Source organism: Poromitra crassiceps (assembly GCF_964638095.1).
Source record: "Poromitra crassiceps genome assembly, chromosome: 21".
Classification (NCBI taxonomy): domain Eukaryota; kingdom Metazoa; phylum Chordata; class Actinopteri; order Beryciformes; family Melamphaidae; genus Poromitra; species Poromitra crassiceps.
In genome coordinates this window covers 28,338,186-28,410,274 of record NC_139638.1, presented here as the reverse complement: position 1 = coordinate 28,410,274, position 72,089 = coordinate 28,338,186, and the positions used below count along the sequence as shown (strand labels likewise).

Below are 72,089 nucleotides of genomic sequence, written 5' to 3'. Positions count from 1 at the left end.
TAACCTTAAACAAAACTTTCAGTTACCTAAACTTAGCCCTATAAAATTAAACTGAATTGTTTTTCGTGCAGGCTAGTGTGTGGCTGGCCATGCATTAGGTATAGTACGAATCAATGTGTAGGTACTGTATGGGTGCATAACAATTTCATAATCATACAAACCATTTCAATATCATACAATCGACAACACGCGTGACTAGTCGGAGTGAGAAGAATCAAAATCTTAAGGTGCAAGTTCGTTATACAGTATGCCTTCATTTGGGAGCCTCTGTTTACAATGCATGTTTTTGTTTTAGGTCATATTTCAGATAATCTAACAGGAATTGTGGCTGGCTCAGTCATCGGAGGTTTGGCATTGATCACAATTATAGCAGCCATACTCCACTGCAGAAAACAGAGGTATGTGATGCCGTTACCATCCTCAATGCACAATTATTCTGTGCGCTAAAGATTAAAAAAATTCTTAATAGCTTTCTAGCTTAGTAGCTTTCTAGCTTTAAAAGACATAATATGCTGTTGTTTCTTGCTGCTGAATCACAGTTTTCTCTCTTGTTTTTTTATCAGTCTCAGAAAAGCTGCACAGCATGATGATGGAACAGTGGAAAGCCAGGCCTTCTAAGCAGAATTGTAACACTTGTTCATGTAAGACATATCTCCAGCTAACATTGAATGCTCGACTTGTCCAGTAAGGAGAAGCAAACTCAATTCAAGGATCAAAGGACCAAGCACCCTTTGGTTTTAACCAGGAGATCTGAAATAAAAAGCTGTTTTGAAAGGCCTGACACAGAATAATGTTGCAACGCAGACAGGTTAGGTAGTCAGTCCCTCCAGGAATTTGTGATTTTGCTATTGCAATAATTAATACTAATTCAACCAATCTCCGCAATATTTGCGTGGGCTTGCAAATTTTCAATATAAAAAACAACGACAAAACAGGTTCTTCAACTTGCAATTTTTGCCAGTTCCCACAATTTTACAGCAAAATACTCACATTAAATCTCCTCAAATTGCATGACAAATGTTTCCACAAACGTAAAAAGCAGACATTTTATCAGGCGATTGAGTTACAGCCTCCATGGTGTGTTTTTTTAATTATGTTCAATGTGAGACAAAATAAAACTCTCCGAATTGGTTGGACAATAAAGCTATTCTATTCTATTCTATTCTATTCTATTCTATTCTATTCTATTCTATTCTACATGTATTCTATTGTGATATAGTTAGCTTTCTTTCAGGGTGAATCTCTCTTGTGAGTCGTGGGCCCTGTTATCACTATAAGTGGGTGTGCAGTGTAGTGTGTAGTGTAGTGTAATGTATGTTGTCAGCTATTTTTTTTATTTCGTTTTAGTCCTGTATCAAATGTCCTTGATCGTTTTGATCATATTTAGTCAACCACAGCCCTTTTTTTTTTTTTTACTTAGCCAAGTTTTAGTTGACCACAAGTAGCCTACCTTAGTTTCATCTTAGTCAAAGAAAATCATAACTATTGTTTCTTTAGAATTTCCACAATCATTAAAGATATATTAATAATTTATTATGGAATGGTATTAAGGTTTGAATGTGCAATTCAGACACAGATTTACTTCTTTAACTTCTTCTTGTCTTCTGATTGGATCCCTTCCCAATTCGTCCCTCCCTACAAATTTTAGTCTAGTTTTTATTTGTTTACGAAAATGTAAACAAAAATTTATTTCCTCATAGTTTTTGTCATCACAGCGTTGTTTTTATTTAGGTAACGTGTAGTTTTCTCCAGTGAAAATAGGTTGTTGACAAAAAAAAGTGTTGATGAAATTAACACTGGTGCAGTGTGAGCAAAATAGTTATCATCACACAAGCCTACAGAAGGGAAGTAAATCAAGCAGGTAGCTTACAATATTTAACACGCAAGTCCCACACTTGCATGCATGCTAGACAATTTAAAAGAATGTTCTTAAATGAGATTAGAAATAATAATAATAATATCAACAACAACAACAACAACAACAATAACAATAATAATAATTATTATTATTATTCTCTTGGGTTTTCCTTTTCAGCTCTGTCATACTGAATTTACTTGGGAACATTTATATGTGACAATGATGTGATTTTTCTTTTGAGCAAAAGTTGAAAAAAAATTGCTTTCTTATTGCACAAGTATGTGTGTCTGGCATGCAGTGATTTTATTGCTTTTACTGTGTTAAGAAGTTACAAAAACTGTTGGCATGACGTCCGACACATTTACGCTCTCAGTAAAAAAATATGACTCCCAAGATATTTTTAAGATGGGCCACCCTGAGGTGAAAGCCACTAATAGAAATGAAAAGTTCATGGCTTTGACGATGTACCCGTTGAGTTATGTCAGCTGTCAGAAAGAAACTCATCACTCTATCCCCCCTCCTGCAGAGTGCAGAGAGAAGACATAAGAGGTGATGTGATTGTGAAATTATCATGATGTAAAATGCAGGGATCAGCCGAGCAGCATTTTGGTAAACAAACCAGCGTCACTGGGTGGCAACGGCAGTGGAACCCTATGGAGCGTGTGCTTTGGGAGGCTTGAGTGTCTGACTATAGCCGGCTGACTGTTTACATTTAAAGAAATGTGACTTTAACACGACATGCATATATTACACATCAAACTCTTGAGCTACTTCTGCCCTAATTCAGAATGTCAAAATATAAGCGATGTGATGTATAGTTTTTGAGATATTAACATTTGTTTGGCACAACTCATACTGTACTAATAACTGCCGCGGGGGTTCCGCATTTCTGGGTGGCAAGTGACGTCACACTGATTCCTCCTATAGACTGTATAAAATATGGACGTAGCCACTGTGACGTCACTCATTGGTTTGTGGACTCCCACAAGCATTTTGGCAGCTGCCATCTTGGGTGTTGCACGGCTTGTGTGAGAACAGGGGTTTCCCGCCGGGTGGGAATTTAGTCATTTTAGGGGCGTGGCCATCTGGCCTTCGACGTCGCAATATCTTTTAGGGCACAAGGCCACATGCCAGGGCACAAAGGCAATTGCTCTATTGACATCGTGAATTCGAGTGATTTTTCTGAAATGTGTTATAATGTAGTAGCAGCAGGCTGGTAGCAGGGCACTGCCAAGGTGGCCTTAGGGATCTCAGGGCATCACGCGGTCAGAGGGAGGGGCAACGGAGGCCACCATGGCCTCCTGGCCTCCATGTCCCACCCTGGTTTCCGGCAGAGCTGCAACGCCACCAGCTATTGGTCCGTGATCGGATCGACGCTGCAAATATTGGCTTGTTTAGATACCACCCTGTTTCGTGGTGAATGACTCATTGATTTATTCTTTGACTGAGGCTGGGTCCATTTGTGGAAAGGGCACAATGACGACGATGCAAAATTCCACATCACGGTGTCCACTGCGTCAGTGTGCGTCCGCGTCAGGCCTTCTGTGTCAGCTCACCACTTGGCTAACGCCAAGACGCCAACAGGGCTGTCACATGGTAGACTTATTTGCCCTCCGATTATGCACAGGTCATTGTTTTGGTGCTCGGGTCGTAGCCCGGCGGTTTGTTTACTCCCCCTGTGAGACTCTGAATGCACACGCTGTTCCCTCACACAACAACACAAGGCTGTGAGTCCAGGGACAACAGACAAAGAGCACCAGTATGTGACCAGACTGCAGAGAGGCCGTCGCTGAATAAAGTGGTTGCTGTTGCCGGAGTCATTCTCCAACAACTTGCCATATACTCTCCAAGAAGATAAATCCAGATGATTAGCACGCATCCTTCTCCAGGGTCCTCCCAGGGCAACGGAGGACACGTCAAATCATTCCCATCCCATTTCGTAACGCTTACCGCTGGACAAGTGTTCAAATGAATCAGCTGGGTATATAAAGCCTTTGAGTGAATCATTACCGCTGCCTTTTCCATGGGAACTCTATAGCCACTGTGTGGTCGCTTTTGAGAGGAACAGTAGGAGCTTCATTGTGTCTTGGTCCTTACTCTAAGCAAAGGTTTGTCAGGGTGGAGCTACAGGCTTTGCGGATTCAACATCGCTTTACTTCACTCTTGAGGTCATTTCGAGGATATGGGCGAACAAAATAAAGTATCATCCCGACCCATTTTCCACCGAGATGCGGGCTGGGATCCGTTCCCTAACTGGACACAGTCGAACCGCGTGTTCGAGCAGGATCTCGGCCTCCCTCCTTTCCTGGAGCCCAGTGATCGCAGTTGGATAGACTGGGCTAAGAGGAGGCTGGCGTCGTTCTCCTGGCCAGGTTATACACGTTCTCCTCTTCTCGCTCCATTCAACGCTCACCGCCCTGCAGCATCGAGCCAGCCGTCTGCTGGAGTATCAGAGATCAGAACTGGGCAGGACAGCTGGAAGATTAACTTGGATGTCAATCACTTCTCTCCGGAGGAGATCACGATTACAACCAAGGAGGGCTACTTGCAAATATCAGGTACTGTACATGTTTTTCTTACCTTCGGACAGAAGGTAGATATACTATGTGATCAATGTTATGACGAAAAAGTGAGATTCACTGATTTTTTTTATTATATTTTTTTTTACTAAAATGATTTAAATTAAGCAAAACAAACACTGCACTTCGACATATCATGATATATTACATGAGCCTGCCTCAAGTTCATGAATTTGTCTCATTTACTTTACATACTTTACTGTGATTGTCCCTGCTTCTCATTTAAAGGAAATCATGAAGAAAGGCAGGATGAGCATGGATCGGTTTCCAGGTGCTTCACACGGAAATACAAGTAAGTTATCGGAGTACAGTTGAGGTATTTTGAAAAATTAGATTCGTATAATTTTAGAACTCTATGGGATTTAACATCATCATGGCTGTATATTTCACTTCAAAGGACATTTTTGAGTGCAGGAAACAGACATGAGTGTGTTTAGTTGTATACGATGAATGGGAGTTGATTTGGCTGTTACTGACACCCTTTCACGTTTGTTTATTTCAGGTTGCCACAAGGAGCGGATTTGCAACATATCAGTTCTTCACTGTCTGACAATGGACTTCTGTCCGTAGAGGCCCTCGTCCCTGGGACCGTCACCAGTGACTCCGCCAATGAGATCGTCATCCCCATTCAGATCAGGCAAAAGCAGGACGGTGAAAAGTTGTGACCAGAACTTGCGATCCATCACAGACCACAATCAGATGCAGTTGTGGTCCAAGTTGTGTGCAACACAGCACTTGTCGTATTTGCATGAACAAAGCTATAGTTCACTACAGCTTACTAAGTGTCATCTGCTGTAACAACAAGCTTGTCTCCCTATCATGTGATTGACTGTTTGATGGTGCAATGCACCATCATCACATCGCCATTTCACTCAGAGAACTGATCGTGAGAATGTTTGTAACATCACCATTAGCTTGTCACGAAATAACTCTTTGTTTTAATCTTCTACAGTATAGTGATGCCAGCAGTGTCTATCTCTCTGTCCTTCACTATCGACTTCAAACTTGAGGAGTGCGCTTAGGGGGACCTGACCGAGTCCAGTGTGAGAATTTCTTTTTAAGAAATGCGCCCACAGGGGGCGCTACAGCCACATTTAACATTTTCATTGTGACATCATCAGTGATGTCAAGGGGGATGGGAACAGGCACTGCACTACAGGTACTACACCAATTTAAATGTTAATTATGCCGAATCTTAGTTAAAATTGACCAAATTGGTGGGTGGGCGGTGTCTGTCTATCAGTAGTCCCGCTGGCCAGCCTCCCCTCCCTACCATGAGAGGAGTCTGGCGCCGCAGGTCTCCATAACTGGGATAAACCCTCCCCTGGCTCTACTCTGCTCTCCCATTGGAGCGACTGTTTCAGTCGCTGCCGGATGTCCGCTCCCGGCTTATTACAAGCTCTGTCACCATGTCAATCATCCCTATGTGTCGCTGTAAATAGTGCCCTGCCGCCTCAGTGAAAACAACAACGCTAACTAGCTAGCAAGCTAACCTACATGCTAGCTTCGTTGCTACACGCTGAAAACGGCAAGTTGGATTGTTGGAAACTATTGTCCAAGGGCACTGCCGCTAAGCGCCGCCCATCGCAATCCCACTATGGAGACCTGCGGCGCCAGACTCCTCTCACAGGGAGGGGGAGGCTGGCCAGCGAGACTAGTCTATCAGTCACAGATGTGTCACAAAAGTGACGGAGGCAATGTCACTCGTCTCGAGCAGTTATGATCAGTGAGTAATCAATCATTATGTAATCAGTGAGGTCACTCGAGCAATTGCGATGTCATTAGCAATGTCAGGCGAGCATAGAAAATTTAAATAGTATTAAACATATTTTCATTATGAAATGATAATCACAGTCATAAGCAGTGTTGGGGGTAACTCATTACTAAAGTAACATTACATGTAATATATTACTTTTAGCAGTAACTCAGTAATATAACTTATTGCTTATAGGATTTCAGTAATATTATACCTTTACTTTGTCAAGTAAATCAAGTTACAAATTGAGTTACACTTTATTAAATCAAAGCACATATTAAAACAGATACAATCATTTCCTAATCAAACTGTGTTTTTATGCAACCACAAATAATAATGCAATAACAAAGGAAAATAATACAATTTCGAATTTTGGATTGTTTACACGGACTTCAAGGCGGTTGAAATTATGTTTCAGGATGGTTTCGGGGCGGCAATGTCATTCTGCTGCTGCTGTTGTTTTGGTCAAAAGTAATTCAAAAGTAGTGTAATAAGTAACGAGTTACTCTACTCACAGAAAGTAATATTGTAAAGTAACGTATTACTTTCCAATGAAAGTAACTAGTCACATGTAGTATATTACATTTTGAAAGTAACTTGCCCAACACTGGTCATAAGTCAATGAGCACATCTTGTGGTCAGCCATACACAGTGTGATGCAAAAATAACTTGTATCCAGTCATCATAGCTGTGTAATGTAAACTAGTGGCATGAGAAGTGTTCCTGTTGGCATGGAGCACGGAGCACTGGAATCTGCCAAGTATAATGTGTGATTAGCATCAGGGCCTCACACTCCCTGCTGGAAACTCTCCAGAGCATTTCTAAACAGCTATTAAAACTGTTCCAATTACTTATCCCTAGTGGGAACGAGCATGTTAAGTGCAATATGCCTCGATGTTACTTGTCATGCAGTTGTTATCACTATCCTATTGGCTCATTCCTGATCCGACAAAATGTCTTGACATGAATTTGAAATGTAAATAGGGCGTTAATTGCATAATTAATTATAACAGGAAATGCTTAACTGGCAGTAGATTCCCTGCCTACCAACAGCAGCAAAAAGCAGTTTATCTCGGGAAGCGTTCATCCAATCGACTTCAAACTTAGGGAGTGTGCTGTTGGGAACTCGATGCATTGCAGTGCCGAATTTCATGCAATTTGGACACGCGCATAGTCATAGCACCACCTACTGGCAACACAAAAAGCAGTTTATCTCGAGAACCGTCCGTCCGATTGACTTGGGGAGTGAGCTGCTCGGACCCCGATGGCGTGAAATGCCGCATTTCATGCAATTTGGACACACGCATAGTCATAGTGCCACCTACTGGCAACACAAAAAAAAAAAAGTATCTCGAGAACGGTTAGTCCGATCGACTTCAAACTTGGCGGGTGGGAACCCGAGAAATTGCAGTGTTGAATTTCGTGTAATTCGACCAATAAGATCACGGGTTCACATATCTCCTGGATTGTCCATCCAATCAACTTCGAACTGGGGAGCGGGCTGAAATTCTCATTAGGGAGCACCTATAAACATCCTTCCACTGACGTGCTGTGTGTGTTTTTCCCAACTTCAACCCACAATCCTCAACCTCAGCATAAAATATAAGATAAAAGAGGAAAATGTGTGTATTTAATATTCTGATGTTTGTTCTAAATTATATCATTCTGTTCTATGGTTGATTGTTGATCAGTTAGATGCAATTAGTCTCATTCTCTGTCCTTTGAGATATGCATGTAATAAAGGGCTATATATACATCAAGAAAATTGAACTCGATTATCATTATTTTAATTTATTATTATTTATTTTAGTGTCAGCTTATTTGTGCATGACACATTGGTTAGTTTGGCACATTTGCTACACCCTTTTAGCACTCTGTTCTTTTTAATCCAAACTATTTCAGATCCCCCCTTTTCTCTCATTTACGTCATATAATTTACAAAATGCAGTAGTAAAAAAAACTATAGGGCTTGCTCAGTCTGGTAGGACAGTGTGCCCTCCCACTACGCACACGCACGCACGCACACACACACACACACACACACACACACACACACACAGTTGGAGGGCATTACTGAAAACCTGCTGAGTGGATGGAGAGTATTGGGTTACAGTGCTTACTCACTCCACCTTCACCAGAAATCCTCCTCTGCTGTGACAGCATGGGGTGCTTGTCAGCACTTTGTACTTGCTCGGCCTGAACACCGATAAAAGTGTAACTTAAAATTATACAGTATGCTTCAAACTACTCACGAGGCTACTCACAATTTTGGTCATCAGAAATGCGCAACCTTTTATGTAGCCTACATAAGGTGAACACAATTCCCTCCATCCATGTATGCCTCTACTAAGAGGTTTGATTATTGGACTGATTAATTCATAGATAGCCCAAGACAAGCCATGGTGTAGGCCTACTGGAATTAAATTGCGGGCAACATGTCTGCCTGACAGATTGCTTAACCTTTTGTTCCAGTTCAGGTGCAATTAGCAATTAGCTTAGAGCAGAGGTTCTCAAATGTTTTTCAGCCGAGGACCCCTTACTTACAAGATAGAAAATATGCCAGGGGACCCCCTCATTCTGATTTGTGATTTTCGGCTAAGCTTAATTGTTTCTACGGTAACGTGCTTGACTTTTAAATTGATAGGTTTGTTAGATTAGAATGTAATCCATGAACCATTTTAGATTTAAAGCATACAATATTTTTGTTGAACTATAAAGAAAAAAAAAAGTTTTTATTTTTTTTCCTGAAAACTTTCCGCGGACCCCCTGGCAAAGTGCCACGGACCCCTGGGGGTCCCCGGACCCCCATTTGAGAACCACTGGCTTAGAGGGTTTGTCTGGCTATTATGGTTTAACTGCCTATACTACTGTGTGCATGTACTGTATTGTTTGCAGTCACTTATATACAGTACTGTAGTGTAGGCTATAAGGTGAGTGCCTCACTTTTTGAACCACATACCTTATTTCATGCATTAAACCGAAATCCCCATATTAAAATCCCATTCACTTTTCCTCCTACCAACCGGAAGTGCTACTTCTGGACTCATTCCTGCGGTAATCTATATCGATCGTCTGTCCCAGAGTCATATTAGTCGTCTCGTCAGACTGATAAGACTCTGGGTTCCCAGATTGGTCAGCAAACAATCCAACAAAAATAATTGATTGAGGTAAGCCAACCTACAGTATCAGCATATAGTTCCTGTTGGTGATGAAATGTAATTCTGCCTTCAGAGAATTCATGGAGGTTTAGGTCGGTAGACCACCAAACAAACACACCTTGAAATTAAAGCAGGAAAATGGCTTAACAGCAAGGACATTCAATTGTAAAAGGAGATACTGTTTCTCTCTTTTCACATAGAATTTACTTTTGATTAAAAAAAAACATTAACATAATTTTGTTAAAATAAGTGGAAGTTTTTCAGGAATTGGTAGTAGATATACGGCAACAGATTGTGATTTGACTGCGACGCAAGTGTTTTACGACCAACAGTATATGAAAGCACAAATTCACCAGCATGTCCCCAGTACATGTCAAACTTTCATTCATAAATAGTGCAGGCCAGGCAAAGTGGTATTCTAGCGCCCTGCCGTTTGAAACCGCAGAAATATGAGCTAATAACACCATTAGAATAAGAATATACACTTGCATCATCTTATCTTGGCAAGAAGATAAATTCAAGTGCCAAAATAGGGTAATAAAGTAGCCGTGATTATGGGCCATTGCTGAGATGCTGAGAGACATTTAAAACCTGTGACGGTGCCAATCTCCCCCCTAGATAGCTTGATATAAATTACAGTGTTAATGAAGATCACTGGCCGTGTTAAAGCATTCCGGACATGAGGGTTATTCAAAACAAATTGTAAATGTGTTACACGCGCACAGCTTGTAAAGGCTTCCTTTGGTATACAGCCAAAGCAGGCAACTAAAAATAGAGTCTCGCCTGCTGGCTCTATGTCAAGTCTCACTTTCACATGGTGGTAGCTTTTTACAGGACACGTGTTGACACATCATGATATCTGTTACACTTTAGTTTCCAGTGTTGACTTACTGTAATACACACACACACAAACTAACGAATCACGGATTAATTTATTATAAATAAATATGCCATAGGATATTATTATGTGGTATTCAGTTGGGTAATGTTGTATATCATTCTGTCATAGCTTCATCTATTGTTATGAATTTGCAACTGAAAGGCTTTTAATTTATTGACAGAGCGCACCTGTCCGCTGGTGATTGATGGTTCAATCGCATGATTCAATTCAAAATTCACACGATTCAATCACGCTGATCTGGATCTGAATGGAACAAGAACATGCATGTTGTCAGCCAATCGGTCTGCAGAGTATTTTTCCGATAGAAATATAACCACTAAGATTGATTGTGATGATATCTGAAGTATTGTCACCAATGCACTGATGATGAAGTCTGATTATGGAGTAAATGCACTTCTTGTTTGTCACATTCTGGATGTAATGTGTTGCAGAAAGACAGCACTGGACAGTTTTATTTATTTATTTATTGTATATTTGCTTTTAATATTTGTTTTTAAGAACATCTAGGCACAAACATTGCAAATTAGCTTAGGCTATAAATGTTATGATACATGACATCAAACCACTTCTTGTTTAAATGTTCTATAGTGTATACTGTATGTATCTGTCCCTATTCAAATAAACATTAAATTAAATTAATGCTGAAGTATTTCGCCTTTGCTCATGAAAGGCTTTTCTGTCATTGCCTTGTGGTTACTTGTAATAGGCTTATAAGCTATTTAGTTGAATATTCTTAATATAAAAGAAAATATAAATATATATATATCGGATGTGCTGTGTACGATATACTTTACGATATAAAGTAACTCTGAAGGGATGAAAAACAACTATTTTCTTAGCACCCCACATAAAAATAATGGGGTCAAGCTCCCCAAAAGCACCGGGAGAGAAAAACTCACACCGTGCCTGCACGTACAGTATATTATATATTATATACTCTACATGCACAGTGTTTACTGATCTCCAAGTGCAATGCTTTATGTAGAAGGAGAAAGCATACTGTAGGCTACATGAGCAACGGCATGGAAGAAATATATACCATCTGTGTGTAAACACACACCTCAGAGTCATCTTTGCTGAAAATGCAACAGTAGTTTTGCTTTCATCAGATCTACAGAACTGAATGGACAGAATGATCCAAAGGCCAGGAAATATGTCCTTCACTCATACACTCATACTCGTATGAGAATTTAAAATAAAGTTACTTCCAAACAGATTCACGTAACGCCACAAAACCTTGCGGAAAGGTTGGCGGAGGTATATGCACTACACTGAGTGCCCTCTAGTATTCAATATGAAATCTTCATCATGTATATATGTTATTGCGACCGATCTTTTAAAGTTACAGTCGATAGTTAAAGTTGATACAGTGGGCACCATTCTGTCTGAACAGCTCCCTATCTAGTTTCAGTCACCACCTACACTACTCCAATCAATCACTTTTGACTTTCTCTCAACTTAGGAAAAAAGGCAGAATTCCCATCTTTCATTCTTAAAAAGAAATATCCTGCTAAGCATTTTGAGAAATATGCTACATTGCATCATAGGAACAAAGTTGACATTCAAAGTGTATAGATAGCACTCTCAAGCAAAAAAGAAATTAATTTGAGGCTTTGTCTGTATATTAAAGTTAATTCTTACCGAGTATAATCAGTAATGTTAAATTATGTTATCCTTTATCCTAATCCTAATTATTGAAGAGTATCACTATGCAAATTCTTTGTGAAATTCAATTCATATTTGTCCCTTACTAACAATTTCAATTAGCATAAATGCCTAATTATGATCATTTGTGTTAGTGTGGTTTCAATAAAACTTCTTATTCACTGAAGGGCCTAAAATAATATTATTCTTTTGCAAAGTTATCCCAAATTCTGCAGATGGCAGTATTCAGTATTTGACAGCGGAAACATGAGAAGATGGATGGGTTTCTGCGACATGCCTTGGATGCCTCGTGTCTTCGCCACATTTGGTGTGTTACCCATTTAAGTTCTGCATTGCTGGCAAAACAAATCGGATAAAAGCAGTCCCACAGCGGCCTGTGTGTGTGTGTGGTAGCAGACCTGTGACCAGCCTGTGGTGAGAGTCTCTAACTATGCTTTATACAATCATGTGATGTACAGTATGGCACTTTTGTGAAATGAGCTTACAGTATAACATGTAGGAATAGAAAATGATTATTAAACAATGAATCAATGCATTTTTTTAAATATAAATATGACATGTTTTCAACAGGATTGTGGAATATACTTCATTTTTGACTGGGAGAAAGGGTCAGGTGAGAACAAATATTATTATTATAATTATTCATATAATAATTATTATTATTATCGTCATCATCATCATCATCATTATTGTTGTAAATATATACTGTGTACAATATTGTTATTGTAATGCTGTTTCATCCATTTTGGACAAAATTCAGTGATAGGATACTTTTTAAAGTCACTTACCAGCCCAGCCTAAAAGGGACTACAATTGAGCTAATCTACTATGTTGAATACCAACTGGGATGATGCATGAACATGATATATAGTGGTGGATATATTCACTTGTTTAGATTAACTCTATTAGGTGATGAGGTGATGGTCGACCACATGAACTTGGCACATGGGTCTGATTATACTTTATTTGGAATTACCACACAGAAGTAAGCCGTCACCATGAGTACGGACGCGGAGATGGCGGTTTATGGCAAGGCCGCCATTTACCTCCGTAAGCCAGAGAGGGAGAGGATTGAGGCTCAAAGCGCACCTTTTGATGCCAAAACTGCTGCCTATGTGGCTGATAAGGTGGAGCTGTACCTTAAATGTACAATCCTGTCGAAAGAGGGTGGCAAAGCCACCGTCAAAGTCCATGACACCCAAGAGGTAGGCTAAAGTTTCATGAAACTCACAGCAATGTACCTTACTGTTGGAATTTAACCACAAACTGAAAGTGTGTTTCAATATTTCAGGAGATCACAGTTAAGGAGGAGGATGTCCACCCTATGAACCCTCCCAAGTATGACAAAATTGAGGACATGGCCATGATGACCCATCTCAATGAAGCCTCTGTGCTGTATAACCTCAAAGAGCGTTATGCAGCATGGATGATCTACGTAAGATACTGTGCCTATGGAGTAAATATTGTATATGGAATGAAAACATACTGTACTGTAAGTAACCACATCTCTCTCCTCCCCTTCAGACCTACTCTGGGCTGTTCTGTGCCACTGTGAACCCCTACAAGTGGCTCCCAGTGTACGATTCTGAGGTTGTAAGTGCTTACAGAGGCAAAAAGCGTATGGAGGCTCCACCCCACATCTTCTCTGTCTCTGACAATGCCTTCCAATTCATGCTGATCGGTATGTCTTTTGAGATATAAATTGTCAATACACAGGGTTCATGTTACATAGATGATAAATAATGAAATAATAAAATAAACACTGTAATCTTTTTTTCCTTATACAGATAGGGAGAACCAGTCTGTCTTGATCACGTAAGTTTTCCATGTGATAATCTTTTTTCTTTTTTTAACCATCAATAAAATACCATTATTTGACTGAATTTCTTCAAATCTATCTATACCCAGTGGAGAATCTGGTGCTGGAAAGACTGTGAACACAAAGCGTGTCATCCAGTACTTTGCAACAATCTCAGTGGGGGGGGGAGAAAAGGCCTCCCAAGGATCAGGAAAGATACAGGTATACTATTAAGATAGATTTCTCAGAACATGGAAAGTATTTGTGCGAAAAAATTGATAAAATTGCAGATATCAATGTTAAAATCTAAAACCTGAACTATAGGGCTCACTGGAGGATCAGATTATTGCAGCCAATCCCTTGCTGGAATCCTATGGTAATGCCAAGACTGTGAGGAACGACAACTCCTCTCGCTTTGTAAGTATGGAAGCAGTTCTGTCTGCAACCTCTGTCTGTGTGTGTTGGGGGGGGGGGGGGAGTATGATTATATATTGCCAGGGTAGAGCTACATTAAATACTATGCTCCTTCAAACAGGGTAAATTCATCAGAATCCATTTCGGCACAACTGGTAAACTGTCTAGTGCTGATATTGAGACATGTAAGTAAAACGTTTCTATGGTGACTGGAAATGGCTGCCACAGTCAGTGGACCAGATTTTGACTTATGAACAACCCTTACAGATCTGCTGGAGAAGTCCAGAGTGACATTCCAGCTTCCTGATGAGAGAGGCTACCACATCTTCTTCCAGATGATGACCAACCACAAGCCTGATGTTCTTGGTAAGATGAGTAACTGATCGTGCTAACCCTAACGCAAACTGTTTACATAATCCATAATCACTCATTCCTTTCTACCTTTGTAAATCTCCAGAAATGTCGCTCCTCACCAACAACCCCTATGACTTCCCCATGTGCAGTCAGGGTCACATCACTGTGGCCAGCATCGATGACAATGTAGAGTTGGATGCCACTGATGTGAGTGATGTTCAGTTCCGACACATTTTCTCATGCTTTGTGCATTAAATCATCATCACCATCACGGTTTCTTATTAATTTTCTGAAGTGATTTTGACTCACCATTGACACATCATTTGAATACAGGAGGCTATTGAGATTCTGGGCTTCAATGGTGAGGAGAGGGTGGCCATCTACAAGTTTACTGGTGCTGTGCTCCACCATGGTAACATGAAGTTCAAGCAGAAGCAGCGTGAAGAGCAGGCTGAGCCAGACGGCACAGATGGTGAGTTTAAACTTCACCCCAAAGTGGATAAGTCTGAACAGCTTTGAAATTAAATTTTCATTACAGCAGTTAAGTTTGTATTTTCTGTTATATTGGCTTTGACAGTCATTGTCACATATCTATAATGTATTTCATGTGGATCTTTCAGAGGCTGACAAGGTTGGCTACCTGCTGGGTCTGAACTCAGCTGAGATGCTGAAGGGTCTGTGCTACCCCAGAGTGAAGGTCGGAAATGAGTTTGTCACCAAGGGACAGACTGTACCTCAGGTGAGCAAGATGCATCATTGTCTTGTTTCTTTAGTTTACACAGCTTCTTTAAACAGAGAAGTTTAAGAGCCTTACAGCTTGAATAATTTAGGAGATAAATTGTGGGGGGGGGGGATCACATTGACAATTTAGGATTCCTCATTTGGCAGGTCATTAATACAAAGAAATTCAATTAAGTGGAAGCATTCTTATTTTTTACTGATTGCTTGTGAAGACATTATAGTTAGCTGTAAAACGCTGTCTACAATTAGAAAAAACCTAACTTTGGGTTACACTGCTAAATTATGTAATGTATCTACCCTTTTAGCAGTGGAAACTCAAACATAAATGTGTATATTCTGCCATACATTGTCACATGAGGAGGCTTGAAAATAATTCTTAAATGTTCTCAGGTTGGACTAAAATTGATTCATGCTAATGTCTACTTTCTTCAGGTCAATAACTCAGTGAGCGCTCTGGCTAAGTCCATCTATGAGAGGATGTTCTTGTGGATGGTCATCCGCATCAACCAGCAGCTGGACACCAAGCAAGCAAGGCAGTTCTACATTGGTGTGCTGGACATTGCTGGTTTTGAAATCTTTGATGTAAGTATCCATTCATGGTAATGGATAGACTGTTTAATTTAATAATCTTTCATAGTTTTATCATGTATTGCTGCGAGAGGTTAAGATAATCCTTTGTCCACTAACAGTACAACAGCATGGAGCAGCTGTGCATCAACTTCACCAATGAGAAACTGCAACAGTTCTTCAACCACACCATGTTTGTCCTGGAGCAAGAGGAGTACAAGAAGGAGGGCATCGTCTGGGCGTTCATTGACTTCGGCATGGACTTGGCTGCCTGCATTGAGCTTATTGAAAAGGTACACAATAATGTTGTGACTATGTAATTATTGTTTGAATGCTTCATTGCAACAATGGCTCTTCATGATGTATCTCTTTGCACCTTTCATACAGCCGTTGGGCATCTTCGCCATCCTTGAAGAGGAGTGCATGTTCCCCAAGGCTTCAGATACGACCTTCAAGAACAAATTGTATGACCAGCATCTTGGCAAAAACAAAGCATTTGAGAAACCAAAGCCCGCCAAAAACAAGGCTGAGGCCCACTTCTCCCTGGTGCACTACGCTGGAACTGTGGACTACAATGTTACTGGCTGGCTGGACAAGAACAAGGATCCCCTGAACGAGTCTGTTATGGGGCTTTACCAGAAGTCATCAGTTAAACTGCTGCCTGTCCTGTATCCACCTGTTGTTGAAGGTACAATATTACTTTATAACTGTTTATGATTATGGAAATCTTCAATTTGTAACTATGGGCTCATTCATAAAACGTACAGTACGAGCAGCTTTAATGTGACATTGGTGGCAGATACTGTCACGGTAGGGTGTTTTCATACTGTGAAATACCGTTTTCCCCATACCTCCACCACTTTTGATCATTTACATATCATGATTGATAAAAGCACTGTCCCACAAAAAAATACCACCTGATAGTCAGACAGTATATTCTAATATGCTGTATATATATATACAATATAATATATTGTAATTGTTATTCATTAAAAAAGTCATTATCATTTGAAACAAGGAAATGTTTAGCTTATATTTCAGTTGATCATCAGAATTTGAATCAGCTTTATTGGCCAAGTATGTACACATACAAGGAAATTGGCTCCGGTTCGCTTAACTCTCAATGTACTCTCACACAAAAGAAAAGAAAAAAACAAGAATCACAAAGGATAATCAAAGATTAGCATTAACTACTATATACATGTACAATGCAATAATAATAATAATAATAATAAGTGTATGAAAGAGCATCTATGTTGAAAGTGTGTGTATGAAGGGGATTATGTACAGTACATAAGGATATATATAGTTATAGGCAGTTATTGATATAGGCAGCATTAATACAGTTATTTACACGTATAAATAAGCTACATGTATAAACAATCAGGTCAGGTCAGGTCTTCCTCACAAAAGAGAAGACGACCATACACACATCCAACACTGCTGTCACTTCTGCACACCCTGTTGTTGGTGTCACTGTACCTTAAAAATATTTTCTTCCCTGCAATATAGATTTTTTTCACCATGAGTTGATCTAAAGTTTAAATTTCCTCTCTGCCTTAAAATGATCAATTGAAAAACAGAGGCTGGTGGCGCCAAGAAGGGAGGCAAGAAGAAGGGTGGTTCCATGCAGACTGTGTCTTCAGCGTTCAGGGTAAGAAGGTTTAAGAACATCATCAAGTTTCAGTTTGGAGTTATACTCAAATGTATTGAACTTCACAAAGAACATTTGGTTTCATCTTGTATCCATAGGAGAACTTGGGCAAGCTGATGACAAACTTGCACCGCACCCATCCCCACTTTGTGCGTTGTCTCATTCCCAATGAGCATAAGACTCCAGGTACACTGTCAGCTGACATGATCTTTCTAGTGTCTGATCTTAATAGTCATTTAGTGAATCATTCTGATTGGGATTAAGTACTTTCTCAAAATTAACAGAACTTTTCTTTCATTTTCGTTTTTACAGGTATGATGGAGAATTTCCTGGTCATCCACCAGCTGAGGTGTAATGGTGTACTGGAGGGTATCAGAATCTGCAGAAAGGGCTTCCCCAGCAGAATCCCCTATGCTGATTTCAAGCAGAGGTATTGTTGAATGTTTGATAAGGGATTTCTGATGCAAGATAAGAGGAGAAAGTGCTCACTATGAACACATTGTCTCTTTCAAAAAGGTACAAAGTACTGAATGCCAGTGCGTGCCCTGAAGGAACATTCGTTGACAACAAGAAAGCCTCAGAGAAGCTGCTTGGATCAATTGATGTGCCTCATGACGAGTATAAATTTGGACACACCAAGGTGAGTATTCAGGAAGACAAAATAAAAAAGTAGTGTAGTGACCTTTATAATTTAGTTCCAAATCAATCAACGATAATGGCATGTTTTTTTTTTATTGTATTCAGGTCTTCTTCAAAGCTGGTCTGCTGGGTGTCCTTGAGGAGATGAGAGATGAGAAGCTTGCTTCTCTGGTCACCATGACTCAGGCTCTCTGCCGTGCTTACCTCATGAGGGCGGAGTTTGTGAAGATGACGGCAACCAGGCATGTTGAAAACAGCGATTCCAAATAAGTATTTCTGTCATATACTATCCACTCCAAAAGTGAAGTTATCCATGACAGCAACTTTTTTCCCCTCATAGGGATGCCGTTTACACCATCCAGTACAATGTCCGCTCATTCATGAATGTCAAACACTGGCCATGGATGAAGGTCTACTACAAGATCAAACCTCTTCTGCAGAGTGCTGAAACTGAGAAGGAGCTGGCCGCGATGAAGGAGAACTATGAGAAGATGAAAACAGACCTGGCTGCGGCCCTGTCTAAGAAGAAGGAACTAGAGGAGAAGATGGTGTCTCTTCTGCAGGAGAGGAATGATCTGCAGAATGCGATGGCATCTGTGAGTAGACTTCACTAGCCAGCCGTCTTTTTGTTGTCTTTTCTGATTTCCCCCCCATGTTCTACCCAATTGTACTTCGCTAATTTCCCCCCTGCTTTCCCGGTCGCTGCTCCACCACCTCTGCCGATCTGGGGAGAGCCGTAGACTAGCACCATGCTTCCTCCGATACATGTGCAGTTGCCAGCTGCTTCTTTTCACCTGACAGTTAGTATGGAGGCATCTCCACCGCTTCTGGACCTGGGGGTGTAAACCAAGGAGACGGAAACAGTTTACCGGAAACATGTGCGCCAAAAACATCATAATCCTCGATTAATTTTCGGATGCAAAGTTTCTGTATTGGCTTAAAAGATGTGATATTGTAAATCAGCTAAGTTTCTACAAGAAATTCTTCGTAAACTTTGTTTGGTACTGTACGTCCATCTTTTGTTTTGTTGTTTTTTATCCTGTTTCCGATGCCGAGAGGTGTAATTCAAGGATAATGGAAACCAGGCTTTTCTCCTCGGGAAGAGCCAGGTGACATGAGGTTACCTGACAGTGGGGAGCTTCACTGGCTGGACGTAGCACGTGGGAGGATCACGCTATTCCCACCAGTTCCTTTCCGCATGGAACAGGTGCCCGACCGACCAGAGGAGGCGCTAGTGCAGTGACCAGGGCACATACCCTCAATCCAGTTTCCCACTCACAGACACAGCCAATCATGCATTTATGGAGGCCCGAGCAAGCCGGAGGTAACACCGGGGCGCGAACCTGCGACCCTCATGTTGGTAGGCAGGGAATCTACCACTGCTCAGAAGAGCCCTAATTTTATTTTAAGAATTACTAATATAAAGAGGGTAGGATTAATCTTATATTTTACATTTTGTCCAGAATATGTTAACATGTTACTTCCTTTTTGTTTCATTATGAACTAGGAAGGAGAGAATCTGAATGATGCTGAGGAGAGATGTGAGGGACTTATCAAGAGTAAGATCCAGCTGGAAGCCAAACTCAAAGAGACAACTGAGAGACTGGAGGATGAGGAGGAAATGAATGCTGAGCTGACTGCCAAAAAGAGGAAACTCGAGGATGAATGCTCTGAGCTCAAGAAGGACATTGATGACCTGGAGCTTACCTTGGCCAAAGTGGAGAAGGAGAAACATGCCACTGAGAACAAGGTTCATGAGTCTCCATGCCAGCTAATAAAACAAATAATGTCAGAAGAATCACCCATTTTAAACTAAATATTTCTTACAAATTTAGGTGAAGAACCTGACAGAGGAGATGGCCTCTCAGGATGAGAGCCTTGCTAAGCTGACCAAGGAGAAGAAAGCCCTCCAAGAGGCACATCAGCAGACTCTTGATGACCTGCAGGCAGAGGAAGACAAAGTCAACACTCTGACCAAGGCCAAGACCAAGCTTGAGCAGCAAGTGGACGATGTGAGTTTATGAAGTCACTATGGCAAATAAGATAGGTTAGCTCTTGAACTTGATAATTACAAACCTGTCTTAATGTGCAGCTTGAAGGTTCCCTGGAGCAAGAGAAGAAGCTCCGCATGGACCTTGAGAGAACCAAGAGGAAGCTTGAGGGGGATCTGAAACTGGCCCAGGAAAGCATCATGGACCTTGAGAATGATAAGCAGCAATCTGATGAGAAACTTAAGAAGTAAAATTGATTTTACTTTTCATTTCATTTATTCATGACAGACCCAATCACATGTGTTTGATGATCTGATAGTTTGGATGGATGGAATGTTTGTAACTATTCTCTATATCTACAATGCTCACAGGAAAGACTTTGAAACCAGCCAGCTCCTCAGTAAGATTGAGGATGAACAGTCCATGGGTGCTCAGCTTCAGAAGAAAATCAAGGAGCTTCAGGTGACACATTTACTATGTAATCTTTTTGTATTTTTTATTTTCTTTTGTGGCTTTTAATTAAAGTGCAAATTCTCATGTTTACATTCAATAGGCCCGAATTGAGGAACTGGAGGAAGAAATTGAAGCTGAGCGTGCTGCTCGTGCCAAGGTTGAGAAGCAGAGAGCTGACCTCTCCAGAGAACTTGAAGAGATCAGTGAGAGACTTGAGGAGGCTGGTGGAGCCACTGCTGCTCAGATTGAGATGAACAAGAAGCGCGAGGCAGAGTTCCAGAAGCTGCGTCGTGACCTTGAGGAGTCCACCCTACAGCATGAAGCCACCGCTGCTGCTCTCCGCAAGAAGCAGGCTGACAGTGTTGCTGAGCTGGGAGAACAGATCGACAACCTCCAGCGTGTCAAGCAGAAGCTTGAGAAGGAGAAGAGTGAATACAAGATGGAGATCGATGACCTTTCCAGCAACATGGAAGCTGTTGCTAAAGCAAAGGTACATCATATCATATAATTAATAGCAACAGCTTCATTGATATATTTTTATTATAATATTTTTTAACATAAAAATTCCAAACTCATATCCAGAAAATAATGTAATGCTGAATACATTAAACAATATTTTTTTGTAATTGTTTTTAGGGAAACCTGGAGAAGATGTGCCGAACTCTTGAGGATCAACTCAGTGAAATCAAGACCAAGAGTGATGAAAATCTTCGTCAGAATAATGACTTAAGTGCACAGAAAGCACGTCTCCTGACAGAAAATGGTATGTATACTGTAGTTCACCATTCAAACAGGGTATTCTGCTGTGTGAATTTTTAGAGAAACGGAATATACTGTACAAAACTGATCAATCCAATATTCACACAAGGCGAGTTCGGACGTCAGATTGAAGAGAAAGAAGCTCTTGTATCCCAACTGACCCGAGGCAAGCAGGCCTTCACACAGCAGATTGAGGAGCTGAAGAGACAGATTGAGGAGGAGGTTAAGGTAAGAAACAATTGAGTGTCCATTGATAAACTCTTGTTTGGAATTTGGACATTTTTCACACTTGATCATCTTTAATTTAACAGGCCAAGAATGCCCTTGCCCATGGTGTGCAATCAGCCCGCCATGACTGTGATCTTCTGAGGGAGCAGTTTGAGGAAGAGCAGGAGGCGAAGGCTGAGCTGCAACGTGGAATGTCCAAGGCCAACAGTGAAGTGGCTCAGTGGAGGAGCAAGTATGAGACTGATGCCATCCAGCGCACTGAGGAGCTTGAGGAGGCCAAGTGAGTAAAATCCAAAACCACACGTCAATGCTTAGTTAACTCATTGAGTGCCAATGACGACTAAAGTCGTCAATTCAAATAGTAACGTAGAGTGCCAATGACGACTAAAGTCGTCAATTGCGTTTTTTGACGGTGGGACGTGGATCAAAGCCTAATGCATCTCCTGTAAAAGTATGGGGGATGTTGAAGGTGTATAAGCTATTTTACGGACCCATTAGGTGGCGACAGTGCTCTCCGGATTAGAGAAAGATGAGAAAAAAGAGTAGAAGAAGCCGTGTGGGGAAACGGAAATGCTGTAACGTTAGCTGTGAACAGCAGCCAATCTGCTCCCACAATTGAGCACCTCCGTCTCCGCTGCGATAGCCCCTCCACATGATTAGTTGCCAGAAAAGGACCACCCGACACCAGCGTCTTTCTGAAAAGCCAAATCATTCTCAGCTGGAAGCGCTGGGAGCCGGCGACAAAAACGGCGGAACGCTGTGAAAATAGAGCTGGGTGTAGCGCACTTTGAAACGTGCAGAGCAAACGTGCAGCAGAGAGCCACCAGAGACACTCCCATGGAGGAGTTTGCAGTTGAGGGGGGTGGGGCACGCAGGGCACCATACAACACCGACCCAGACAGCAGGCTCGATGGACAGATTGGCAAACAAGCTAGAATACCTGATGCCCACCAACTGTAAATCAAGACCAGCAAGTAGGTGTAGGGTCTGCGCACGCAGGGGCCAGCGCTGCTGGTTGCAGCTAAAAAATATTATTTTGCCATCAAAATTCATTTGTTTTCACTGTTTTATTGAAGGAAATTATTTTTGAGGTGTCACTACATCCGAAAATATTAGCTTCAGAGTCAGTGATGTGCTTGAAATGCTTCATTTCACAAAAGGCTCATTATCTTAGCTTCTAGTTTGAAACGTCTCTTTTTAGTGAAACCAACCTATCTTCTACTGCTGATAACTAAAGAACGGAAAATGATATCATAAACTTTTTTTTGCTGATGATACAAGAGAGTCTCATCGTTCTTTGGGCGTGTTCGGTGTTTACATAGTAATATCACACAATATTCTGTGGGTCTTGAGAAATCACTGAAAACGCTCTGAAAGGGCTGGCACTGGGAGCATCCGTTTTCCAAAAGTGGCTGGCACTCAATGAGTTAAGAATTGGGGCATAGTGCCATTGGTGGCCATGCTCGTAATATTATGATGTGTCGAAATATTTTGATGTTTTTGTTTTTGTTTTCGTTCTGAAATATTGGGGCAATGTTTTTATTTGGAATGGAATTCAACTACATCCATGAATCCCACTCCTCCAACATTTATCAACCTGAAACATCTAGGCTTCAATTACTTATTTTCATTGAGAGACACATTACAAATATTCAACAGGAAAAAGCTTGCCCAGCGTCTTCAGGAGGCTGAGGAGCAGATTGAGGCTGTGAATTCCAAGTGTGCCTCTCTGGAGAAGACCAAACAGAGGCTCCAGGGTGAGGTGGAGGACCTCATGATTGATGTGGAGAGGGCCAATGGGCTGGCTGCCAACCTTGACAAGAAGCAGAGGAACTTTGACAAGGTAGGATTGTTATTTATTCTTGAAGTATAATCAGCTGTTTTTGTATTGATGAATATGAAACTAAGTCAACTGTATGGGTTGCATCTTATTCAGGTCTTGGCAGAGTGGAAACAAAAGTTTGAGGAGGGTCAGGCAGAGCTTGAAGGAGCTCAGAAAGAGGCTCGTTCTCTCAGCACTGAGCTGTTCAAGATGAAGAACTCCTATGAGGAAGCTCTGGATCAGCTGGAGACCCTGAAGCGCGAGAACAAGAACCTGCAACGTGAGTTCTCCCAGATAATGTTTGAATTTCCTGTTAGGTTGGCTTGAAATTAAAACAGGCTGGATCAATATCTATCTATTCTGATTTAACAATATAATCTGTGAAGACTTAACAATAATAACACACACATACATCTTTCTGCAGAGGAGATCTCAGACCTGACTGAACAGATTGGAGAGACTGGAAAGAACATCCATGAGCTGGAGAAATCCAAGAAGCAGGTGGAGACAGAGAAGTCTGAAATCCAGACAGCACTTGAGGAAGCTGAGGTAACAGTTCATTTAATTTTCATTCAGTTTTAATTGCTAATTTGAGTACATGTATTCCTTTTCTACAAGAAATGTGAACAGCTTATCAAACAGGAGATTGTCCACTTTAACATTCAAAAGGGAGGAAGGGCTCTGCTTTGTTTTGTTGTTGTTATTATTATTATTGTTGTTGTTATTATATCATTAGGGAACTCTGGAACATGAAGAATCCAAGATTCTGCGTGTCCAGCTGGAGCTCAACCAGATTAAGGGTGAGGTTGACAGAAAGCTGGCAGAGAAAGATGAGGAGATGGAGCAGATCAAGAGGAACAGCCAGAGGGTGACTGACTCCATGCAGAGCACTCTTGACTCTGAGGTCAGGAGCAGGAATGATGCCTTGAGAATCAAGAAGAAGATGGAGGGAGACCTGAATGAGATGGAGATTCAGCTGAGTCATGCTAACCGCCAGGCTGCTGAGGCCCAGAAGCAGCTGAGGACTGTCCAGGGACAACTGAAGGTAGGACACACAGCAGTTGTGCAGACATAAGTAGACGTTGTTAGTGGAGCCACATTCTGATATTTCTGTAAACATTTTTGTGACATTGTCTGCATTAGGATGCCCAGTTGCACCTTGATGATGCTGTCAGAGCACAGGAAGACTTCAAGGAGCAGGCTGCCATGGTAGATCGTAGGAACGGTCTGATGGTGGCTGAAATTGAGGAGCTCAGAGCTGGTCTAGAACAGACAGAGAGAGGCCGCAAAGTGGCTGAGCAAGAGCTGGTGGATGCTAGTGAGCGTGTTGGACTTCTGCACGCTCAGGTAAACAAACAAAATTGTTTCTTCATGAATTCACAAATCTATACATTTTGAAAACAATGTGTTTACATCATTATAGTCATGACTAAACTGTTTTCCTTTTCTCCTTTAGAATACAAGCCTTCTGAACACAAAGAAGAAGCTGGAGACTGACCTGATCCAGGTCCAGGGTGAAGTAGATGACACTGTTCAGGAAGCAAGGAATGCAGAGGAGAAGGCCAAGAAGGCCATCACTGATGTATGTTTAAATTGCAGTTGTTACTTTATTTGTATTACTCTTTTTTCTTTTTATACTCCTAATACACATTCTCTTTTCTAGGCTGCTATGATGGCTGAGGAGCTGAAGAAAGAGCAGGACACTAGCTCTCACCTGGAGAGGATGAAGAAGAACCTGGAGGTTACTGTCAAGGACCTGCAGCACCGCCTGGATGAGGCTGAGAACTTGGCAATGAAGGGTGGCAAGAAGCAGCTCCAGAAACTGGAGTCTAGAGTAAGAGAAATATGTTTTGCATAGGAAATGTACGACTGTTTCAGTAAAAAAATGGATTATTAATGTCTGATTCATTTCTGAAGGTGCATGAGCTGGAGGCAGAGGTTGAGGGAGAGCAGAGACGAGGAGCAGATGCTGTGAAGGGTGTCCGCAAATATGAGAGGAGAGTGAAGGAACTCACCTACCAGGTATAATCTCACTTAATGCTGATGCATCCATATCAGTCAAATATACATAGTTATTACTAGACATTTACATGTGCATATTTACTTTGTCATAGACTGAAGAGGACAAGAAAAATGGTGCCAGGCTGCAGGATCTGGTAGATAAGCTGCAGCTCAAGGTGAAGGCCTACAAGAGGCAGGCTGAGGAAGCGGTAAGGGCAAAATATTGTTTTTTGCATGGGTGTACAACTAGATGTTGAACTCTCATCATACATCTAAAAGAAACAAAACTATTTGATTTCAGAGTTTCAAACACCTAACTATCTCTATTACCTTCCAGGAGGAGCAAGCCAACGTTCATCTGTCCAAGTGCAGGAAGGTTCAGAATGAGCTGGAGGAGGCTGAGGAGCGTGCTGACATTGCTGAGACCCAGGTCAACAAACTGAGAGCTAAGACCCGTGACTCTGGCAAGGTAACTGAGGCCATTCAACAAATACATAATTTATGAAAGTAAATTCATGAAAATACAATTGATACTGTACGTCATGAACACTGTAGTGTAGATATCCCCAATTTAAAATAAAGAGGACATGATCAAAAATAGCATAAAATAAACACAATTATTTTGTCTTTCTTTTACAGGGAAAAGAGGCGGCTGAGTAAAACACTATGGCTGGCAATCCATTTCTCATCATATAATATGATGGTCTATCAAGGACACTTTTCATTCCTTAATAAAATATGACTTACCTTCAAGTACTCTTTCATTTGATGTCATTTTTCAATGTAGTAAGAATGAGTTTTGGATCAGTCTGTTACACAAACAAGAAGCAACAGCTCTTAGGAAATGAGTGGTAAAAGCATAGAGAGTCTTTACAGTTTACGACCATATACTGTAAAAAGAGATAGACGGAATGAGTATTACGTCACCCACTGTTTGTGGACTTTGTTTTGAAGTCTCTAGTTTGGCGTTTTGGCCGCTGCCATCTTGCATGAGAGGGGCTTCCCACAGATCCGCAGCGCCACCTGCTTTTGGTCCGTGATCTGCATGATGACTGGACAGGTGACCTGTCAATAACGCCCAAAATAAAGTATTTTTTCATCTACTTGAATATAAATGGGCGAGTTACTGTATAAAAATGTACCCCCATACAGTTGTCATGCAGGGGGCTCCCCAAACTTCTGAGTAGCCGGCCAGATAGGAAAAGTAGCCGGCCGAGGGATGAACCTTGGACCCTCTATGGGTGTCCAGGGCTATATTCTGCATACAGGTCTGCATACAGGTCTGCATGGCCCATCTACACCAAAAATCACTTCGATGGGAGAACTTAAGTACAAACATTTGCTTTGTAGGCATAAACAAAAGTAAAGGGGGAATTTCCTAATTTTGATTGGAATGATGCTCAGCCAAGACAAGACTATACAGTAAGCCCTAAAGCAAGAGTTTGACTTCTACAGTTAATACAGTTTGAGACTCCCGGTCCCAACTCCTCTACTATTTTAAATCTAAAATAGTAGCCGGCCAGAGAGAAGGCAGTAGACCAGTGGTTCCCAACCTTAGGGTCGCGACTCTAAGTGGGGTAAATTCTGAGTTTAAAGTGATAATCTCTAAGATTTCAGCTTTGTTCTCTTGGGTGACACCTATGGCGATGAGTGGTAATTGCAGGTGACATCCAAACAGTGTTATGCATTACTAATGTCACATAATGTCACTATATACTGCAAAGGCTTCCATCAATGGACCATAGCCTCAATCAACATTGTGAGTGACTCTTCATTTATTTTAGTTTTTTAGATGGAAATCTTTGAGATTATAACTTTAAATCAGGATTCTGAGAATAAAGTCAGAATTCTCGGATTAAAGTCACAATTCTGCAGGGGAAAAAGAAGCATACCATGTGACATCACTGACGATGTCACTGATGACATTATCGATGGTGTACTGGAATTTGAATGTCGCGCGTCCCTAGATTTTTGCTACGTCAAAGTAGGGTCACGAGCCAAAAAAGGTTGGGAACCCCAGCAGTAGACTGCTATTTAGTAGGGGTGGCAAGATGGCAAGATCGATTCAATGATCAACGATCCAACTGCATCGATCCACAGTGAAAACATCGATATTAATCGCTATGACCCTCCATTAAAGCAGCTACGAGCACGATTTTCGATTGTTATTAAACAGTATAATTACAATATTGATGCATCACATCTTACCTATAATAGTAGCTGAGACCAAAGCCGTGTGAATCGGAGATTGCTCTCTTGATGATTATAGAGTCTGTGTCTGTCTAACCTCACGTCACCAGGGGGCTCTCTCTCTCTATCTGTCTACCGGCGGACCGGATAAACCCGGAAGTGAAACGCAGCTGCCTGCCTTCCGCCGTTTCGCTCTGCCTAGCAACAGACCATAAACAAGGAGAACGCCATACAGGGGCTTGCTACTCTCGCAAACATCTCTTGTTATATTCTAACAGGTTTTTTTGAGGTTATGGCCGAAGTGGCTGCTGCAAATTAAACCGTTTCATTTCACTTCCTGATCTGCCCTGGCCACACTAGACAGACTAACACTGGCCGATTCACTCGGGGTTCAAGCGAGACTACTCTGCGTTGGTATCGTCTACTATTACAGGTAAGATGTGATGCATCGATATTAAATTTAGACTGTTTAATAACAATCGAAAATCTTGCTCGTAGCTGCTTTAAAGTAATAAACATTAGGCTTTTATTTTGGAATCTCATTAAGAGCGCAACAATAAAATTGTCAAATGATATTTCAGTTGCTTTTTTAACCGATTGTTTAACTGATTGTGGGCATATCATGAGGCATATCGTCTAATATCGATCGCAGCCCCCTGAATCGAATTGAATCTAATCAAATTGCATCGTATCGTGGCCGACTTTGTGATATCGGCAAAAATCTCATCGTTGTCAAATGAATAGAGATCGTATCGTATCGTGATCGAACTTGTGATTCACACCCCAAGTATCTAGCCTGCATCTGCATCAAATTACCTATAGAGACCAAAACCACCTTTTCAACCAGGCTGTAAACATGGTTATTTTTGTTGTAAAGTCGAGCATTATAGCATGGGGGTGAATGGCGATTTACTCCTCTTAGCAAACCAGCCTCAAGTGACCATTCAAGGAACTGTGGTTTTTGGTACTTCTGCATTGGCATCATCCGTCCACCCTAAACCTAGCCTAGGTAAACCCAGCCCCCACGTGACCTGCTCTCTCAGTTCCCAGTCATTCCCTAGTGACTGAGAACAGGTCTGAGAGCAGGTCACGTGGGGGATGGGTTTACCCAGGCTACCCTAAACCCCCCCCCCTCGTTTACAGCATGATTTACCTATTTCACAGATACAGAAATATTAGTCCAAATACATAACCCAAGAATTTTGCTAGATGACCTATGTATGTTCAGCACTATAATTTGTTTATACATTGAGTGTTATACATGTGTGGCATATATGGAGGCTCAGGCATGGGCGCTGTTAAGCCTGGGCATTGGGGACTATAGGGGGACTATGTTTTATGAATAGCCCCGGATCTACCGGGGAAATAAGAAAATAAAAAATAGATGAAATAACAGGATATATGATATATAGTTGATCGGAAATGCAACAATTTGCTTCCTCTCTGAGTGCCAATATAATCTATATACGGTAGAAGGAAGAGACATCACTCTCATCACAGCATTCAAATTTTGCATTGTGGCTAGTTCTATTTGGGGACAGTTATTTTGAAGTGAATTAAAAAAAACACAGTTAGTGACGGACAAGCCCGTCTTTTATTGTCACACAGTCACACACCAACACATGCATGCGGCCACAAACACACTGATGCTGATGGTGGCCGGTGAAATTTGTCCTCTGCATTTGACCCATCCTGGCTTGTCCTTTCCTCCGGGGGGCAGGCCAGGAGCAGTGGTCGCTTTTTCTTTCCAGCCCCCGGGGACCAACTTCGGATGTTGTCGTCACTGGTCGGATGACGATCTTCTGCATGTTTTTAGTGGGGGGTTATGTACGGAGGAACCCCCTGGGGAGCACGGGGAGAACATGCAAACTCCACACAGAAAGGCCCTTTCGACGAGATAACCCACCTGGGCAGTAGGCACTGAAGATATGGAGGGGACACAACTCCAGCGCCCCAGGCAAGAATCGAACTCAGGACCTTCTAGCTGTGAGGCGACAGCGCTACCGACTGCACCACCGTGTCCCTGGGGCAGGCATGTAAAGTCCCACTATAAACATCATACAGTATCTGTGTTGTTTCACCTTTGATTGAAAAATGCTTCCACAGATTGCAAAATTCGAACGTTCGGATGTGAGCGATGTCGTTTCCTTCCCCAGCCCAATAGGGGGCAGCTCAAGTCATATCATGACGAGTCAGATCTGCCAGAGTATCACTATCCAACTAATTTCACTCACCACTGAAATATCCATGAGGAGGATAACTAAATGATTACAATCAATGTCAAATAACATATTTTACAGTCTGCTCTCTCTACTCTTATCCAAAATCTATCTGATCAGCACTTGTGGAAACAATCTGCGCTGATTAACAAGCTGTTTGGTCTCCTCTTGAGGGCGGTTGCATTGCTGTACCACACTGTGACAGAGAAGATGAGGCTCCACAGTGGCTCTGTAGAGCAGCATCGCCTTCCCAGCCACGCCAAACTGGCTCAGAAAGTGAAACCTCTGGTGGGCCTTGCTGAGGATGTGGCTGGTGTTAAGTTAACCTCCCACTTCAGAGTGTGGCATACGTGGTGGTGCCAAAGAATTTGAAAATGTGAATCCTCTCCACACTCTCCAGTGTTTAAAAGTGCCTCAAACCGGGACAAACCACACACAGAAATTCCCCGTGCATCATGCACCACAACTGGGATGCTGCCCTCTAGTTTGTCGTTGTAGTTTCATGAGACTGTGATTATTAGGGCTGTGAATCTTCACTGGCCTCACGATTCAATTACGATTCAGAGCTCTACGATTCGATTCGATTCCGATTATCGATGCATCTCGATGCATCTTAAATCGATGCATCACTTTTTTTCCCCAATACATTATTTTTTCTTACTTTCTTTTTTCTCACTGTGTGGCTACTTTTAAAATAAAAGTGCATTTGGAATTGCATTGTATTATGATCCATAATTAAAATAAACAAATGCGTGTACTTCCATTATATTTTGTTCGATTATTTTATTATTTAATTTTTTTTATAATCGATTTTTGCCATTTGTGAATCGATGCAGAATCGTGCACGTCCGCATCGCGATGCATCTTATAATCGATTATTTTTGACACCCCTAGTGATTATGCTAGAGGTCACAATAGCTCATTTTATACAGTGAGGTCAAGTTTCCAAAAATGGACTCACTAAAATGAAATGGCTACTATGGCGACTAACATCACACATGACATGAATACAATTTGGCTCCTTGAATCCACAAGTTCTGTGATAAAAGCACATCAGCAAGAAATATTAAGTATCATGATCTAGCCAATCTGCTCCCACAATTGAACCTTTCTGTCTCTGTTGTGATAGTTTCTCGATATGATTAGTTGCCTGAAAAGGAGCACCCGACACCAGTGTCTTTCTGAAAGCGCTGGGAGCCGGCACACAAAACAGTTGGAGCGCTCTGAAAATAGACGCTGGGCGCAGCGCACTTTCTCTAGACGGCCGTGTGCGCCCGCATACGCTCTCTCCTCATTGGAAACAAGTGAAAAAAGACACTGGAGTTTAGGAAAAGAAGCTAGATGGACACACAGTCTTATTCAGATATGTTGTAGTGAGCGTTAAGTGAAATGTGAGTTCACGTGACCGGCTGGTTTACCAGGCTAAGAGTTTAGTTTAGTTTAGTTTATTAGGATCCCCGTTAGCCATTACACAAGGCAACAGCTACTCTTCCTGGGGTCCACAGTCAAAACAAACAATACAGATACATTACAAATATGCAAAGTAAAAGACAAAACACATTTTAAAATCATAAATTTAAGACAAACAAGAGAAAACAAACAAAAACTCACTCAACCTGGTTCTAAATACAGAATATGTCCATCCAAATAACCATGTAACCTCCATCACAATCTTCCTAAAATACTATACAGTATATACAGGCATATAATACTATATTATAATACATCTACCTATAGCCTAACTAATACATTACTATCCGTTTATCAATCATTATCTATCATCTGTCCACCCATAGTACATCCTTATATATTATATAACGTCTAACTATGTTACTACATTAATTACTATCAACTCTATACGATATCTAGGTGTATAATCACTATTTTTAATACCAGTTCCATTCATTGCGTATAATTAACTAGTTATGAAATTATAAAATGAACTTTTAGCTTCTTTTTAAGTCTATATCTACTTTCTATATTTATAATTGTAGGAGGTAGAGCATTCCATTCAGACATGGCTCGGTATGACAGATTTTTTTATTGCATTTGTTCTAGGCCTAGGTAAAGTGAAATGCTCCCTCGCCACCGGTCTGGTAGCGCGGGTATGTCTGTCACATGTTTATTGAATATGATTATATAAACATTCTGGTTCCTTGCTACCACAGATCTTTCTGAAAAACAACATTAGACTCACAAGCAGTCTTTGTTCCACCATCAGCCATGCTAGTTTTTTATGCATTAGCACTGCACTTGACCGGTCAGTACATTTAAGTGCAATACGAGCTGCTTTGTTTTGACCAATTTGTAGTTTGCTTAGTTGCTGTTTTGATGCACTGGTCCAGTGCAAGGGTTCAAGGGGCCCCTGGCCATGCCCGTTTTTCCATAGACAGAATGTTGCATAAATAAGTTATTTAGTTCCCGACCAGCCAGCATGACATGGTTGGTACCAATGGATGCCCTAGGTCTTTTATCTGATACTCTTATCTTAACTCTAGCTTTAAAAATGAGCCCGCTACAACCTCTGAAAGACAGTCATGTCGGCCCACGTCCGCGAGTTTTGCAGTGAAAAAGTGGGGTGGACAAAATCAGGATTTTAAAAAGAGAGGGGGACATCCCCCCCCCCCTTTCTCTATTTAAATGTCGTCCTTGTGTATCTTTGTGTAAGATGGTGACTTTACCTTGCAGCTATTTGAGACGGCCATCATCGCTGCTCTCACTTGTGGGTGCAGGTATTGAGAGGACATGATTCACTTTGCACAGAAGTTCTGCTCTGCTTTTTTGAATGCTTCAAGAGTAGCTCGTTTCTGTGGAGATGATGAAGGCAGAAGAACATGTAGACGTAGCAGTGAATTCCTGAGATTCTGAGAGTGAGAGTTATTCAAAACTAATTATAAACACGTGCCGGTGATAGTGGTCATAAAATTTCGAAATAGAATGCTCTGTGTCAAGTGTCCGTTTCAAATGGCTGTAGCTTTTGTGTGTAGTTCATTCTGCATGTTAACTTTACTTTCCATGGCTAACTTAATAATTACCTGACACACAAAGTATTTCTTCTTTAGTAGGCTATAAAGATATGGCTATAGTGAGCCATGGGAACTTTCTCAATCTTTCCCGTCTCTCTGTACTGGCAACTATCCAATAAAGGCAAAATTCCCATCTTTCATTCTTTCTTTCAGTCTTAAAAGGAAACATCCTGCTCATTTTGAAAACTATATTGTATCAACAGGTTGATATGCATACTGTAGCATCGGGTATCAAGCCAAAAAAGTAATTTGAGGCTGTCAGTTTCAAGTTATTATAGCTTGATATACATGTTAATAAAGCAAAGTTGTTGTTTTTTAGTTTACCATCAGTAATGCTGGGATATTTTATTCTGCTGTATTCTATGTGATTATAGACAAATATTACCTTGAAAATACTTACATTTAACATGATTCTTCCTTAAAGGAACACTCCGCCCATTTTCAACCAGCTTTGTATCATTAGAACATCAGTAGTATATCAGAAAACTGTAAACTGTTTTGAAGTCTGTCATTTAATTTGACAGTTATTGAGTGTTAAAGTGTGGACCAGTGATGTCACTGGTCCACACTAACTCAAATTAATAACTCATTCACTCAAATCAACTCTCAATAACTGTCAAACTAGATGAATGATGAATAGTTTGACAGTTATTGAGAGTTTATTTGAGTTAATGAGTTATTCATTTGAGTTAGTGTGGACCAGTGATGTCATTGGTCCACACTTTAACACTCAATAACTGTAAAATTAAATGACAGACTTCAAAACAGTTTACAGTTTTCTGATATACTACTGATGTTCTAATGATACAAAGCTGGTTGAAAATGGGCGGAGTGTTCCTTTAATGAAAATAACACAATTTGCATATTATTATTTCTTTACAATTATTATGGCAAATGGCATGCTTTCAAAAAAACTGAACAGAATAGCTGTTTATTCTTCTTTAAAAGAAGCAATATCCCAAAGAAGGTGGCTTGATTAGACTTGAAACCCGAAACACGACAAGATTTATGTGCAAGGAACAAGAGGTGTTTCAGTCTTCACCTCATTTGGGTTGTTACCCATTTAACTTCTGCACTGCGGGCAAAACAACCCACATAAAAGCAGTCCCACAGGAGCCTGTGTGTGTGTGGTAGCAGACCTGTGAAGTTCCAGCTAGTGGTGAGAGCCTCTACAATTAATATGATTCATTATTTAGCTATGATTTGTGCCACTTTTGAGAAAACAGCTTAATGTATAACCTAGGAATAGAAAAATATTATTAACCATTGAATCCATTTCCCCGCTTTCTAAATATATCATGTTTTCAACAGGATTGTGGAATATATTTTGACTGGGAGAAAGGGTCAGGTAAGAAAAATAATTCTTCTTCTTTTTTATATTATGTACAATATTTTAATGGTAATCCTGTTATGTTTGCTGTAGTTTAGTTTCATCCATGTTGGAAGAAATTCTGTCATAGACTACTTTTTAAAGTAACTTACAGTAGCCCATCCTAAAAATGGGACTGCAAATGTGTATTCTATACTATGTGATTATTGAAAAATGTTACCATGGGGATATTTTAAAAGTAAATTTAATATTGTTCTTCCTTATTGAAAATAATTTGTACAATTTGCACAAGAGAATAATTAAAATAATTAGTGCAAATGGTACAGTATGCTTTCAAGTTGATTATTATTATTTAAAACAACTGTATTAGCTGATGTAGTCTCACTGCGCCTAACCTAGTCTCGCTTGACAGACTCTCTCCGTACAATGGGGGATCCAATTGTTTTCAGCATGTGGCAACGAGCTAGCATTGTTGATGTTGTTTCACAGCGGCAGATACATTTGAGATAGACAGATTCGACATGGAGGGAGCGGAAAGGAAATCCATAAATAGTCACAGCCGGTCAGGCAGAGCGAGTCAGAGCCAATGGCAGAGCTTGTAGGGAGCGGAGAGGGATTTCTATTGGGCAACGGCAGAAATGGACGGCTCCAATGGGAGAGCCAGACTTCTCTCCCGGAAGGGAGGGAAGTCTGGCAAGTGAGACTGGGAGATGAGGTGATGGTTGACCACATGAACTGGAACATTGGTCTGATTATACTTTTTTTGGAATTACCACAGAAGTAAGCCGTCACCATGAGTACGGACGCGGAGATGGCGGTTTATGGCAAGGCCGCCATTTACCTACGTAAGCCAGAGAGGGAGAGGATTGAGGCTCAAAGCACACCTTTTGATGCCAAAACTGCTGCCTATGTGGCCGATAAGGTGGAGCTGTACCTTAAATGTACAATCCTGTCGAAAGAGGGTGGCAAAGCCACCGTCAAACTCCTTGACAACGATGAGGTACGTTTAAGTTTAATCAAACTCACAGCAGTGTACCTTACTGTTGGAATTTAAACACAAACTGAAAGTGTCTTTCAATATTTCAGGAGAGGACAGTTAAGGAGGAGGATGTCCACCCTATGAACCCTCCCAAGTATGACAAAATTGAGGACATGGCCATGATGACCCATCTCAATGAAGCCTCTGTGCTGTATAACCTCAAAGAGCGTTATGCAGCATGGATGATCTACGTAAGATACTGTGCCTATGGAGTAAATATTGTAGATGGAACGAAAACATACTGTACTGTAAGTGATCACATGACTCTCCTCCCCTTCAGACCTACTCTGGGCTGTTCTGTGCCACTGTGAACCCCTACAAGTGGCTCCCAGTGTACGATGCTGAGGTTGTAAGTGCTTACAGAGGCAAAAAGCGTATGGAGGCTCCACCCCACATCTTCTCTGTCTCTGACAATGCCTTCCAATTCATGCTGATCGGTATGTCTTTGAGAATATATAAATTGTCAATAAACAGGGTTCATGTTACATAGATGATAAATAATGAAATAATAAAATAAATACTATGTACTTATTTATTTCCCCTTATACAGATAGGGAGAACCAGTCCGTCTTGATCACGTAAGTTTCCCATCTGATTATATATATATATACAGTATATGTGTATGTGTATATGTATGTATGTATGTATATATATATATATATATATATATATATATATATATATATATATATATATATATATATATAATATATATAATATATATATATATAATACCATTATTTGACTGAATTTCTTCAAATCTATCTATACCCAGTGGAGAATCTGGTGCTGGAAAGACTGTGAACACAAAGCGTGTCATCCAGTACTTTGCAACAATCTCAGTGGGGGCGGGAGAAAAGGCCTCCCAAGGATCAGGAAAGATACAGGTATACTATTAAGCTAGAATTCTCAGAACATGGAAAGTATTTGTGGGAAGGAAAAACAATTCAGATATCAATGTTAAAATCTAAAACCTGAACTATAGGGCTCACTGGAGGATCAGATTATTGCAGCCAATCCCTTGCTGGAATCCTATGGTAATGCCAAGACTGTGAGGAACGACAACTCCTCTCGCTTTGTAAGTATGGAAGCACTTCTGTCTGCAACCTCCTTCTGTGTGTGTTGGGGGGGTATCATTATATATCACCAGTGTAGAGCTACATTAAATACTATGCTCCTTCAAACAGGGTAAATTCATCAGAATCCATTTTGGCGCAACTGGTAAACTGTCTAGTGCTGATATTGAGACATGTAAGTAAAAAGTCCTTATGGTGATGATGAATGAAAATGGCTGCCATAATCAGTGGACCAGATTTTAAGTTATTAACAACTCTTACAGATCTGCTGGAGAAGTCCAGAGTGACATTCCAGCTTCCTGATGAGAGAGGCTACCACATCTTCTTCCAGATGATGACCAACCACAAGCCTGATGTTCTTGGTAAGATGAGTAACTGATCGTGCTAACCCTAACGCAAACTGTTTACATAATCCATAATCACTCATTCCTTTCTACCTTTGTAAATCTCCAGAAATGTCGCTCCTCACCAACAACCCCTATGACTTCCCCATGTGCAGTCAGGGTCACATCACTGTGGCCAGCATCGATGACAAAGCAGAGTTGGATGCCACTGATGTGAGTGATGTTCAGTTCCGACACATTTTCTCATGCTTTGTGCATTAAATCATCATCACCATCACGGTTTCTTATTAATTTTCTGAAGTGATTTTGACTCACCATTGACACATCATTCGAATACAGGAGGCTATTGAGATTCTGGGCTTCAATGGTGAGGAGAGGGTGGCCATCTACAAGTTTACTGGTGCTGTGCTCCACCATGGTAACATGAAGTTCAAGCAGAAGCAGCGTGAAGAGCAGGCTGAGCCAGACGGCACAGATGGTGAGTTTAAACTTCACCCCAAAGTGGACAAGTCTGAATAGCTTTGAAATTAAATTTTCATTACAGCAGTTAAGTTTGTATTTTCTGTTATATTGGCTTTGACAGTCATTGTCACATATCTATAATGTATTTCATGTGGATCTTTCAGAGGCTGACAAGGTTGGCTACCTGCTGGGTCTGAACTCAGCTGACATGCTGAAGGGTCTGTGCTACCCCAGAGTGAAGGTCGGAAATGAGTTTGTCACCAAGGGACAGACTGTACCTCAGGTGAGCAAGATGCATCATTGTCTTGTTTCTTTAGTTTACACATCTTCTTTAAACAGAGAAGTTTAAGAGCCTTACAGCTTGAATAATTTAGGAGATAAATTGTGGGCGGGGGATCACATTGACAATTTAGGATTCCTCATTTGGCAGGTCATTAATACAAAGAAATTAAATTAAGTGAAAGCATTCTTATTTTTTACTGATTGCTTGTGAAGACATTGTTAGCTGTAAAACGCTGTCTACAATTAGAAAAAACCTAACTTTGGGTTACACTGCTAAATTATGTAATGTATCTACCCTTTTAGCAGTGGAAACTCAAACATAATGTGTATATTCTGCCATACATTGTCACATGAGGAGGCTTGAAAATAATTCTTAAATGTTCTCAGGTTGGACTAAAATTGATTCATGCTAATGTCTACTTTCTTCAGGTCAATAACTCAGTGAGCGCTCTGGCTAAGTCCATCTATGAGAGGATGTTCTTGTGGATGGTCATCCGCATCAACCAGCAGCTGGACACCAAGCAAGCAAGGCAGTTCTACATTGGTGTGCTGGACATTGCTGGTTTTGAAATCTTTGATGTAAGTATCCATTCAAGGTAATGGATAGACTGTTTAATTTAATAATCTTTCATAGTTTTATCATGTATTGCTGCGAGAGGTTAAGATAATCCTTTGTCCACTAACAGTACAACAGCATGGAGCAGCTGTGCATCAACTTCACCAATGAGAAACTGCAACAGTTCTTCAACCACACCATGTTTGTCCTGGAGCAAGAGGAGTACAAGAAGGAGGGCATCATCTGGGAGTTCATTGACTTCGGCATGGACTTGGCTGCCTGCATTGAGCTTATTGAAAAGGTACACAATAATGTTGTGACCATGTAATTATTGTTTGAATGCTTCATTACAACAATGGCTCTTCATGATGTATCTCTTTGCACCTTTCATACAGCCGTTGGGCATCTTCTCCATCCTTGAAGAGGAGTGCATGTTCCCCAAGGCTTCAGATACGACCTTCAAGAACAAAATGTATGACCAGCATCTTGGCAAAAACAAAGCATTTGAGAAACCAAAGCCCGCCAAAAACAAGGCTGAGGCCCACTTCGCCCTGGTGCACTACGCTGGAACTGTGGACTACAATGTTACTGGCTGGCTGGACAAGAACAAGGATCCCCTGAACGAGTCTGTTATGGGGCTTTACCAGAAGTCATCAGTTAAACTGCTGCCTGTCCTGTATCCACCTGTTGTTGAAGGTACAATTTTACTTTATAACTGTTTATGATTATGGAAATCTTCAATTTGTAACTATGGGCTCATTCATAAAACGTACAGTACGAGCAGCTTTAGTGTGACATTGGTGGCAGATACTGTCACGGTAGGGTGTTTTCATACTGTGAAATACCGTTTTCCCCATACCTCCACCACTTTTGATCATTTACATATCATGATTGATAAAAGCACTGTCCCACAAAAAAATACCACCTGATAGTCAGACAGTATATTCTAATATGCTGTCTATATATATACAATATAATATATTGTAATTGTTATTCATTAAAAAAGTCATTATCATTTGAAACAAGGAAATGTTTAGCTTATATTTCAGTTGATCATCAGAATTTGAATCAGCTTTATTGGCCAAGTATGTACACATACAAGGAAATTGGCTCCGGTTCGCTTAACTCTCAATGTACTCTCACACAAAAGAAAAGAAAAAAACAAGAATCACAAAGGATAATCAAAGATTAGCATTAACTACTATATACATGTACAATGCAATAATAATAATAATAATAATAAGTGTATGAAAGAGCACCTATGTTGAAAGTGTGTGTATGAAGGGGATTATGTACAGTACATAAGGATATATATAGTTATAGGCAGTTATTGATATAGGCAGCATTAATACAGTTATTTACACGTATAAATAAGCTACATGTATAAACAATCAGGTCAGGTCAGGTCTTCCTCACAAAAGAGAAGACGACCATACACACATCCAACACTGCTGTCACTTCTGCACACCCTGTTGTTGGTGTCACTGTACCTTAAAAATATTTTCTTCCCTGCAATATAGATTTTTTTCACCATGAGTTGATCTAAAGTTTAAATTTCCTCTCTGTCTTAAAATGATCAATTGAAAAACAGAGGCTGGTGGCGCCAAGAAGGGAGGCAAGAAGAAGGGTGGTTCCATGCAGACTGTGTCTTCAGCGTTCAGGGTAAGAAGGTTTAAGAACATCATCAAGTTTCAGTTTGGAGTTATACTCAAATGTATTGAACTTCACAAAGAACATTTGGTTTCATCTTGTATCCATAGGAGAACTTGGGCAAGCTGATGACAAACTTGCACCGCACCCATCCCCACTTTGTGCGTTGTCTCATTCCCAATGAGCATAAGACTCCAGGTACACTGTCAGCTGACATGATCTTTCTAGTGTCTGATCTTAATAGTCATTTATAGTGAATCATTCTGATTGGGATTAATAACTTTCTCAAAATTAACAGAACTTTTCTTTCATTTTCGTTTTTACAGGTATGATGGAGAATTTCCTGGTCATCCACCAGCTGAGGTGTAATGGTGTACTGGAGGGTATCAGAATCTGCAGAAAGGGCTTCCCCAGCAGAATCCCCTATGCTGATTTCAAGCAGAGGTATTGTTGAATGTTTGATAAGGGATTTCTGATGCAAGATAAGAGGAGAAAGTGCTCACTATGAACACATTGTCTCTTTCAAAAAGGTACAAAGTACTGAATGCCAGTGCGTGCCCTGAAGGAACATTCGTTGACAACAAGAAAGCCTCAGAGAAGCTGCTTGGATCAATTGATGTGCCTCATGACGAGTATAAATTTGGACACACCAAGGTGAGTATTCAGGAAGACAAAATAAAAAAGTAGTATAGTGACCTTTATAATTTAGTTCCAAATCAATCAACGATAATGGCATGTTTTTTTTTTACTGTATTCAGGTCTTCTTCAAAGCTGGTCTGCTGGGTGTCCTTGAGGAGATGAGAGATGAGAAGCTTGCTTCTCTGGTCACCATGACTCAGGCTCTCTGCCGTGCTTACCTCATGAGGGCGGAGTTTGTGAAGATGATGGCAACCAGGCATGTTGAAAACAGCGATTCCAAATAAGTATTTCTGTCATATACTATCCACTCCAAAAGTGAAGTTATCCATGACAGCAACTTTTTTCCCCTCATAGGGATTCCGTTTACACCATCCAGTACAATATCCGCTCATTCATGAATGTCAAACACTGGCCATGGATGAAGGTCTACTACAAGATCAAACCTCTTCTGCAGAGTGCTGAAACTGAGAAGGAGCTGGCCGCGATGAAGGAGAACTATGAGAAGATGAAAACAGACCTGGCTGCGGCCCTGTCTAAGAAGAAGGAACTAGAGGAGAAGATGGTGTCTCTTCTGCAGGAGAGGAATGATCTGCAGAATGCGATGGCATCTGTGAGTAGACTTCACTAGCCAGCCGTCTTTTTGTTGTCTTTTCTGATTTCCCCCCCATGTTCTACCCAATTGTACTTCGCTAATTTCCCCCCTGCTGTCCCGGTCGCTGCTCCACCACCTCTGCCGATCTGGGGAGAGCCGTAGACTAGCACCATGCTTCCTCCGATACATGTGCAGTTGCCAGCTGCTTCTTTTCACCTGACAGTTAGTATGGAGGCGTCTCCACCGCTTCTGGACCTGGGGGTGTAAACCAAGGAGACGGAAACAGTTTACCGGAAACATGTGCGCCAAAAACATCATAATCCTCGATTAATTTTCGGATGCAAAGTTTCTGTATTGGCTTAAAAGATGTGATATTGTAAATTAGCTAAGTTTCTACAAGAAATTCTTCGTAAACTTTGTTTGGTACTGTACGTCCATCTTTTGTTTTGTTGTTTTTTATCCTGTTTCCGATGCCGAGAGGCGTAATTCAAGGATAATGGAAACCAGGCTTTTCTCCTCGGGAAGAGCCAGGTGACACGAGGTTACCTGACAGTGGGGAGCTTCACTGGCTGGACGTAGCACGTGGGAGGATCACGCTATTCCCACCAGTTCCCTTCCGCCTGGAACAGGTGCCCGACCGACCAGAGGAGGCGCTAGTGCAGTGACCAGGGCACATACCCTCAATCCGGTTTCCCACTCACAGACACAGCCAATCATGCATTTATGGAGGCCCGAGCAAGCCGGAGGTAACACCGGGGCGCGAACCTGCGACCCTCATGTTGGTAGGCAGGGAATCTACCACTGCTCAGAAGAGCCCTAATTTTATTTTAAGAATTACTAATATAAAGAGGGTAGGATTAATCTTATATTTTACATTTTGTCCAGAATATGTTAACATGTTACTTCCTTTTTGTTTCATTATGAACTAGGAAGGAGAGAATCTGAATGATGCTGAGGAGAGATGTGAGGGACTTATCAAGAGTAAGATCCAGCTGGAAGCCAAACTCAAAGAGACAACTGAGAGACTGGAGGATGAGGAGGAAATGAATGCTGAGCTGACTGCCAAAAAGAGGAAACTCGAGGATGAATGCTCTGAGCTCAAGAAGGACATTGATGACCTGGAGCTTACCTTGGCCAAAGTGGAGAAGGAGAAACATGCCACTGAGAACAAGGTTCATGAGTCTCCATGTCAGCTAATAAAACAAATAAAATTAGAATAATCAGCCATTTTAAACTAAATATTTATTTAAAAAAAAATAGGTGAAGAACCTGACAGAGGAGATGGCCTCTCAGGATGAGAGCCTTGCTAAGCTGACGAAGGAGAAGAAAGCCCTCCAAGAGGCACATCAGCAGACTCTTGATGACCTGCAGGCAGAGGAAGACAAAGTCAACACTCTGACCAAGGCCAAGACCAAGCTTGAACAACAAGTGGACGATGTGAGTTTATGAAGTCAGTATGGCAAAAAAGATAGGTTGGCTCTTGAACTTGATAATTACAACCCTGTCTTAATGTGCAGCTTGAAGGTTCCCTGGAGCAAGAGAAGAAGCTCCGCATGGACCTTGAGAGAACCAAGAGGAAGCTTGAGGGTGATCTGAAACTGGCCCAGGAAAGCATCATGGACCTTGAGAATGATAAGCAGCAGTCTGATGAGAAACTTAAGAAGTACATTTTTTTTTTCCCCCATTTCATTTATTCATGACAGAGCCAATCACATGTGTTTGATGATCTGGTAGTTTGGATGGATGGAATGTTTGTAACTATTCTCTATATATACAATGCTCACAGGAAAGACTTTGAAACCAGCCAGCTCCTCAGTAAGATTGAGGATGAACAGTCCATGGGTGCTCAGCTTCAGAAGAAAATCAAGGAGCTTCAGGTGACACATTTACTATGTAACATTTATGTATTTTAAAAGTTTCATGGCTTTTAATTAAAGTGAACATTTGCTGCAAATTATAATATTTACATTCAATAGGCCCGAATTGAGGAACTGGAGGAAGAAATTGAAGCTGAGCGTGCTGCTCGTGCCAAGGTTGAGAAGCAGAGAGCTGACCTCTCCAGAGAACTTGAAGAGATCAGTGAGAGACTTGAGGAGGCTGGTGGAGCCACTGCTGCTCAGATTGAGATGAACAAGAAGCGCGAGGCAGAGTTCCAGAAGCTGCGTCGTGACCTTGAGGAGTCCACCCTACAGCATGAAGCCACCGCTGCTGCTCTCCGGAAGAAGCAGGCTGACAGTGTTGCTGAGCTGGGAGAACAGATCGACAACCTCCAGCGTGTCAAGCAGAAGCTTGAGAAGGAGAAGAGTGAATACAAGATGGAGATCGATGACCTTTCCAGCAACATGGAAGCTGTTGCTAAAGCAAAGGTACATCATATCATATAATTAATAGCAACAGCTTCATTGATATATTTTTATTATAATATTTTTTAACATCAAAATTCCAAACTCATATCCAGAAAATAATGTAATGCTGAATACATTAAACAATATTTTTTTGTAATTGTTTTTAGGGAAACCTGGAGAAGATGTGCCGAACTCTTGAGGATCAACTCAGTGAAATCAAGACCAAGAGTGATGAAAATCTTCGTCAGAATAATGACTTAAGTGCACAGAAAGCACGTCTCCTGACAGAAAATGGTATGTATAGTTCACCATTCAAACAGGGTATTCTGCTGTGTGAATTTTTAGAGAAACGGAATATACTGTACAAAACTGATCAATCCAATATTCACACAAGGCGAGTTCGGACGTCAGATTGAAGAGAAAGAAGCTCTTGTATCTCAACTGTCCCGAGGCAAGCAGGCCTTCACACAGCAGATTGAGGAGCTGAAGAGACAGATTGAGGAGGAGGTTAAGGTAAGAAACGATTGAGTGTCCATTGATAAACTCTTGTTTGGAATTTGGACATTTTTCACACTTAATCATCTTTAATTTAACAGGCCAAGAATGCCCTTGCCCATGGTGTGCAATCAGCCCGCCATGACTGTGATCTTCTGAGGGAGCAGTTTGAGGAAGAGCAGGAGGCGAAGGCTGAGCTGCAACGTGGAATGTCCAAGGCCAACAGTGAAGTGGCCCAGTGGAGGAGCAAGTATGAGACTGATGCCATCCAGCGCACTGAGGAGCTTGAGGAGGCCAAGTGAGTAAAATCAAAATCCACACATCAATGCTTAGTTCAGAATTGGAGCACAGTAGTACTGTATGCTGATATATTTAAAATGTGTCACATTTAAATCGTTATTTATGTTTGTTTAGTTCTTCAATATTGGGGTGAAATGGGACTATGTTTTGATTTACAATGGAATTTGAACATTGTAATGTGACTACATCCATGCAATCCTGTCCCTCCAACATCTATCAACCTCAAACATCTAGACTTCAGCTACTTATTTTCATTGAGGGACAAATTACAAATATTCAACAGGAAAAAGCTTGCCCAGCGCCTTCAGGAGGCTGAGGAGCAGATTGAGGCTGTGAATTCCAAGTGTGCCTCTCTGGAGAAGACCAAACAGAGGCTCCAGGGTGAGGTGGAGGACCTCATGATTGATGTGGAGAGGGCCAATGGGCTGGCTGCCAACCTTGACAAGAAGCAGAGGAACTTTGACAAGGTAGGATTGTTATTTATTCTTGAAGTATAATCAGCTGTTTTTGTATTGATGAATATGAAACTAAGTCAACTGTATGGGTTGCATCTTATTCAGGTCTTGGCAGATTGGAAACAAAAGTTTGAGGAGGGTCAGGCAGAGCTTGAAGGAGCTCAGAAAGAGGCTCGTTCTCTCAGCACTGAGCTGTTCAAGATGAAGAACTCCTATGAGGAAGCTCTGGATCAGCTGGAGACCCTGAAGCGTGAGAACAAGAACCTGCAACGTGAGTTCTCCCAGATAATGTTCGAATTTGCTGTTAGGTTGGCTTGAAATGAAAACAGGCTGAATCAATATCTATCTAATTTGATTTAATAATATACTCTGTGAAGAATTAACAATATTAAACACACACATCTTTCTGCAGAGGAGATCTCAGACCTGACTGAACAGATTGGAGAGACTGGAAAGAACATCCATGAGCTGGAGAAATCCAAGAAGCAGGTGGAGACAGAGAAGTCTGAAATCCAGACAGCACTTGAGGAAGCTGAGGTAACAGTTCATTTAATTTTCATTCAGTTTTAATTGCTAATTTGAGTACATGTATTCCTTTTCTACAAGAAATGTGAACAGCTTATCAAACAGGAGATTGTCCACTTTAACATTCAAAAGGGAGGAAGGGCTCTGCTTTGTTTCGTTGTTGTTGTTATTATTATTATTATTGTTTTTGTTATATCATTAGGGAACTCTGGAACATGAAGAATCCAAGATTCTGCGTGTCCAGCTGGAGCTCAACCAGATTAAGGGTGAGGTTGACAGAAAGCTGGCAGAGAAAGATGAGGAGATGGAGCAGATCAAAAGGAACAGCCAGAGGGTGACTGACTCCATGCAGAGCACTCTTGACTCTGAGGTCAGGAGCAGGAATGATGCATTGAGAATCAAGAAGAAGATGGAGGGAGACCTGAATGAGATGGAGATTCAGCTGAGTCATTCTAACCGCCAGGCTGCTGAGGCCCAGAAGCAGCTGAGGACTGTCCAGGGACAACTGAAGGTAGGACACACAGCAGTTGTGCAGACATAAATAGACGTTGTTAGTGGAGCCACATTCTGATATTTCTGTAAATCATTTTCTTGACATTCTACTTTTTATTTTTTTTATTAGGATGCACAATTGCACCTTGATGATGCTGTCAGAGGACAGGAAGACCTCAAGGAGCAGGCTGCCATGGTGGATCGTAGGAATGGTCTCATGGTGGCTGAAATTGAGGAGCTCAGGGCTGGTCTAGAACAGACAGAGAGAGGCCGCAAAGTGGCTGAGCAAGAGCTGCTGGATGCTAGTGAGCGTGTTGGCCTTCTGCACTCTCAGGTAAACAAACAAAATAATTTACTCCCTAATTTTCAAACAGCAGTTTTAAAATAATATGTGTACTCATGAGTGAACTTTCTCCTTCTAGAATACAAGCCTTCTGAACACAAAGAAGAAGCTGGAGACTGACCTGGTCCAGGTCACGGGTGAAGTAGATGACACTGTTCAGGAAGCAAGGAATGCAGAGGAGAAGGCCAAGAAGGCCATCACTGATGTATGTTTAAATTGCAGTTGTTACTTTCTTTGTATTACTCTTTTTCCTTTTTATACTCCTAATACACATTATCTTTTCTAGGCTGCTATGATGGCTGAGGAGCTGAAGAAGGAGCAGGACACTAGCTCTCACCTGGAGAGGATGAAGAAGAACCTGGAGGTTACTGTCAAGGACCTGCAGCACCGCCTGGATGAGGCTGAGAACTTGGCAATGAAGGGTGGCAAGAAGCAGCTCCAGAAACTGGAGTCTAGAGTAAGAGACATACGTTAGGCAAATGTGCATAGAAAATGTACAACTGTTTCAGTAAAAAATTGATTCTTAATGCCTGATTTCTTTCTGAAGGTGCATGAGCTGGAGGCAGAGGTTGAGGGAGAGCAGAGACGAGGAGCAGATGCTGTGAAGGGTGTCCGCAAATATGAGAGGAGAGTGAAGGAACTCACCTACCAGGTATAATCTCACTTAATGCTGATGCATCCATATCAGTCAAATATACATAGTTATTACTAGACATTTACATGTGCATATTTACTTTGTCATAGACTGAAGAGGACAAGAAAAATGGTGCCAGGCTGCAGGATCTGGTAGATAAACTGCAGCTCAAGGTGAAGGCCTACAAGAGGCAGGCTGAGGAAGCGGTAAGGCCAAATATATGTATCTATATATTTCCCCCCCATGGGTGTACAACTACTAGCAACTACCAACAAAACTAAGGTCATTCCAGAGTTTTAAACACCTAACTATCTCTATGACCTTCCAGGAGGAGCAAGCCAACGTGCATCTGTCCAAGTGCAGGAAGGTTCAGAATGAGCTGGAGGAGGCTGAGGAGCGTGCTGACATTGCTGAGACCCAGGTCAACAAACTGAGAGCTAAGACCCGTGACTCTGGCAAGGTAACTGAGGCCATTCAACAAATACATAATTTATGAAAATAAAAAATGTAATTGATACTGTATCTCATGAACACTGTAGTCTGGACATACCTAATTTAAAATACATAGGACAAATAAAATGCTTAACTGTGATCAAAATGGTCTAAAATAAACACAATTATTCCTTCTTTTACAGGGAAAAGAGGCTGAGTAAAACACACTATGGCTGACGGGTATACCAAGGACACCTCTTTATTCTTCAATAAAAATATATGATTTACCTTCAAGCACACTCATTCTGTCTTTTTTCCCAACATGTAGTAAGGGTGAATTTTGGATCATTGTTGTTACAAACAATATTTCTTAGGAAATCAGCACAGATAGACTTTAAAGTTTACAGCATGATTTACCCATTTCTCATACTGTACAAAAATATTAGTCCTACCACACTGGGTGCCAATCCCTGAGAGATGTAACCAAATAATTTTGCTAGATGACCCATGCATGTTCACTATAGTATTCACCTTATGTTCAGACGCGGGGGTGGGCCAAATTCTTCCGGGTCATGTTAACACTTTCGGCGGTCACGGTGCCAAATATGAAAGAACGTCATGAAGAAGAGAGTTGTTTTTGTAGCGGACAGTGCAGGGGGTAAAATAAAGAACGTAGCCTACTACTTTGAGCTCGGTACACAGCAAGCAAGCGAGTATCCACTGTTAGCCAGGTCAGATAACGTTATTGTCGACAATGACGAGCACTTTCTTGTAAAACATACCTGGACTCCAACAAAGAAAGCTTCAAATAGTTTTCTCTCCTCCGAGCGCTCTATAAGACCCGCAGACGTTAACGTAATTCCCTGGAATGCGAGACTTAACGAGCCAGTTACATGGCGTTGCATTCTTAGACATTGCCGTTTGCTTCTATTTGGTATGTTACATACAATTGGCTAAATTATTAGTTAATTCAGAGTTAGATGATATTGGAGCAGCCAGCCATTTTCTTTTTCTTTTTTTTTTAGCCGGAAGTCGTCACATGACCACACAACCGGGTCCAATGGGCGTGGCTACATAAGGTGAATAGAGAGTCAAAGTCCACGTCACTTCCTGTTTTACTTGGGCACCAAGAGATTTTGTCCGCCATTCATTTTCCCATAGAGATTTTGTAAAATGCTGAGCCCGCTTGGTGGTAGCTCTCCACATATATAGTAAATAAGAGCATTTTCATCAATCTCCACATCCTTTATGAAGTCCATAGAGTCGCATGTGAAAAGACGCTAGTACCATTGTGCAAGGTAAAAAAAAAACTAATAGGTGGAGATCTTTTCAGTGAGCCAATGACTGAAACGATAGCGTGGCATTTTGAGTTATTCATCGAGTTATATATTTTCTGTAGTGTGTAAAATATATAGGTGTGCAATCTGTGCATAGGTTGTCAACTTTATAAATCCTATATAAGGGATTCATAGATCATATCAGGTAACCTGATGAAGTCCTTCCTGGGTGAAACGTATGACTATTGGAAAAATAAAGCACGTTTGACGTGGTGGTAAGGACTGAAGCAGACTACGCCACCTATTGGGGATTTCAGCCAAGGACGTATCAATACAGTAGGACCACTAGACCAAAATACCCAAAGTATGTATGCACTATGCACAGATTCAACACAAAGGAAGACAGAGACGAGTTTCCAAATAAACAATGTGACCATCGATCGGTTGGGAAACACTGCACTACCCAGCCCAGCAAGCAAAATTACATCATGATAACGTTGTGATGACGTCTTTCAGTGACGTCCAGGACGTGGCCAAATCACAGCCGGTTTGGGGATGATTTAGACGTCTACGCGGGAACGTCAAGCTGACGTCGAAATATGACCGTTGCCATGAATGTGCATGTTCAGTTATTCTATGTACACAGTGTATATTCAGCAACTTTATACATAAAGCTATAATTATGTCCAGATTAACAATTTATGCTACATTTTCAAACTAGAACGACCGCAACGCGGACTTATGCCTCCGCCATTAGTTCATTCTACAGTCCAAATCGCCATTTGAAGCAAATTGGAAGAAATTCCGTCAAGGCGCTCCTGAGATGTTGCGTTACAGAGCTTGAAAATTGGGTGTGTGAGGTCACAGTGACATTGAACTTTGACCACCAAAATGTCCTTGAGTCCAAGTGGACGTTTGGGGCAAATTCGAAGAAATTCCATCAAGAAATTCCTGAGATATCGCGTTAACAAGCTTGAAAATGGCATTCGAGAGGTCACAGTGACCTTGACCTTTGACCTTTGATAACCAAAATGGAATCAGTTCATCCTTGCGTCCAAGTCAATGTTTGAGCCAAATCAGAAGAAATTCTATCAAGCCGTTCTTGAGATATTGCGTTAACGAACTTGGGAATGGCGTTCATGAGGTCATAGTGACCTTGAAGTTTGACCACCAAAATGTAATCAGTTCATCCTTGAGTCCAAGTCGATGTTTGAGGCAAATTTGATGAAATTCTGTCAAGGCATTCCTGAGATATCGCGTTAACAAGCTTGAAAATGGCGTTCGAGAGGTCACAGTGACCTTGACCTTTGACCACCAAAATCTACTCAGTTCATCCTTGAGTCCAAGTCGATGTTTGAGGCAAATTTGATTAAATGCCGCCAAGGCATTCCTGAGATATCGCGTTAACAAGTTTGAAAATGGTGTTCGAGGTCACAGTGACATTGACCTTTGACCTTTGACCACCAAAATCTAATCAGATCATCCTTGAGTCCAAGTCGATGTTTGAGGCAAATTTGATGAAATTCCGTCAAGGCATTCCTGAGATATTGCGTTAACAAGCTTGAAAATGGCGTTCGAGAGGTCACAGTGACCTCGACCTTAGACCACCAAAATCTAATCAGATCATCCTTGAGTCCAAGTCGATGTTTGAGGCAAATTTGATGAAATTCCGTCAAGGCATTCCTGAGATATTGCGTTAACAAGCTTGAAAATGGCGTTCGAGAGGTCACAGTGACCTTGACCTTTGACCACCAACATCTAATCAGTTCATCCTTGAGTCCAAGTCGATGTTTGAGGCAAATTTGATGAAATTCTGCCAAGGCATTCCTGAGATATCGCGTTAACAAGCTTAAAAATGGCATTCGAGAGGTCACAGTGACTTTGACCTTTGAGCACCAAAATCTAATCAGATCATCCTTGGGTCGAAGTGGATGTTTAAGGCAAATTTGATGAAATTCCGTCAAGGCGTTCCTCAGATATTGCGTTAACGAACCTCGTACGGACGGACGGACGGACGGACAACCCGGATCCATAATGCCTGGCTATCGCCGGCGGAGGCATACCCCTTTCTCTATTTAAATGTCGTCCTTGTGTATCTTTGTGTAAGATGGTGACGTTACCTTGCAGCTATTTGAGACGGCCATCATCGCTGCTCTCACTTGTGGGTGCAGGTATTGAGACTGAGAGGACATGATTCACTTTGCACAGAAGTTCTGCTCTGCTTTTTTGAATGCTTCAAGAGTAGCCCGTTTCTGTGGAGATGATGAAGGCAGAAGAACATGTAGACGTAGCAGTGAATTCCTGAGATTCTGAGAGTGAGAGTTATTCAAAACTAATTACAAACACGTGCCGGTGATAGTGGTCGTAAAATTCGAAATAGAATGCTCTGTGTCAAGTGTCCGTTTCAAATGGCTGTAGCTTTTGTGTGTAGTTCATTCTGCATGTTACTTTACTTTCCATGGCTAACTTAATAATTACCTAACCTGACGCTGCCAGATGGATGTAAGTTCGTTCACATTTGTTTCACAACCAACATCCATCTGGATTCGGCCAAGCTAAATTGCTGAAGAGGGCGGTCACTTTTTTCAAGCTACTAGGCAGGTGATTGGATGGACCGTCTGTCTGTCACCGTCTGGGCTTGCCAACGCCAACTAATCAGATCGACTTCCCTTCATGACGTAGCAGCCTTACAGCTAGCGGATGGCTGCTATGTTCTCCCAGCCTAGCAACGGTCTGAAGGCTATCTCCCCAAATTCTACAACAATGTCTTGTTTACTAACGTTCATAGTTGATAACGTTACAGCAATACAGTTACGGTTTCGTACTCACTGTAAGATCAAGTGTTTAACGTTTATGTTAGCTTATTGTTTTGAATAGAATGTTTGACTAGCTCACTGGAGCTAGCCTCGGTAGCCGCCGCCATGTTGAATAGTGAAAGAACTACAAATGCAGAGGCGCCTCTCGGTGGCGTCACACCCGGTCTTGCCTAAAGCCCGCCCGTAGCTCACGCTGATTGGTGCGCCTGGGTGGCGGCCGGTTTGAACGCCTATCTGAGGCCAGGTCCAGACTGAGGTGGATTGTGAATTTGTGGAACAATGCCGCCCCCGTCTGGTGGAGTCAGGCTAATAATTACCTGACACACAAAGTATTTCTTCTTTAGTAAGTGTAACGGGTTTAATTTGGTTCATGTATGAATTTAACCAAAACACCACCATTTTCCTTCGTTTTGTATGTGAATGTCTTGTTGAATGTATTCTGTTGTTGCGCGTGAACGCACCCTGAGGGGTGTGTCGCTTTGTGCACATGCGCACAGCTCCAGACAGTCGGATGGGAGATGGGAAAGAGACCAGGTGTGTCGGAGATGTCTCTGTCTGAGAACGCTTATTATTTATAGTTTATTTTGTATCAGTGTATGCAACAGTTTATTGTTTTATTTATTTTGTGAACAGTAAAGAGTTCTGAGACCCACTACTGCTGCCTCCTGTCTCATAAGTGTCGCCACACAGTATATAGTAGCCTGAACACAACGCAGACGAAACACACCGGCTACATTGGTGCCGTGACCTTTTTTTGGATTTATCTGTGATCGATGTCGTCTCGGTCGCCGTGGGAAGCTCGACACAGTTGATCTTTTTTTCAAGTTGTAGCACGTGTAGTGAAAAGCTAGCATGGTTGCTCAGGCTAGCCGTCGTGGAGTTTTCCCCAGCGTAGAGGAGCATGGGGAGAAGCGTCGGAGAATGACGGAGGAGCAAGCCAGGGAGCAGCGGTCGGCCATGCGGCGCTGTCCGGTGGAGGTGGGGGAGCTGGTCGGTGAAGGAGCCCGGGGGCAGGCGCTGCAGGAGCGGGCCCAGGGTGAGCGCGTCGCGAGAGGTGCTATGGAGCTACGTGCGGGAGAGCCGGCGTCCCGGGAGTTCAGCTGGGTCGCCATGGACTGAGTTAAGGGTGAACGTGCCCTAGTGTTCTGAACTGTTCCGGGTCTGTTATGTTGTTTTGCCATGCTGTTGAGTTATGTCTTAATTTTTCTGTGATAAGCATGTTTCACTGTGGGGTGGTTAAAGAAAGAGACTGTGGATTCCTGAGCTGAGGAACGTACTGCAGATCCCTGACCTGGTGGGGGCCTCCGATCACCTCTTCATGCTTTTCCCTCGGAGAGCGACGAGGACGTAGGTGGAGAGTGGCTGAACGAGGAGTAGCTGCTCACTGGGGACACTGGGACTGTTCAGGTGTTGCCGGGACGAGCCAAGGAGCCACGACAGAGACAGTGTCTTGTTGGAAGGAGTGTATGACAATGCTGTGTGATGTGTGTTTGATTTATTTTGTTTTTCCAGGAATGTGGAGGGTACTGTGCGGGAGCTCGTTACATGGGATGTGTTGGCGGAGCGCGGAGAATGGTGTGGCATAAAGCTAACGTAGCTATTAGATAGCTAGGAATTTTGGGATGTGTGTTAAGGGGGACACGGTCGCATGAGCCCAAAGGGACCACGTGTAGTGGGGTGTAGGCTGCACCCCTATGTTCTGAAAGGGTTGGGGGTCTGATCAACCTGTGATTCCTTTTAATCTGGTTTACAGATAGTTTTCGTACTGAACTCAAAGATTAGATCTTTGCTAGATGGTCCAGGGGGCAAGATTGGGGAGTGTCTTACGGAAGCACGGTACTTGGTGTGAAGTGGAGCTTTGATGCAGGATGATTTTGGTGAAATTCAGGGGGGGTGAATGTAACGGGTTTAATTTGGTTCATGTATGAATTTAACCAAAACACCACCATTTTCCTTCGTTTTGCATGTGAATGTCTTGTTGAATGTATTCTGTTGTTGTTGCGCGTGAACGCACCCTGAGGGGTGTGTCGCTTTGTGCACATGCGCACAGCTCCAGACAGTCGGATGGGAGATGGGAACGAGACCAGGTGTGTCAGAGATGTCTCTGCCTGAGAACGCTTATTATTTATAGTTTATTGTTTATTTTGTATCAGTGTATGCAACAGTTTATTGTTTTATTTATTTTGTGAACAGTAAAGAGTTCTGAGACCCACTACTGCTGCCTCCTGTCTCATAAGTGTCAACACACAGTATATACAGTAGTAGCCTGAACACAACGCAGACGAAACACACCGGCTACATAGGCTATAAAGATATTAGGGGTGGGGGGAAAAATCGATTCACTTAAGTATCGCGATTTTTAATGTCACGATTTTTTGAATCAATCTTTTATTCCAGAATCGATAATCGCGTCATTTTTTCTGTTTGTTTATGTATGAAATGTTGCCACTTTCATCCAGTACATTATAGAGCGCTTCCCTCTGCTCCATGGCTCATACAGCCAATCATGTACCTTGTTAGTACAAGTGACACGGAAACAGCCAATCATTTAACAGACAAACTCCGAGTGCACCCGCCCCATGACCCGTCCCCACTCACACAGCTAATCATATCCCTTGACAATGGTGGAATTGCTAGTGACGCGATGGTTTGATCCCGAGCTGAGATTCCCGACATCTCCTGGATAAGCAGCACTGTCGAGTTGCAGCAAAATAGACAGTTTGTGTTGTACTCTGAAAGGGTTTCGCCCCCCTTGAATCAAATTGTACATTATCAGCTTTATTTTAGCATGCAAAAGTAGCGCGAGACCCATTCCTGGCTAATGAGTCTCGCATTTTGGTCCTCCGCTGACGCCTCTCGTTTGATCTCACCCGGCGTTACAAATAATTTGATGTGGGTGAGTTTCAATTCGTGTTAACGTAACGTGTTAACATGTGTTCCATTAATAAGAGCCCGGGAAATTAACGTTAATGTTAAGACACCAATTTCACAAATACGGACGTCTGCAACGTTACTTTACGGAATGGCATCCGCAGCTCAATTCGCTTCTGTGAGCAGAGACAAAGTTGAAGTGTTGGAAAGGTTTTACTTGTACTTTGGGACAGGAATAACTCATTGTGTCATCTATTGAGCACACAGCTTATATGACTTTATGTCTTCTGCTTGGGCGGAGTCTTGATGCGTATATAAAACTGTACTGGAGAAATGTACCGCCTTTTCAGCGAGGCAAGGCTTTTTCTCGCCCAACTAACGGCGCACGGTCCCCAGCGCGGTCGCCCTCCAGCCCTACATAAGCCTATGACTATTTGTAGTTAAGCAAGTCAACGCAAAACCCAGGCTTTTCCATACCTCTGATTCACCTAACGTTAACCATACAACCCTGAAATACACGTTACCAAACTTTCTTTAAGAAGGCTGGCAACGCTAGGCTGTCATCAAAGTAAAACGTCACCATGTCTGTAAATAATGCTTGCAGTTGGACTCAGAGCATATGTGTGTGTGTGACAAATTAGACCTACCTGTGTGCCTTGAAAATAAGGTGGTTCAAAATAAAGTGGCTAAATGCAACCTTTTTCTTCTCATGTTTTTTATTAAGGCTAATTAAAATTATCAACAATTATTGATATAGACTGATATGAAAGTATATATACTTACAGTATATACAATATACTTTTTAACTATATCGCCCAGCCCTACTCATGATAAAATATACAGTCTCTAGAAGTGTATGATTCAACTTTTCCCATGTTCTACTGTAAAAAACAAACAAACTGAAAAAGGAAAAGGAAACAAGAAACAAAAATCGCAATAAATCGTAATATCGAATCGCAATAATCGTAGAATCGCAATACTTAAGAATCGCAATATATATCGAATCGGCACCCAAGTATCGTGATAGTATCGAATCGGGAGATAAGTGAATCGGCACAGCCCTAAAAGATATGGTTATAGTGAGCCATGGGAACGTCTCAATCTTTCCCGTCTCTCTGTACTGGCAACTATCAAATAAAGGCAAAATTCCAATCTTTCATTCTTTCTTTCAGTCTTAAAAGGAAACATCCTGCTCATTTTGAAAACTATATTGTATCATCAATAGGTTGATATCCATAGTGTAGCATCGGGTATCAAGCCAAAAAAGTAATTTGAGGCTGTCAGTTTCAAGTTATTATAGCTTGATATACATGTTAATAAAGCAAAGTTGTTGTTTTTTAGTTTACCATCAGTAATGCTGGGATTTTTTTTCTGTTGTATTCTATGTGATTATAGACAAATATTACCTTGAAAATACTTACATTTAACAAGTATTAATTTAACAAGTATTAATAAACATTAATTGTGTTATTTTCCCTATTGAAAATAACACAATTAGCATATTATTATTTATTTACAATTATTATGGCAAATGGCATGCTTTCAATAAAACTGAACATAATAGCTGTTTATTCTTCTTTAAAAGAAGCAATATCCCAAAGAAGGTGGCTTAATTAGAGTTGAAACCCGAAACATGACAAGATTGATGTGCAAGGAACAAGTGGTGTTTCGGTCTTCACCTCATTTGGGTTGTTACCCATTTAACTTCTGCACTGCGGGCAAAACAAACCACATAAAAGCAGTCCCACAGGAGCCTGTGTGTGTGTGGTAGCAGACCTGTGAAGTTCCAGCTAGTGGTGAGAGCCTCTACAATTAATATGATTCATTAATTAGCTATGATTTGTGCCACTTTTGTGAAAACAGCTTAATGTATAACCTAGGAATAGAAAAATATTATTAACCATTGAATCCATTTCCCCGCTTTCTAAATATATCATGTTTTCAACAGGATTGTGGAATATACTTTGACTGGGAGAAAGGGTCAGGTAAGAAATATAATTCTTCTTCTTCTTTTTTATACTATGTACAATATTTTAATGGTAATCCTGTTATGTTTGCTGTAGTTTAGTTTCATCCATGTTGGAAGAAATTCTGTCATAGACTACTTTTTAAAGTAACTTACAGTAAGTAGTCCTTCCTAAAAAAGTAACTGCAAATGAACTACTATGTTGGAGATGGTAACTGCAATGACGCATAAACATGATTCTTCTTCTTTTTCTGTTTTGTTTCTGTTTTGTGTATTCTATAATATGTGATTATTGAAAAATGTTACCATGGGGATATTTTAAAAGTACATTTAATATTGTTCTTCGTTATTGAAAATAATTTGAAGAGAATAATTAAAATAATTAGTGCAAATGGTCGCCTAACCTAGTCTCGCTTGACAGACTCTCTCCGTACAATGGGGGATCCAATTGTTTTCAGCATGTAGCAACGAGCTAGCATTGTTGATGTTGTTTCACAGCGGCAGATACATTTGAGATAGACAGATTCGACATGGAGGGAGCGGAAAGGAAATCCATAAATAGTCACAGCCGGTCAGGCAGAGCGAGTCAGAGCCAATGGCAGAGCTTGTAGGGAGCGGAAAGGGATTTCTATTGGGCAACGGCAGAAATGGACGGCTCCAATGGGAGAGCCAGACTTCTCTCCCGGAAGGGAGGGAAGTCTGGCAAGTGAGACTGGGAGATGAGGTGATGGTTGACCACATGAACTGGAACATTGGTCTGATTATACTTTTTTTGGAATTACCACACAGAAGTAAGCCGTCACCATGAGTACGGACGCGGAGATGGCGGTTTATGGCAAGGCCGCCATTTACCTACGTAAGCCAGAGAGGGAGAGGATTGAGGCTCAAAGCACACCTTTTGATGCCAAAACTGCTGCCTATGTGGCCGATAAGGTGGAGCTGTACCTTAAATGTACAATCCTGAAGAAAGAGGGTGGCAAAGCCACCGTCAAACTCCTTGAAGGCGATGAGGTACGTTTAAGTTTAATCAAACTCACAGCAGTGTACCTTACTGTTGGAATTTAAACACAAACTAAAAGTGTGTTTCAATATTTCAGGAGAGGACAGTTAAGGAGGAGGATGTCCACCCTATGAACCCTCCCAAGTATGACAAAATTGAGGACATGGCCATGATGACCCATCTCAATGAAGCCTCTGTGCTGTATAACCTCAAAGAGCGTTATGCAGCATGGATGATCTACGTAAGATACTGTGCCTATGGAGTAAATATTGTAGATGGAATGAAAACATACTGTACTGTAAGTGATCACATGTCTCTCCTCCCCTTCAGACCTACTCTGGGCTGTTCTGTGCCACTGTGAACCCCTACAAGTGGCTCCCAGTGTACGATGCTGAGGTTGTAAATGCTTACAGAGGCAAAAAGCGTATGGAGGCCCCACCCCACATCTTCTCTGTCTCTGACAATGCCTTCCAATTCATGCTGATCGGTATGTCTTTGAGAATATATAAATTGTCAATAAACAGGGTTCATGTTACATAGATGATAAATAATTAAATAATAATAAAATAAATAGCATATGTATTTACTTTCCCCCCGTTATACAGATAGGGAGAACCAGTCTGTCTTGATCACGTAAGTTTCCCATCTAATAATCATTTTATTTTATTTTTTATATCAATAAAATACCATTATTTGACTGAATTTCTTCAAATCTATCTATACCCAGTGGAGAATCTGGTGCTGGAAAGACTGTGAACACAAAGCGTGTCATCCAGTACTTTGCAACAATCTCAGTGGGGGTGGGAGAAAAGGCCTCCCAAGGATCAGGAAAGATACAGGTATACTATTAAGCTAGATTTCTCAGAACATGGAAAGTATTTGTGGGAAGGAAAAAAAATGCGGATATCAATGTTAAAATCTAAAACCTGAACTATAGGGCTCACTGGAGGATCAGATTATTGCAGCCAATCCCTTGCTGGAATCCTATGGTAATGCCAAGACTGTGAGGAACGACAACTCCTCTCGCTTTGTAAGTATGGAAGCACTTCTGTCTGCAACCTCCGTCTGTGTGTGTTGGGGGGGTATCATTATATATCACCAGTGTAGAGCTACATTAAATACTATGCTCCTTCAAACAGGGTAAATTCATCAGAATCCATTTTGGCGCAACTGGTAAACTGTCTAGTGCTGATATTGAGACATGTAAGTAAAAAGTCCTTATGGTGATGATGAATGAAAATGGCTGCCATAATCAGTGGACCAGATTTTAAGTTATTAACAACTCTTACAGATCTGCTGGAGAAGTCCAGAGTGACATTCCAGCTTCCTGATGAGAGAGGCTACCACATCTTCTTCCAGATGATGACCAACCACAAGCCTGATGTTCTTGGTAAGATGAGTAACTGATCGTGCTAACCCTAACGCAAACTGTTTACATAATCCATAATCACTCATTCCTTTCTACCTTTGTAAATCTCCAGAAATGTCGCTCCTCACCAACAACCCCTATGACTTCCCCATGTGCAGTCAGGGTCACATCACTGTGGCCAGCATCGATGACAAAGCAGAGTTGGATGCCACCGATGTGAGTGATGTTCAGTTCCGACACATTTTCTCATGCTTTGTGCATTAAATCATCATCACCATCACGGTTTCTTATTAATTTTCTGAAGTGATTTTGACTCACCATTGACACATCATTCGAATACAGGAGGCTATTGAGATTCTGGGCTTCAATGGTGAGGAGAGGGTGGCCATCTACAAGTTTACTGGTGCTGTGCTCCACCATGGTAACATGAAGTTCAAGCAGAAGCAGCGTGAAGAGCAGGCTGAGCCAGACGGCACAGATGGTGAGTTTAAACTTCACCCCAAAGTGGATAAGTCTGAATAGCTTTGAAATTAAATTTTCATTACAGCAGTTAAGTTTGTATTTTCTGTTATATTGGCTTTGACAGTCATTGTCACATATCTATAATGTATTTCATGTGGATCTTTCAGAGGCTGACAAGGTTGGCTACCTGCTGGGTCTGAACTCAGCTGACATGCTGAAGGGTCTGTGCTACCCCAGAGTGAAGGTCGGAAATGAGTTTGTCACCAAAGGACAGACTGTACCTCAGGTGAGCAAGATACATCATTGTCTTGTTTCTTTAGTTTACACATCTTCTTTAAACAGAGAAGTTTAAGAGCCTTACAGCTTGAATAATTTAGGAGATAAATTGTGGGGGGGGGATCACATTGACAATTTAGGATTCCTCATTTGGCAGGTTATTAATACAAAGAAATTCAATTAAGTGAAAGCATTCTTATTTTTTACTGATTGCTTGTGAAGACATTGTTAGCTGTAAAACGCTGTCTACAATTAGAAAAAACCTAACTTTGGGTTACACTGCTAAATTATGTAATGTATCTACCCTTTTAGCAGTGGAAACTCAAACATAAATGTGTATATTCTGCCATACATTGTCACATGAGGAGGCTTGAAAATAATTCTTAAATGTTCTCAGGTTGGACTAAAATTGATTCATGCTAATGTCTACTTTCTTCAGGTCAATAACTCAGTGAGCGCTCTGGCTAAGTCCATCTATGAGAGGATGTTCTTGTGGATGGTCATCCGCATCAACCAGCAGCTGGACACCAAGCAAGCAAGGCAGTTCTACATTGGTGTGCTGGACATTGCTGGTTTTGAAATCTTTGATGTAAGTATCCATTCAAGGTAATGGATAGACTGTTTAATTTAATAATCTTTCATAGTTTTATCATGTATTGCTGCGAGAGGTTAAGATAATCCTTTGTCCATTAACAGTACAACAGCATGGAGCAGCTGTGCATCAACTTCACCAATGAGAAACTGCAACAGTTCTTCAACCACACCATGTTTGTCCTGGAGCAAGAGGAGTACAAGAAGGAGGGCATCATCTGGGAGTTCATTGACTTCGGCATGGACTTGGCTGCCTGCATTGAGCTTATTGAAAAGGTACACAATAATGTTGTGACTATGTAATTATTGTTTGAATGCTTCATTACAACAATGGCTCTTCATGATGTATCTCTTTGCACCTTTCATACAGCCGTTGGGCATCTTCTCCATCCTTGAAGAGGAGTGCATGTTCCCCAAGGCTTCAGATACGACCTTCAAGAACAAAATGTATGACCAGCATCTTGGCAAAAACAAAGCATTTGAGAAACCAAAGCCCGCCAAAAACAAGGCTGAGGCCCACTTCGCCCTGGTGCACTACGCTGGAACTGTGGACTACAATGTTACTGGCTGGCTGGACAAGAACAAGGATCCCCTGAACGAGTCTGTTATGGGGCTTTACCAGAAGTCATCAGTTAAACTGCTGCCTGTCCTGTATCCACCTGTTGTTGAAGGTACAATATTACTTTATAACTGTTTATGATTATGGAAATCTTCAATTTGTAACTATGGGCTCATTCATAAAACGTACAGTACGAGCAGCTTTAGTGTGACATTGGTGGCAGATACTGTCACGGTAGGGTGTTTTCATACTGTGAAATACCGTTTTCCCCATACCTCCACCACTTTTGATAATTTACATATCATGATTGATAAAAGCACTGTCCCACAAAAAAATACCACCTGATAGTCAGACAGTATATTCTAATATGCTGTCTATATATATACAATATAATATATTGTAATTGTTATTCATTAAAAAAGTCATTATCATTTGAAACAAGGAAATGTTTAGCTTATATTTCAGTTGATCATCAGAATTTGAATCAGCTTTATTGGCCAAGTACAGTATGTACACATACAAGGAAATTGGCTCCGGTTCGCTTAACTCTCAATGTACTCTCACACAAAAGAAAAGAAAAAAACAAGAATCACAAAGGATAATCAAAGATTAGCATTAACTACTATATACATGTACAATGCAATAATAATAATAATAATAAGTGTATGAAAGAGCATCTATGTTGAAAGTGTGTGTATGAAGGGGATTATGTACAGTACATAAGGATATATATAGTTATAGGCAGTTATTGATATAGGCAGCATTAATACAGTTATTTACACGTATAAATAAGCTACATGTATAAACAATCAGGTCAGGTCAGGTCTTCCTCACAAAAGAGAAGACGACCATACACACATCCAACACTGCTGTCACTTCTGCACACCCTGTTGTTGGTGTCACTGTACCTTAAAAATATTTTCTTCCCTGCAATATAGATTTTTTTCACCATGAGTTGATCTAAAGTTTAAGTTTCCTCTCTACCTTAAAATTATCAATTGAAAAACAGAGACTGGTGGCGCCAAGAAGGGAGGCAAGAAGAAGGGTGGTTCCATGCAGACTGTGTCTTCAGCGTTCAGGGTAAGAAGGTTTAAGAACATCATCAAGTCTCAGTTTGGAGTTATACTCAAATGTATAGAACTTCACAAAGAACATTTGGTTTCATCTTGTATCTCTAGGAGAACTTGGGCAAGCTGATGACAAACTTGCACCGCACCCATCCCCACTTTGTGCGTTGTCTCATTCCCAATGAGCATAAGACTCCAGGTACACTGTCAGCTGACATGATCTTTCTAGTGTCTGATCTTAATAGTCATTTAGTGAATCATTCTGATTGGGATTAATTACTTTCTCAAAATTAACAGAACTTTTCTTTCATTTTCGTTTTTACAGGTATGATGGAGAATTTCCTGGTCATCCACCAGCTGAGGTGTAATGGTGTACTGGAGGGTATCAGAATCTGCAGAAAGGGCTTCCCCAGCAGAATCCCCTATGCTGATTTCAAGCAGAGGTATTGTTGAATGTTTGATAAGGGATTTCTGATGCAAGATAAGAGGAGAAAGTGCTCACTATATGAACACATTGTCTCTTTCAAAAAGGTACAAAGTACTGAATGCCAGTGCGTGCCCTGAAGGAACATTCATTGACAACAAGAAAGCCTCAGAGAAGCTGCTTGGATCAATTGATGTGCCTCATGACGAGTATAAATTTGGACACACCAAGGTGAGTATTCAGGAAGACAAAATAAAAAAGTAGTGTAGTGACCTTTATAATTTAGTTCCAAATCAATCAATGATAATGGCATGTTTTTTTTTTACTGTATTCAGGTCTTCTTCAAAGCTGGTCTGCTGGGTGTCCTTGAGGAGATGAGAGATGAGAAGCTTGCTTCTCTGGTCACCATGACTCAGGCTCTCTGCCGTGCTTACCTCATGAGGAAGGAGTTTGTTAAGATGATGGCAATCAGGCATGTAGAAGATAACTAAATAAATATTTCTGTCACTTACCATCCAAAAGTGGCTTTATCCATGATATTAATTTTCTTTTTTTCTATAGGGATTCCGTTTTCACCATCCAGTACAACGTCCGCTCATTCATGAATGTCAAACACTGGCCATGGATGAAGGTCTACTACAAGATCAAACCTCTTCTGCAGAGTGCTGAAACTGAGAAGGAGCTGGCCGCGATGAAGGAGAACTATGAGAAGATGAAAACAGACCTGGCTGCGGCCCTGTCTAAGAAGAAGGAACTAGAGGAGAAGATGGTGTCTCTTCTGCAGGAGAGGAATGATCTGCAGAATGCGATGGCATCTGTGAGTAGACTTCACTAGCCAGCCGTCTTTTTGTTGTCTTTTCTGATTTCCCCCCCATGTTCTACCCAATTGTACTTCGCTAATTTCCCCCCTGCTGTCCCGGTCGCTGCTCCACCACCTCTGCCGATCTGGGGAGAGCCGTAGACTAGCACCATGCTTCCTCCGATACATGTGCAGTTGCCAGCTGCTTCTTTTCACCTGACAGTTAGTATGGAGGCGGTCCACCGCTTCTGGACCTGGGGGTGTAAACCAAGGAGACGGAAACAGTTTACCGGAAACATGTGCGCCAAAAACATCATAATCCTCGATTAATTTTCGGATGCAAAGTTTCTGTATTGGCTTAAAAGATGTGATATTGTAAATCAGCTAAGCTTCTACAAGAAATTCTTCGTAAACTTTGTTTGGTACTGTACGTCCATCTTTTGTTTTGTTGTTTTTTATCCTGTTTCCGATGCCGAGAGGCGTAATTCAAGGATAATGGAAACCAGGCTTTTCTCCTCGGGAAGAGCCAGGTGACACGAGGTTACCTGACAGTGGGGAGCTTCACTGGCTGGATGTAGCACGTGGGAGGATCACGCTATTCCCACCAGTTCCCTTCCGCCTGGAACAGGTGCCCGACCGACCAGAGGAGGCGCTAGTGCAGTGACCAGGGCACATACCCTCAATCAAGTTTCCCACTCACAGACACAGCCAATCATGCATTTATGGAGGCCCGAGCAAGCCGGAGGTAACACCGGGGCGCGAACCTGCGACCCTCATGTTGGTAGGCAGGGAATCTACCACTGCTCAGAAGAGCCCTAATTTTATTTTAAGAATTACTAATATAAAGAGGGTAGGATTAATCTTATATTTTACATTTTGTCCAGAATATGTTAACATGTTACTTCCTTTTTGTTTCATTATGAACTAGGAAGGAGAGAATCTGAATGATGCTGAGGAGAGATGTGAGGGACTTATCAAGAGTAAGATCCAGCTGGAAGCCAAACTCAAAGAGACAACTGAGAGACTGGAGGATGAGGAGGAAATGAATGCTGAGCTGACTGCCAAAAAGAGGAAACTCGAGGATGAATGCTCTGAGCTCAAGAAGGACATTGATGACCTGGAGCTTACCTTGGCCAAAGTGGAGAAGGAGAAACATGCCACTGAGAACAAGGTTCATGAGTCTCTATGTCAGCTAATAAAACAAATAAAATTAGAATAATCAGCCATTTTAAGCTAAATATTTCTTTCAAAAAAATAGGTGAAGAACCTGACAGAGGAGATGGCCTCTCAGGATGAGAGCCTTGCTAAGCTGACGAAGGAGAAGAAAGCCCTCCAAGAGGCACATCAGCAGACTCTTGATGACCTGCAGGCAGAGGAAGACAAAGTCAACACTCTGACCAAGGCCAAGACCAAGCTTGAACAACAAGTGGACGATGTGAGTTTATGAAGTCAGTATGGCAAAAAAGATAGGTTGGCTCTTGAACTTGATAATTACAACCCTGTCTTAATGTGCAGCTTGAAGGTTCCCTGGAGCAAGAGAAGAAGCTCCGCATGGACCTTGAGAGAACCAAGAGGAAGCTTGAGGGTGATCTGAAACTGGCCCAGGAAAGCATCATGGACCTTGAGAATGATAAGCAGCAGTCTGATGAGAAACTTAAGAAGTACTTTTTTTTTTTTCCCCATTTCATTTATTCATGACAGAGCCAATCACATGTGTTTGATGATGTGGTAGTTTGGATGGATGGAATGTTTGTAACTATTCTCTATATATACAATGCTCACAGGAAAGACTTTGAAACCAGCCAGCTCCTCAGTAAGATTGAGGATGAACAGTCCATGGGTGCTCAGCTTCAGAAGAAAATCAAGGAGCTTCAGGTGACACATTTACTACGTAACATTTATGTATTTTAAAAGTTTCATGGCTTTTAATTAAAGTGAACATTTGCTGCAAATTATAATATTTACATTCAATAGGCCCGAATTGAGGAACTGGAGGAAGAAATTGAAGCTGAGCGTGCTGCTCGTGCCAAGGTTGAGAAGCAGAGAGCTGACCTCTCCAGAGAACTTGAAGAGATCAGTGAGAGACTTGAGGAGGCTGGTGGAGCCACTGCTGCTCAGATTGAGATGAACAAGAAGCGCGAGGCAGAGTTCCAGAAGCTGCGTCGTGACCTTGAGGAGTCCACCCTACAGCATGAAGCCACCGCTGCTGCTCTCCGCAAGAAGCAGGCTGACAGTGTTGCTGAGCTGGGAGAACAGATCGACAACCTCCAGCGTGTCAAGCAGAAGCTTGAGAAGGAGAAGAGTGAATACAAGATGGAGATCGATGACCTTTCCAGCAACATGGAAGCTGTTGCTAAAGCAAAGGTACATCATATCATATAATTAATAGCAACAGCTTCATTGATATATTTTTATTATAATATTTTTTAACATCAAAATTCTAAACTCATATCCAGAAAATGTAATGCTGAATACATTAGACAATATTTTTTGTAATTGTTTTTAGGGAAACCTGGAGAAGATGTGCCGAACTCTTGAGGATCAACTCAGTGAAATCAAGACCAAGAGTGATGAAGCTCTTCGTCAGAATAATGACTTAAGTGCACAGAAGGCACGTCTCCTGACAGAAAATGGTATGTATAGTTCACCATTCAAACAGGGTATTCTGCTGTGTGAATTTTTAGAGAAATGGAATATACTGTACAAAACTGATCAATCCAATATTCACACAAGGCGAGTTCGGACGCCAGATTGAAGAGAAAGAAGCTCTTGTATCTCAACTGACCCGAGGCAAGCAGGCCTTCACACAGCAGATTGAGGAGCTGAAGAGACAGATTGAGGAGGAGGTTAAGGTAAGACACTATTGAGTGTCCATTGATAAACTCTTGTTTGGAATTTGGACATTTTTCACACTTAATCATCTTTAATTTAACAGGCCAAGAATGCCCTTGCCCATGGTGTGCAATCAGCCCGCCATGACTGTGATCTTCTGAGGGAGCAGTTTGAGGAAGAGCAGGAGGCGAAGGCTGAGCTGCAACGTGGAATGTCCAAGGCCAACAGTGAAGTGGCCCAGTGGAGGAGCAAGTATGAGACTGATGCCATCCAGCGCACTGAGGAGCTTGAGGAGGCCAAGTGAGTAAAATCAAAATCCACACATCAATGCTTAGTTAAGAATTGGAGTATAGTAGTACTGTATGCTGATATATTTAAAATGTGTTTAAACATTTAAAAGATTGTTTGTTTAGTTCTGAAATATTGGGGTGAAATGGGACTATGTTTTGATTTGAAAATTACAATTTGAAAATAGTAAAGAGACTGCATCCATGAATGCCCCTCCAACATCTATCACGTCAAACATCAACATCTAGGATTTAAATGGTTATTTATGCTTGTTTAGTTCTTCAATATTGGGGTGAAATGAGACTATGTTTTGATTTACAATGGAATTTGAACATTGTAATGTGACTACATCCATGCAATCCTGTCCCTCCAACATCTATCAACCTCAAACATCTAGACTTCAGTTACTTATTTTCATTGAGGGACAAATTACAAATATTCAACAGGAAAAAGCTTGCCCAGCGCCTTCAGGAGGCTGAGGAGCAGATTGAAGCTGTGAATTCCAAATGTGCCTCTCTGGAGAAGACCAAACAGAGGCTCCAGGGTGAGGTGGAGGACCTCATGATTGATGTGGAGAGGGCCAATGGGCTGGCTGCCAACCTTGACAAGAAGCAGAGGAACTTTGACAAGGTAGGATTGTTATTTATTCTTGAAGTATAATCAGCTGTTTTTGTATTGATGAATATGAAACTAAGTCAACTGTATGGGTTGCATCTTATTCAGGTCTTGGCAGAGTGGAAACAAAAGTTTGAGGAGGGTCAGGCAGAGCTTGAAGGAGCTCAGAAAGAGGCTCGTTCTCTCAGCACTGAGCTGTTCAAGATGAAGAACTCCTATGAGGAAGCTCTGGATCAGCTGGAGACCCTGAAGCGTGAGAACAAGAACCTGCAACGTGAGTTCTCCCAGATAATGTTCGAATTTGCTGTTCGGTTGGCTTGAAATGAAAACAGGCTGAATCAATATCTATCTATTTTGATTTAACAATATACTCTGTGAAGAATTAACAATATTAAACACACACATCTTTCTGCAGAGGAGATCTCAGACCTGACTGAACAGATTGGAGAGACTGGAAAGAACATCCATGAGCTGGAGAAATCCAAGAAGCAGGTGGAGACAGAGAAGTCTGAAATCCAGACAGCACTTGAGGAAGCTGAGGTAACAGTTATTTAAATTTTCATTCAGTTTTAATTGCTAATTAGAGTACATGTATTCCTTTTCTAGAAGAAATGTGAACAGCTTATCAAACAGGAGATTGTCCACTTTAACATTCAAAAGGGAGGAAGGGCTCTGCTTTGTTTTGTTGTTGTTATTATTATTATTATTGTTGTTATTATATCATTAGGGAACTCTGGAACATGAAGAATCCAAGATCCTGCGTGTCCAGCTGGAGCTCAACCAGATTAAGGGTGAGGTTGACAGAAAGCTGGCAGAGAAAGATGAGGAGATGGAGCAGATCAAGAGGAACAGCCAGAGGGTGACTGACTCCATGCAGAGCACTCTTGACTCTGAGGTCAGGAGCAGGAATGATGCCTTGAGAATCAAGAAGAAGATGGAGGGAGACCTGAATGAGATGGAGATTCAGCTGAGTCATTCTAACCGCCAGGCTGCTGAGGCCCAGAAGCAGCTGAGGACTGTCCAGGGACAACTGAAGGTAGGACACACAGCAGTTGTGCAGACATAAATAGACGTTGTTAGTGGAGCCACATTCTGATATTTCTGTAAATCATTGTCTGGACATTCTTATTTCTCTTTTTTATTAGGATGCCCAGTTGCACCTTGATGATGCTGTCAGAGCACAGGAAGACTTCAAGGAGCAGGCTGCCATGGTGGATCGTAGGAACGGTCTGATGGTGGCTGAAATTGAAGAGCTCAGGGCTGGTCTAGAACAGACAGAGAGAGGCCGCAAAGTGGCTGAGCAAGAGCTGCTGGATGCTAGTGAGCGTGTTGGCCTTCTGCACTCTCAGGTAAACAAACAAAATAATTTACTCACTAATTCTCAAACATATGCATTTGTGTGTACTTATGAGTGAACTTTCTCCTTCTAGAATACAAGCCTTCTGAACACAAAGAAGAAGCTGGAGACTGACCTGGTCCAGGTCCAGGGTGAAGTAGATGACACTGTTCAGGAAGCAAGGAATGCAGAGGAGAAGGCCAAGAAGGCCATCACTGATGTATGTTTAAATTGCAGTTGTTACTTTCTTTGTATTGTGCTTTTCTTTTCTTTTTGCACTTCTAATATATGTTATTTTTTCTAGGCTGCTATGATGGCTGAGGAGCTGAAGAAGGAGCAGGACACTAGCTCTCACCTGGAGAGGATGAAGAAGAACCTGGAGGTTACTGTCAAGGACCTGCAGCACCGCCTGGATGAGGCTGAGAACTTGGCAATGAAGGGTGGCAAGAAGCAGCTCCAGAAACTGGAGTCTAGAGTAAGAGAAATACGTTACGCAAAAATGTACAACTGTTTCAGAAAAGAAATGGATTCTTAATGCCTGATTTTTTTCTGAAGGTGCGTGAGCTGGAGGCAGAGGTTGAGGGAGAGCAGAGACGAGGAGCAGATGCTGTGAAGGGTGTCCGCAAATATGAGAGGAGAGTGAAGGAACTCACCTACCAGGTATAATCTGATTTACAGCTGAGCTGATGCAGCCATATAATTCAATTATACATAGTTATTACTAGACATTTATAAATGCATATTTACATTGTCATAGACTGAAGAGGACAAGAAAAATGGTGCCAAGCTGCAGGATCTGGTAGATAAACTGCAGCTCAAGGTGAAGGCCTACAAGAGGCAGGCTGAGGAAGCGGTAAGGCCAAATATATGTATATATATTTCCCCCCCATGGGTGTACAACTACTAGCAACTACCAACAAAACTAAGGTCATTCCAGAGTTTTAAACACCTAACTATCTCTATGACCTTCCAGGAGGAGCAAGCCAACGTGCATCTGTCCAAGTGCAGGAAGGTTCAGAATGAGCTGGAGGAGGCTGAGGAGCGTGCTGACATTGCTGAGACCCAGGTCAACAAACTGAGAGCTAAGACCCGTGACTCTGGCAAGGTAACTGAGGCCATTCAACAAATACATAATTTATGAAAATAAAAAAATGTAATTGATACTGTATCTCATGAACACTGTAGTCTGGACATACCTAATTTAAAATACATAGGACAAATAAAATGCTTAACTGTGATCAAAATGGTCTAAAATAAACACAATTATTCCTTCTTTTACAGGGAAAAGAGGCTGAGTAAAACACACTATGGCTGACGGGTATACCAAGGACACCTCTTTATTCTTCAATAAAAATATATGATTTACCTTCAAGCACACTCATTCTGTCTTTTTTCCCAACATGTAGTAAGGGTGAATTTTGGATCATTGTTGTTACACAATATTTCTTAGGAAACCAGCACAGATAGACTTTAAAGTTAACAGCATGATTTACCCATTTCTCATACTGTACAAAAATATTAGTCCTACCACAATGAGTGCCAATCCCTGAGAGATGTAAGCAAATAATTTTGCTAGATGACCCATGCATGTTCACTATAGTATAGAGAGTCAAAGTCCACGTCACTTCCTGTTTTTGGGCACCAAGAGATTTTTGTCCGCCATTCATTTTCCCATAGACATTTTGTAAAATGCTGAGCCCGCTTGGTGGTAGCTCTCCACATCTATAGTAAATAAGAGCATTTTCATCAATCTCCACATCCTTTATGAAGTCCATAGAGTCGCATGTGAAAAGACGCTAGTGCCATTGTGCAAGGTTAAAAAAAAACGACCGCAACGCGAACTTATGCCTCCGCCATTAGTTAATTCTTGAGTCCAAAGCGCCATTTGAGGCAAATTGGAAGAAATTCCGTCAAGGCGCTCCTGAGATGTTGTGTTACAGAGCTTGGAAATTGGGTGTGTGAGGTCACAGTGACCTTGAACTTTGACCACCAAAATGTAATCAGTTCATCCTTGAGTCCAAGTGGACGTTTGAGGCAAATTCGAAGAAATTCCATCAAGACATTCCTGAGATATCAGGAGCTTGAAAATGGCATTGAAAAGCTTGAAAGCTTGAAAATGGCATTCGAGAGGTCACAGTGACGTTGACCTTTGATAACCAAAATGGAATCAGTTCATCCTTGCGTCCAAGTCGATGTTTGAGCCAAATCAGAAGATATTCTATCAAGCCGTTCTTGAGATACTGTATTGCGTTAACCAACTTGGGAATGGCGTTCGTGAGGTCACAGTGACCTTGAAGTTTGACCACCAAAATGTAATCAGTTCATCCTTGAGGCCAAGTTAATGTTTGAGGCAAATTTGATGAAATTCCGTCAAGGCATTCCTGAGATATGGCGTTAACAAGCTTGAAAATGGCGTTGGAGAGGTCACAGTGACCTTGACCTTTGATCACCAAAATGTAATCCTTTCATCCTTGTGCCCAAGTCGACGTTTGAGCCAAATTGGCAGAAATTCCATCAAGCCGTTCTTGAGATTGCTTTAACGAACTTGGGAATGGCATTCGTCAGGTCACAGTGACCTTGACCTTTGACCACGAAAATCTAATCAGTTCATCCTTGAGTCCAAGTCGATGTTTGAGGCAAATTTGATGACATTCCGTCAAGGCATTCGTGAGATATCACGTTAAAGGACGGCTTTTCCGTGGGGAATATGAATATATATTAAATCTCACGCCCCTAAGGTTTTCGAATCCGTTGAAATTTTTGAAATTGGTTGTTTACAGCCAGAGATATCAAGCATCTCTCACATTATTTCCATGTCGCTCTGACGCAAAACGCGTCAGAGCGACAAGTCCAGCCTTGCGGAAGTCGAGCATCTATGAACTACACTACTTGTGGGCCTGTGCTGCCATGGTCCCGCCTCTAGAGGTCCTCCACGCCCCTTCAGAGGTCTTGAACAAAAACAAAAGGCAGCCATCTTTTTCCACCACCTAGCCTGCTGTAGCTAGGTTAGCTTTCCATAGCTCCTTGCAAAGAGACCATATTTCGGGAACGGAAGCACTGACAGACACGGGACTGGCGGCATTGGAAAGCTCGTCAAATTTTACATCTAGTAGTAGGTGCGTTGAAGTAACGAAATCAACGCTGAGCAATGTACCCGTTTTTACATAAAATAGTTACAACATCAGATGCGCGTAACTCCTACGAAAATGCCTTAAAATCCATGAATTTTTTTTTATGAAGACATCTCCCGACATATATACTTCGGTTTAAATTTGGTGCAATTTGGAGGCAATTTTATTTTCGATTTTTTCTTCTTCTCATAATGTATTATTGTCGAAGCCTTCTTCTTCTTCTTCTTTGAGTTTTATGGCAGTTATATGTGCATTACCGCCACCTACTGGAGTTTGATATCAGCCAAATGCCTGAGGGGTGGGCATGGAAACGAAGGCCACGCGAGCCCAGTGCATTGTGGGAAATGTAGGATTTCGAGTCCCCGCACCTCCCCCCCACCAGCCCCCCCCCCCCCCCCCCACACAGAGTGGATTTCTGTTGATATCTTTGGCTGTGAAGAAGCAATTTCAAAAATTTCAACGGATTCGACAACCTTAGGGGCGTGAGATTTAATATATATTCATATTCCCCACGGGAAAGCCATCCTTTAACAAGCTGGAAAATGTTGTTTGAGAGGTCAGTGACCTTGACCTTGACCTTTGACCACCAAAATCTAATCAGTTCATCCTTGAGTCCAAGTCGATGTTTGAGACAAGTTTGATTAAATTCCGTCAAGGCATTCCTGAGATATCGCGTTAACAAGCTTGAAAATGGCGTTCGAGAGGTCACAGTGACCTTGACCTTTGACCACCAAAATCGAATCAGATCATCCTTGAGTCTAAGTCGATGTTTGAGGCAAATTTGATGAAATTCCGTCAGGGCGTTCCTCAGATATCGCGTTAACAAACATCGTACGGACGGACATACGGACGGACGGACAACCCGGATCCATAATGCCTCCGGCCTGGCTATCGCTGGGGGAGGCATAAAAACTAGGTGGAGATCTTTTCAGTGAGCCAATGACTGAAACGATAGCGTGGCATTTTGAGTTATTCATCGAGTTATATATTTTCTGTAGTGTGTAAAATATATAGGTGTAAATAGAAAAAAGGAGCTTCTTGATGCTTATAGAAGAAATTAATTTAATAAAGAAGTAATGTACAGGTATACTTATTCAGTTAATACAAAGTGCATCTTTAAGATAGGACAAGGGCACAAGGGACGCAACGCGTTTCAACCTCTGGTCTTCGAAGACCAGACGTTGCGTTGTCCCTTGTCCTATCTTGAAGATGCACTTTGTATTAACTGAATAAGTATACCTGTACATTACTTCTTTATTAAATTAATTTCTTCTATAAGCATCAAGAAGCTGCTTTTTTCTATTTACTGTTTTTATTGGCCTGCTGAGCTACCTTGTTGCCACTTTTTTGACTTTTCCAAATATATAGGTGTGCAATCTGTTTCTGTGGCGCTAAGTTAGAAAAACATGTAGGCTAATAATTCCGTATAGAAGTGTCCTTCCCCTCTGTTGTCCCTTTAAACCATAGTGCCACCTAAAATTCACATTTTCATATAATTAAGTAGCATTGAATTCCTTCAGAACATTTGAAAGCAGTGACGGTGCCAAACTACTCTGAAGACGGCTTGATAAGCAATCGATACCAGTGTTAATGAAGATCACTGGCAATGTCCAAGCATTTAGAGAGTGAGAGTTATTCAAAACAAA

General features: G+C 41.5%; 2 protein-coding genes and 3 pseudogenes across 5 annotated transcripts in view; all 5 read left to right on the top strand.

Moving 5' to 3' along the window:
• LOC310795383 (sushi domain-containing protein 2-like) overlaps positions 1-618 on the top strand; it is a gene marked incomplete at both ends in the record, with an annotated part of 10,955 nt that extends 10,337 nt beyond the window's left edge. Inside the window, 2 exons of the mRNA XM_083657414.1 lie at positions 296-398; positions 564-618. Coding sequence (XP_083513540.1) covers positions 296-398; positions 564-618 — 158 coding nt within the window. The remainder of the gene's footprint in view (positions 1-295; positions 399-563) is intronic.
• A 3,422-nt stretch (positions 619-4,040) lies between these two features.
• Positions 4,041-5,102, top strand: LOC310795382 (heat shock protein beta-1 pseudogene; annotated as a pseudogene). The gene is made up of 3 exons: positions 4,041-4,416; positions 4,666-4,729; positions 4,940-5,102. The product of its transcript is annotated as a heat shock protein beta-1 pseudogene (transcript).
• A 7,813-nt stretch (positions 5,103-12,915) lies between these two features.
• On the top strand, positions 12,916-24,266 carry LOC310795833 (myosin heavy chain, fast skeletal muscle-like; annotated as a pseudogene). Its single transcript has 32 exons — positions 12,916-13,122; positions 13,209-13,352; positions 13,442-13,598; positions 13,705-13,732; positions 13,826-13,937; positions 14,040-14,132; positions 14,251-14,314; positions 14,397-14,495; positions 14,587-14,690; positions 14,817-14,955; positions 15,104-15,222; positions 15,657-15,806; positions 15,914-16,084; positions 16,179-16,479; positions 17,375-17,445; positions 17,544-17,631; positions 17,758-17,875; positions 17,962-18,085; positions 18,190-18,306; positions 18,405-18,680; positions 19,592-19,834; positions 19,920-20,096; positions 20,177-20,322; positions 20,447-20,537; positions 20,629-21,018; positions 21,165-21,291; positions 21,397-21,515; positions 21,599-21,795; positions 23,175-23,358; positions 23,452-23,617; positions 23,762-23,886; positions 24,074-24,266. The product of its transcript is annotated as a myosin heavy chain, fast skeletal muscle-like (transcript).
• Positions 24,267-34,896: 10,630 nt separating this feature from the next.
• Positions 34,897-46,828, top strand: LOC310795381 (myosin heavy chain, fast skeletal muscle-like; the record flags this gene model as incomplete). The annotated part of the gene is made up of 38 exons (XM_083657413.1): positions 34,897-35,103; positions 35,190-35,333; positions 35,423-35,579; positions 35,693-35,720; positions 35,918-36,029; positions 36,128-36,220; positions 36,330-36,393; positions 36,482-36,580; positions 36,672-36,775; positions 36,902-37,040; positions 37,189-37,307; positions 37,736-37,885; positions 37,993-38,163; positions 38,258-38,558; positions 39,454-39,524; positions 39,623-39,710; positions 39,839-39,956; positions 40,043-40,166; positions 40,271-40,407; positions 40,506-40,761; positions 41,673-41,915; positions 42,004-42,180; positions 42,261-42,406; positions 42,530-42,620; positions 42,720-43,109; positions 43,256-43,382; positions 43,483-43,601; positions 43,685-43,881; positions 44,167-44,350; positions 44,444-44,609; positions 44,751-44,875; positions 45,066-45,374; positions 45,486-45,689; positions 45,778-45,903; positions 45,985-46,155; positions 46,246-46,350; positions 46,443-46,538; positions 46,661-46,828. 38 exons carry the CDS (start codon positions 34,897-34,899, stop codon positions 46,826-46,828), a joined length of 5,826 nt encoding a protein of 1,941 aa, XP_083513539.1.
• A 9,670-nt stretch (positions 46,829-56,498) lies between these two features.
• On the top strand, positions 56,499-66,896 carry LOC310795834 (myosin heavy chain, fast skeletal muscle-like; annotated as a pseudogene). The gene is made up of 32 exons: positions 56,499-56,705; positions 56,792-56,935; positions 57,025-57,181; positions 57,300-57,327; positions 57,422-57,533; positions 57,632-57,724; positions 57,834-57,897; positions 57,986-58,084; positions 58,176-58,279; positions 58,406-58,544; positions 58,693-58,811; positions 59,241-59,390; positions 59,498-59,668; positions 59,763-60,063; positions 60,961-61,031; positions 61,130-61,217; positions 61,344-61,461; positions 61,550-61,673; positions 61,778-61,914; positions 62,004-62,259; positions 63,170-63,412; positions 63,500-63,676; positions 63,757-63,902; positions 64,026-64,116; positions 64,216-64,605; positions 64,748-64,874; positions 64,975-65,093; positions 65,177-65,373; positions 65,808-65,991; positions 66,085-66,250; positions 66,392-66,516; positions 66,704-66,896. The product of its transcript is annotated as a myosin heavy chain, fast skeletal muscle-like (transcript).
• The last annotated feature ends 5,193 nt before the right edge of the window (positions 66,897-72,089 follow it).